Source organism: Carlito syrichta, unplaced genomic scaffold (genome assembly GCF_000164805.1).
Source record: "Carlito syrichta isolate Samal-C Ts95f unplaced genomic scaffold, Tarsius_syrichta-2.0.1 Scaffold288749, whole genome shotgun sequence".
In the NCBI taxonomy this organism is placed as follows: domain Eukaryota; kingdom Metazoa; phylum Chordata; class Mammalia; order Primates; family Tarsiidae; genus Carlito; species Carlito syrichta.
In genome coordinates, this window is record NW_007232845.1 from 6,827 (window position 1) to 78,915 (window position 72,089).

General features: G+C 37.5%; 1 protein-coding gene and 2 pseudogenes across 1 annotated transcript; 2 read left to right on the forward strand and 1 right to left on the reverse strand.

Annotated features, from left to right (window-relative positions):
• The first annotated feature begins 11,336 nt into the window (after positions 1 to 11,336).
• Positions 11,337 to 12,011, forward strand: LOC103255938 (annotated as a pseudogene).
• A 13,704-nt stretch (positions 12,012 to 25,715) lies between these two features.
• Positions 25,716 to 26,294, forward strand: LOC103255937 (annotated as a pseudogene).
• A 6,306-nt stretch (positions 26,295 to 32,600) lies between these two features.
• On the reverse strand, positions 32,601 to 33,615 carry TAS2R39 (taste 2 receptor member 39; the record flags this gene model as incomplete). Its single annotated transcript, XM_008053844.2, is given in 5 exon segments — positions 32,601 to 32,654; positions 32,656 to 32,792; positions 32,795 to 33,029; positions 33,031 to 33,188; positions 33,191 to 33,615. Coding segments are annotated over 5 exon segments (1,009 nt in total), but the record flags the coding sequence as incomplete, so codon positions are not given.
• Positions 33,616 to 72,089: the final 38,474 nt, after the last annotated feature.

Here is a 72,089-nt window from a genome sequence, read left to right on the forward strand (position 1 = left end):
CCATATGTTTGATACTATTAGCCTTATGCTCCATAGTTGTATTTTTTGAAGGGGGTGGTTCTTCTACATTTTGTAATTTTCAGGAGGGATTGCTGTTGCTCTCATTTCATAAATGCCTTTTGTGCCATACTGTGGCTTGCAAATGTGTCCATTATAAGGTGCCCAGAACCTGAATGGGTATAGTGAATACTAAATGTAAAGAATCTAGGTGTAGAGTGAGCATTAATCAATATTTACGAAACTCAAAAATATTTAAATGTTTATTCTTACTTGTTTGCCTTTCTTTATTCTTAACACTATCATTATTTGTTCTCAAACCAAAATGCCAGGTCTGTGATGATCAAGAGGGTTGTTTCATTTTTTTTAAAAATGGAAACCTCTAAGTTTCTGAAAAGGAGGATGATATAATCAGGAAAGGTTCACTTGCCATATTTGATTTAGGGTGAGATAAAGAGTCTACTCTAAATTGGAGAGTTGGGAAACAGATAAGCAGAGAAATGAATGAGTAAAGTAAGATATATGACTTCTCTTTTTCTTCCTTTTCCTCTTTCTATGTTGCCCAAGTTGGTCTTGAATCCTCCTGCTTCGGCCTCCCAGAATGCTGAGATTACAGGCATGAACCACCATGCCTGTCCCCTTTTCCACATATCTTGAGAAAGAGAAAGGTTTTAGTTTAGCAGAAGATGGAAAGCTGCTGGGGCAGAGACAGGATTGTTCCACAAACACGGCAGGGAAGTTTTATATTTCCCACCCCCTTTTTTTTTTTTACAGTTAATTAAGCTAAGGAGATGCTGTTGATGAAATTCAAAATCAGTTTAGGTTTAGACACGTGAGCCCACTCTTCTGTCTTGGTGATGCCATGGACTCATTCCCCCCAATTTCCAGAGCTGTGTCCCTTTCATTCCTCTTTCCAAACCCATCTCCATTCAAGCTTCTAATCTGTGCCTAGGTTCTGGTTTGAATGAGCCACTGATTTATTTGCAGCCACCAGGGATCTGGAGTGCAGATGCAAATGGAAGTCCTCCCTGGTAAGTGTTGGTGGCAATTGGATCCTTCTCTGATTTGCATTCCTGAGGTTCTCAGGAAACCACATCTTACAAGCAGTTTAGAGGGGATGGGGTGGGGGTGGAGGGTGGTATCATTTCTTGATTCAGCTACAAATAATAGTTCTAGAATAAAAAAGCTTTTATTTGTGAGACAGAGAATAGTTAGAGATAGAGCATTAATTTACCAAAAATCTGGGTTTGAAAAAAGAGGTATAGGAGAAGAAATGGGTGACTGAGAGGCCTGGAGATGAGCAAGGGATGGGATAGACACAAGTATAGAAGTCATTGTGTTCTGGGGGGACTTGAACACTTAGAGAAAAACTCCTCAGGGACAGCTTGTAGGGACAGAGAGAAAGCAGCATCATAGACCCAACCTTGGGCAGTTTAACCTTCTGCAGTTCTCTTTTAAACTCAGTCTCATTATAATTCATTCCTAATTCTGATTTTAGTAGTGAAGCTTCACCTCTTCTGTTCTTATCATTTTTGTGGCCACTCATCTCTCACTGGTCCTGGCCCTTGTCTGGAGATTATTTTATTTCACATTCTATTTGAGGGCTTAGAATGAATCTATGCACAGATGTTCACCTGGAGGATATTTCTAATCCTCAGTGAGTTCACACATAATATCGAGATTAATTTTTCTTTTCATTTATCTTTTTCTGAGTCAAGGTCTCATTCTGTCACCTAGAATGGACTGCAGTGGCATGATTACAACTCACTGCAACCTTGATCTTCTGGGTTCAGGGGACCTGCCTCAGCCTCCCAAGTAGCTGGGACTGTAGGCACACCACCAGGCCTGGCTAATTTATCATTATTTTTTTTGTAGGGTTGAAATCTTACTATGTTGCCCAGGCTGGTCTTGAACTCCTGGACCAGCAAACAATCCTTCCACCTCAGTCTCCCAAAGTGCTTGGATTACAGGCATGAACCATAGCAACAAAACATGATTAATTTTAATTTTTTTATTTTTTGAGTTGGAATCTCACTCCGTCACCCAGGTTAGAGTGCAGTGGCACGCTCATGGCCACTGCAGCCTCGACCTGCTGGGCTCAGGCTATCCTTCTGCCTCAACCTTCCAAGTAGCTGGAACTACAGACATGCACCACAATACCCAGCTAATTTTTTGACTTCTTGTAGAAACGAGGTCTCACCAAGTTGCCCAGGTGGTCTCAAACCCATGGGCTCCGGCAATCCTCTCACCTCCATATACCAAAATGCTGGGATTATAGGTGTGAGCCACTGCACCCAGGTGCTTAATTTTTCAATTTGTGAGCCAAATGTGTAAAAAAAGCAATACACGTGTTAACACTAATTAATTTCCATGTAGACTCTCTCAATCTACCTCATGAGTGAAAGCATAATTCTGGGTAAACTGACACATTTCGTGTCATCCTCATACCCTCAGGATTGTCCCTCCTGCTTTGAGCCTGACTGCTAGGCAAAGGCAGTAGGTGATTGGGCTGGTCTTCAGGCAAGGTCACTAACTGCAACCCATTTTCTTCTCACTATGACACATATGTTTTCTTCTCCCTTGGACCACCCCTTCTCTTGCTCAACCTGCTCCCCCTGCCAACAGCTCCATCTTTGTACTTAGTAATGTTTGCTGTACAGCAACCTTCCTCATTAGAATCGCTGTAGGGTCTCCATGGCGACACAGGCACAAATGTTCCCAGGGATCTGCTACCACATCTTACCTCTTTGGCTGGCAAACTACAGTTGACTAAGGTGACCTAAATTCTCTTTTATCTTTTCTATGTTTGTTCTTGTGCTTTTATGAAAACAACAACAACAACAACAACAACCTAAGAAAATGGTGAAGGGTATGCACATATTTGTATAAAGTGTGTGCTGAGAGGTCTCATATAGATGTTTGTTTGTTTATTTATTTATTTGTTTATTTATTTATTTGAGTCGAGGTTTTGCTCTGTTGCCCAGGCTGGAGTGTAGTGAGTGGCATGATCACAGCTCACTGCAGCCTTGACATCCTGGGCTCAGGAGACTTTTCTACCTCAGCCTCCCAAGTAGCTGGTATCACAAACATGTGCCACCACACCCAGATCATATTTTGACTTTTTTTCTTTAAAGATTAGGTCTTCCTATGTTGCCTAGGCAGTCTCAAACTCCTAGGCTCAAGCAATCCTCTTACCTTGGCCTCCCAAAGTTCTGGTATTACAGGAGTGAGCCACAATGCTTGGTCTCGTTTTTCTAATATCTGACCACTTAACATGTTGATGAAACTTCTCATTTCCAGATAAAAAATCAGCTTTTACCACCTTAAGCTTTCTAGAAATTTTTGATGAAGCAAATTTTTGCCAGTAAGAAAAGGAAACTGAGAGCTGCCATTGTTAATCAATTTTGAGAGATTGTTAAACTTTTCTGAAGGGTCACATAATGGAATCAGCAGATTTCTTAACAGATAAGAAAACACACCAGCAAAAAACAAAAATAAGATAAACCTGTTGGGCAACTCCCTTGGGTCCCCTCCCACTCTGGAAGCTTTCTGTCCTTGCAATAAGTCATGCTTAAAGAAAAAAAAAAAAGATAAGCCTGTTATCAACGGAGTTTATGCCTCAGTTCAAAAATTTTCTTAAGAAAGCCAGTTTGCAGCCGGGCTGGGTGGCTCAGCCTGTAATCCCGCGCCTTTGGGAGGCTGAGGTGAGTAGATAGCCTGAGCCCGAGGGTTCGAGACCCGCCTGGGCAACTTGGTGAGACCTCATCTCTACAATAAATCAAAAAATCAGCTGGGCATGGTAGCGTGCGCCTGTAATTCCAGCTACTCGGAAGGCTGAGGCGGAAGGATCGCTGGAGCCCAGCAGGTCGAGGCTGCGGTGGCCGGAAGCGGCCACTGCACTCCAGTCTGGGCGACAGAGTGAGACTCCAACTCAAAAAAAAAAAAAAAAAAGAAAGCCAGTTTGGGAGATTTTGATGACTCTAAATTAAAGTTTGTGCAATACAAGATTGTCCATGATAAAACATTTTGGGCACCAACAATTACCTTTTTGAAATAGGCCTAGATGCTTTTATATGATAAAAAAAATTATGTTTGCTTTCTGATTTGATAGTTGTTTGTAGCGTATTTACCTCCCTTTTCTTCTGAGACTCCATGGGGGAAAAATCTCATAATAATAAAGAAAAGTGAGTGAGGATGGCCAAGAGCAGACTGGAGATTTCATGCTATTTCTTGGTTGTGAACAATCAGTGAAAGCATATTGTGAATTAAGAGGAGTAGAGGATGCTCAAAATACACACATGGCAGGTCTCTGAGACTGAGATCAGCCTACTAGGAACATGGAGGTCCCTGGTTATAGAGTTTCTAGCTTTGGATTGTGAATGTGAGACACGGTGCAAAACCAGAGGCATCATCCTGTCTGCCATATAGCTCCATCACTGATATCTTTCTTTACAGCTGCACAGCCCCCATATTGACCATTCTTTTCTAGATAAATTAAATACATTTCTAAGGAAGAACTAAAACTTCTAGTGCAGACATATGCACATAGATTAAATCACTTTTTATTATGGCATTTTGAGATTCAGGCTAATGTCAGATCCCACACCCACCTACCTGAAAGAGGAACCAGCTCGTCAAGATGGCCCAGTTACGAAACCAAGCTCAAATCAGCCTTTTCACACAGGAGAGTGTTTTACTGGAGAATAATGCCTACTTACCCCAAACAACCTTTCATTTTCCTTCATGAATTAGTAATCAAGGATTATCAGAATAAAAATAAAACCCACAGCCTGAAAGAGAAAGATCAAGATAAACATTAAGGATAAATAACCCTTGAAAAAATAAACAGTGAAAAAGAACACTTAAAAAATTCAAACTTTATTTCAGAGAAGGCAGAGAAGATACTGCATCCATAAAATAAGAAAAACATAAGCAATTAAGAAACAAGAAAGTAGAAATGTAAATTAGTACAGCCAATAAGGAAAAAAAATATGGCATTTCCTAAAAAAAGCAAAAATAGAACTCCCAAAATATGATTAAGATGGCTAATGAGAGGCAGCTAGAGTGTGTTTCTCCTAGAGTAATCCATGATAGTTTTAATCAACACCCAGAGAGGAACGAGACCAGCACCATGCCCCATGACTCATCACATAAGCCATAATAACCACATAGTGCAAAGAAGAGAAAAATCAATTGATCTGGGTTGGAAGTAGACAGACTCTTGCCTGGATCAAGAGACAGACCATGAGCAACCTCTGGATGCAGTGGGGAAGCATTACCTGGTGATCAGGGACTCCCTCCCAATTCCCACTGGGGTAGCCAAGAGTGCACACAGGTGGGGAGTTTGAGCTCCTTTTTCCTAAACCCCCCTCAAAGTTTCAACACAGACAGAGAACTTGGGTAATTCCCATAGCCCCACTCACTGTCTAGGTTATCTGGGAACTCCCTCAGAGCAACATACACCAAACAAAGTCCATAGCTACCATTGCAGCTGGCTCTCTCCTGTAAGCAACCTCTCCTGGCCAGGCCAGCAACATAGCTCATCACATCTAATATAATATCTCAGCTTTGTGGAAGATCTGATTCCAGACTCAAGCTAACACCACTGTCTAAGCCACCCTGATCACTCAAAACACCTTGAGCCAGTGCAGGTACCCAGCACAGGATTATTATAGCTGGCAATTGAGATACACCAAGGCTATATATAACCAAGGGAACCTCCCAGCATCTATATTGGTCCTCTGCCAACCTCAAATAAGAAGAAATAGTCTACACAGATGAGAAGGAATCAGAAAAAATAATTCTGACAATATGAAAAAATAAAGTTCTACAGTCCCACCTCCCAAAAGACCACACTAACTCTTCAGCAGTGGACCTTAACCAAAATGAAATATTTGAAATTAGAGATAGAATTCAAAAGGTTGATTTTAAAATTGCTTAATGAGATCTAGGAGAAAGTTGAAACCAACATAAAGAAATTTTAAAAACTATTCAGGAAATGAATGAAACATTCTGCAAAGAGACAGAGACCTTAAAAAAAAGACCAAGCTGAAATTCTGGAAATGAAAGAATCACTTAGGGACATAGAAAATACAACAGAACATTTTAACAGTAGACTAGAACAAATTGAAGAAAGGATCTCAGAACTTGAAGACAAGGCTTTCAAATTAACACTGACAGTAATTAAGAAAAAAGAATCAAGAAAACAGAACAAAGTCTCCAAGAAATGTGGGATATGTAAAACATCCAAACCTGAGAATCATTGGTATTGCTGAGGAAGAAGAGAAAACAACAGGTTTGGAAAACCTATTTGCAGGAATAATGGAGGAGAACTTCCCTGCACTTGTCAGAAATCTAAACATCCAGATAGAAGAAGCTCAAAGACACCTTGGAAGATTCATTGCAAAAAGGTCACCCCCAAGGCATATTAGCATCAGGTTATGCAAAATTAATGTGAAGGAAAAAATTTTAAGAGCAGTGAGACAAAAGCATAAAGTAACTCACAAATGTAAACTTAACAGACTAACTGCAGACATCTCAGAGAAAACCCTATAAGCCAGAAAGAATTGGGGGTCCTCTCTTCAATCTCCTCAAACAGAAGAATGGTCAGCCAAAATTAAGTTTTATAAATGAAGGATAACTTCAAACTAAGTTTCATAAATGAAGGATAAATGACATCAATTTCAGACAAGCAAATGCTGAGGGAATTTGTCACCACTAGAGTGGCTCTATAAGAAATACTCAAAACAGTTCTACATTATGAAACAAAAGGCCAAAATACATCAGTAGAAAAATACTGTAAACCATAAAGCTCACGGGGCTTACAGAATATCAAAACAATAGAGAAAATACATACATACATACATACATACATACATACATAAAGCAACCAGATAATAACCAGCATGATGAATGGAATAGTACTTTACATGTCATTATTAACCCTGAATGTAAATGACCTCAATGCCCCACTAAAAAATTATAGACTGGCAGAATGGATAAAACACACATACACACACACACACACACACACACACACACACACACACACACACAGTCCAAATATCTGTTGCCTTCAAGAGGCACTCTTAACACATAAAGACTCCTATAGACCCAAGGAGTGGGTGGAAAAAAATTTCATACAAATGGAAACCAAAAAATGAGCAGAAGTAGCCATTCTCATATCAGATAAAACAAACTTTAAATTAACAATAGTAAAAAAAAGGCAAAAGATGGTTACTATATAATAACAAAAGGATCAATCCAATAAGAAGACATAACAATTTTAAATATATATATGTACCTAGAATCGGAGCTCCCAGTTTTGTAAAACAAATTCAACAAGACCTAAAAAAAAAAGAAAGATAGCAATACAATACTAGTGGGAGACTTGAGCACTCTACTGACAGCAATAGACAGATCATCAAGGCATAAAGTCAACAAAGAAACATTAGAGTTAAACTGGACTCCAGAGCAAGTGGAACTAACAGACATTTATAGAACATTCCATGCTGAAACTACAGAATATACATTTTTCTCATCAGCACATGGAGCATTCTCCTAGATAGATCATATGCTAGGCCACAAATTAAGTCTCAATACATTAAAAAAAAAAATCAAAATCCTATCAAGCACCTTCTCAGACCACAGTGGAATAAAAGTAGAAATTAACTTCAAGAACTCATGAAACCAAACAAAAACATGGAAGTTAAACAATCTCCTCTTGAATGATCCTTGGGCCAACAATGAAATCAAGATGGAAATTTAAAAATTCCTTGAAATGAATGGCAACAATGAAACATGTTATCAAAACCTATGGGACACAGACAAAGCTGTGCTCAGAGGAAAATTTAAGGCCTACATTAATAAGACTGAAGCATCATATATTGACAATTTAACAGTACATTCCAGAGAACTAGAAAAACACAAATCAAACCCAAAGCTATCAGAAGAAAAGAAATAAAGAAAATCAGGACAGAGTTACATGAAATTGAAATAAAAAAAAGAATCAATAAAATAAAAAGTTCCTTCTTTGAAAAGATAGACCACTATGTAGATTTATTAAGAAATAAAGAGAGAAGACTCAAATTAGCTCAGTGAGAAATTAAAATGGAAATATTACAATTGATATCATGGAAATACAAAAGATCATCCAAGATTGTTATGAACACTTCTATAAACAAACTAGACAATCTAGAAGAAATGGATAAATTCTTGGAAATATACAACCCCCAACCTTGAATCAAGAAGAAATAGAAACTCTGAAGAGACCAACAAGAAATAGCAAGATTGAAACAGTAATTAAAAGTCTCCAAACAAAACAAAGTACAGGACCTGACAGACTTACAGCCAAATTCTACCAAACTCACAGAGAAAAACTGGTACCAATTTTGCTCAAGCTATTACATAAGATTGAAGAGGAGGGACTTCTCCCTAACTCATTTTACAAAGTCAGTATTACCCTGATACAAAAGCAAGGAAAAGACAAAACAAAAAAAGAAAACTACGGATCAATATCCTTGATGAATATAGATGCAAAAATCCTCAACAAAATATAACAAATCAAATTCTACAGCACATTTAAAAAAAATTCCACCATGATCAAATGGGTTTCATCCCAGGGATGCAAGGATGGTTCAACATGTGCAAGTCAATAAACATGATTCACCACATAAACAGAATGAAAAACAAAAATTATATGATCATTTCAGTAGATGCAGAAAAAGCATTTGATAATATCCAGCATCCCTTCATAATAAAAACACTCAACAAAATAGGCATGGAAGGAACGTCCCTCAAAATATTAAAAGCCACACATAACAAACTCACAACCAATGTCATCTTGAATGAAGAAAAGTTTATGCATTTCACATCAGAACTAGAACAGGGTAAGGATGTCCACTTTCACCACTCCTATTCAACATAATACTGGAAGTCCTAGCTAGAGCAATCAGGCAAGAAAAAGAAATAAAATGTATCCAAATTGGAAAAGAAGAAATCAAGCTATCTTTATATGCCAACAATTTGATCTTATACCTAGAGAATACTGAAGTCTCCTTTAAGCGACTCCTGGACTTGATAAATGAATTCAGTAAAGTCTCAGAATACAAAATCAACATACACAAATCTGTAGTACTGCTATACACTAATAATGACCAGGCTAAACATCAAATTAAAAACCTAAAATACCTAGGAATGTATTTAACCAAGGAAGTGAAAGATCTCTACACGAAGAACTACAAAACACTGATGAAAGAAACTGCAGAAGACACAAGCAAATGGAGAACATCCATGTTCATGGATTGGTAGAATCAACATTGTTAAAATGACCACATTACCTGAAGTAATTTACAGATTCAACACAATACCTATCAAACTACTATCATTTTTCACAGAATTAAAAAAAATCCTAAAATGCACATGGAACCAAAAAAGAGCCAGGAGAGCCAAAGCAATCCTAAGCAAAAAGAACAAAGCATCACATTACCTTCCTTCAAATTATACTACAGAGTTGTAGTAACCAAAACAGCATTGTACTAATACAGGAGCAGACTCATGGACCAATGGAACAATAGAAAGTCCAGAAATAAACCTAAATACCTACAAACAACTGTGCTTTGACAGTGTAGACAAGAACTTACACTGGGGAAGGGATATCTTATTCTACAAATGGTGCTGAGAAAATTGGATAGCTGCATGCAGAAAAATGAAACTTGATCCCTACCTCTCCCCATATTCAAAAATTAACTCAATATGGAATCAAGATTTAAGTGTCAGACTTAAAACCATAAAAATCCTAGAAGAAAACCTAGGAAAAACTCTTCAGAACATTGGTCTAATCAAATAATGTATGACCACAACTCTGAAAGCAAATGCAACAAAACAAAAACAAATATGTGGGACTTAATTAAACTAAAAAGCTTTTGCATAGTAAAAAAAATCAAGCAATATAACAAATACACAACCTACAGAATTGGAGAAGATATTCACAAACTATACACCTGACAAATGACTAATATCCAGAATCTACAAAAACTCAAACAAATCAGCAAGAAAGAAGCAAATGACCCATTTAAAAGTGGGCAAATGACATGAATAAACATCTCTCAAAAGAAGATTTACAAATTGCTAACAAACATTTTTAAAAGCTCAATATCACTAATCATCAGGGATATGAAAATTAAAACCACAACGAGATACCACCTTATACCACCTAGAGTGGTCATTACTAAAAAATCAAAAAACAATAGATGCTGGTATGGATGTGGTGAAATGAGAAACCTTATACACTGTTGGTGAAAGTGTAAATGATTAAAACCACTAGGAAATCAGTATGGAGATTTCTCAAAGAACTAAAAGTGGATCTTCCAGTTGACAGCAATCCCACTAGTAGGTATCCACCCAAAGGAACAATGGTTATTATAAAAAAGACACCCGCACTCACTTGTATTACTTCTTCGTGGAAGTGAAATAATACATGTACTTCATGCATGTGGTATTTCTTCATAGTGAAAACATTCAAAATTCCCTCTTCTATTTTGAAATATACAATATTGCAAAACAAGTGAGTGTGAAGAGACACTTCATCACCCCACAATTCACAATTGCAAAGATGTGGCATCAACCTAAATGCCCATCAACTGAACAGTGGATAATGAAAACACGGTATATTATACACTATAGATTACTATTCAGTCATCAAAAATAATGAAATAATGTCTTTTGAAGCTACGTGGATTGCAATCGAAGAAAATCATTTTAAGTGAACTAACTCAGGAATAGAAAACCAAACACCACATGTTCTCACTTCCACATGTTCTCACTTATAAGTAGGAGCTAAACTAAGGCATCTGCAAAGGCATAGAGAATGGTATAATGGGTATTGAAAACTCAGAAGGGGGAAGGTGAGAATGGGTGGAGGGACAAAAAGCCACCTATTGGGTACAATGCACACAGGTGGGAATGGTGGGTACACTTAAAGCCCAGACTTCTTTGCCACTATACATGGCAATCATGTAACCATGGTTATTTAAATAAAGAAAAAAAAAATTAGAACTACCATATGATCCACCAATTTCACTACTGAATACATATCCAGAGGAAATAAAATCAGTATGTTAAAGAGACATCTACATTCCCCTGTTTATTGCAGCACTACTCACAGTAGCCAAGACATGACATCCACCTAGGTTGATAACTTTCATTAACAGATGAATGAATAAAGAAAATGTGGCATGTATACTCAATGGAATGTTATTCAGTCATAAAAAACTGAATTCCTGTCATTTGCAACAATATAGATGAACCTAGAGGACATCATGTTAAGTGAAATACGTCAGGCACAGAAAGACAAACACAGCTGCCATCTTGGTCCCGCATTCCTGGAGCCAAATGCTGATGAAGCCACAGAAATCATCTCTGCTACAGAGCAGGAATTGCCACAGCCCCAGGCTGAGACAGGGTCGGGAATGGAATTTGACAGTGATGAATCAGTACCAGAGCATGAGGAACAAGATTCCACACAGACAGTCACACAGCCAGCCCAACTGACGGCAGCAGCTGAAATTGATGAACCAGTAAGTGATGCAAAGCAGTGTTGGAAGGCTATGTCCAAACTGGGTCTTCGACAGGTTACAGAGGTTACTAGAGTCACTATCTGGATATCTAAGAATATCCTCTTTGTCACCACAAAACCAGATGTCTACAAAAACACTGCTTTAGATACCTACATAGTTTTTGGGGAAGCCAAGATTGAGGACTTCTCTTAGCAAGCATAGGTAGCAGCTACTGAGAAATTCAAAGTTCAAGCTGAAGCTGTCTCAAACATTCAAGAAAACACACAGACTCCAACTATACAAGAGGAAAGTGAAGAGGAAGCGGTTGATGAAACGGGTGGAAGTTAAAGACATAGAATTGTCATGTCACAAGCAAATGTGTGGGGAGCAAAGGCAGCCTGAGCCCTGAAGAACAATAGTAATGATACTGCAAATGCTATTATAGAATTAACAATGTAACCATCTGAAAATGACATTTTTGGTGTTTCAAAAGAGCACCTACAGCTTGGTGAAGAGAGAGAGAGAGACAGGGAGGGAGGGAGAAAAATACTGCATAGTTTCACTGATATGTGGAGTTTTTAAAAAGTTGACTTCATAGAAGTAGAGAGTAGAATAGTAGTTACCAGGCTGGGGGAAGTAGGGCAAATAGAAGGATGGGGTGAAACTTGTCAATGGGTACAGTTACATTTAGATGGAAAGAATTAGTTTTGGTTTAATGCATAGTAGGGAGACTATGGTTAACAATATTGTATTGTGTATTTAAAAATACTAGAAAAGGAAATTTTGAATATTTTCACCACAAAGAACTAATACATATATGAGATGATAGATATATTAAATATCCTGATTTTATTATTATACGATATATACATGTATTGAAACATCACACTGTATCCCATTGTGCACATACCCATCAATATGTCTAATTATTATACGTCATTAAAAACAAAATAAAAGGAAACAAGAAGTTTCTAGAAATTAAAAAATGTAATTTAAAATTCCATTCACTTAATGTATAATTACAGTAAAAAATAAGATGAGAGGCACAGTTGTTTAATCTAGGAGCCTAAGATCTGACTAAAGGAGTTTTAGGTAGTGAGAAAATAAAAATTTTTTGTAGAGGTGGAGTCTTGCTATGTTGCCCCAACTGTTCTCAAACTCCTGATCTCAAGGAATTTTCCTGTCTTGGCCTCCCAAAGTGCTGGGATTACAGGAGTGAGCCACTGTGCCCAGCCCAGAAATATTTCTAAATATTCAAGGACTGAGGTAATTTATATATATTTTTGTTTTGTTTTTATTTATTTTTTATTATGATGTTGTGGGGTACAGTTAAGGGTTAGGTATACAATTACGTTTCATTCAGGCACCCTGTTGATATAGGTGTTTCCCCATTCCCAGATAGATATTTGCTACTGTTAATCCCATCTCCCTCCCCCACCCCATAGTTTCCCAGTACTGTCAGTCATTTTCTTATAGTATTGCATTGGATGTTTAAGGTCCATTACATGAGTGAGAACATGTGATACTCAGATCTTTGTTTCTGTGAGAGGTCACTTAGTATTATAGACTCTAGTTCCATCCAGGTTGCTGCGAAATTCATGATTTTGTTCTTTTTTATGGTTGCGTAGTGGTAATTTATATTTTAAAGCAACCTTTCTAAAGGAGTTTCTTGCGGATATGTTCCAGTAAGAAAGTAAGAAAATAATAAACGAGAGAGGAACACATAAAATCTAGAAAATAGTTGATAAATATAATTTAGACATTCAGTGAAAGCATTTCCAATGATGACAAATATAAATTCAAATATGAATCTTTTCAATTGCCAAGATTGGAATAAGAGGGTGAAGGGCTTTGAGAAAGTTGCTTCTGGAGTGAAAAAAGTCAATCACATTCAATTGACAGCTGGTGATTACAAAGCTGAGTTACTTTGAAGAGATGGTCAAGCATACACCTTTTTGATGGAAGAGTGGAAGGATGATCTAAACAACATAAAGGAAGACAATTGAGTAGAATTATTACAAAAATGAAGTCTCTTGTGGTTTCATATGCAGGACTTTTTCTATTTCTATAAAAAAAATGCCAGGGGGATTTTGATAGGAATTGCTTCAATCGGTAGCATCACTTTGGTTTTGGGTGGTATGGGTATTTTGACAATATTAATCCTTCCAATCCATAAACATAAAATGTCTTTCCATTTATTTGGTTTTTTTCCTGTTCCTTTTGTTAATATTCCAAAGAATAAATCAAAAGAAAAATTTTAAAAATCTCGAGACAAATGAAAGGGACAAGATACTGTAAAGCAGAAATAAGAGAGAAGTTTATAGTGAGAAACACTTGCAGTAAAAAACAAAAAACTCAGACAACTTAAATTTTCCCTTCTTGGAATTAGAAAAAGAACATACTAATCTCAAAGTTAGCAGAAGGAAAGAAATAATAAGATTAAAGAATAAATAAATGAAATAGAAAATAGAAAAAAAGCTTAAAAATCAGTGAATGGGGGAGTTGGAACTGGCAGTTGAGGGAAGCTGCTAGGGGAGGGAGGGGCACACCTCATGAAAAAGGGTACCTGCATAATCAACGTTTGTATACCTAACCCTGAATTGTACCCCACATCCTTATAATAAAAAAATACAATTTTAAAAAAATCAATGAAGCTGAGAGTTGTTTTTTAAAAAAAGATAAACAAAATTGACAAACCCTTAGCTAGACTAACCAAGAAAAAAGAGACAACTCAAGGAAAATCAGAAATGAAAGTGGAGACATTATAACTGATGCCTCAGAAATGAAAAGAACTTAAGATTATTATGAACAATTATGCACCAACAAATTTGACCACCTGGAGGAAATGAATAAATTTCTAAAAACACACAACCCACTAAGACAATCAAGAAGAAATGGAAAACTTAAATATCCCAATAACAATTAAACAGATTTAATTAGTAACTAAAAACCTCCCAACAAAGAAAAGTCCAGGGTCAGATGGCTCCACAGACTAATTTTATGAAACATTTGAAGAATTACTACCAAGCCTTTAAAAACTCTTTTATAAAAGGATTGACAGGAGCAGGAAACTGCGGGGTGGGGGAGGGCAGGGAGGTGGGTTTGACAGTAGTCGATATCTGCCTGGGGTAGGGGGGGCACACCTCATCAACAAGGGTACCTGCACAATGAATATTTGTATACTTCTTCCTGAATTGTGCCCAACAATTTTAAAATAAAAATTAAAAGAGGAAAAAAAAACCTCTTCTATAAAATAGAAAAAGAGGAAATTTTAAAGTAATTTCATGAGGACAGCATTACCTTGATACCAAACCAGACCAAAACCCTACCAGAAAAGAAAACTAAAGATCTATATTTCTGATGAACATGGGTGCAAAAATCCTCAACAAAATACTATAAAAATGCTGCAAAATGATTATAGCACATTAAAAACTCCATGACCAAGTGGAATTTATCCTTGGAATGCAAGGCTAGCTCAACATAAGTTAATTTATCACATTAGCAGGATGTAGAATAAAAATGATATAATCATCTCAATGGATGCAGAAAAGGCACTTGACAAAATATAACACCTTTCAACAAATTAGATATGGAAGGAATGTGCCTCAACACAATAGAGACCATATATGACAAACTCATAGTCAATGGTGAGCATCATGCTCAATGGTGAAAAGCTAAAAGCTTTCCTTCTAAAATCAAAATCAGGACAAAGATACTCACTCTTGCCACTTCTTTTTAACACATGTACTGGAAGCCCTAGTCAGAGCAATAGGGCATGATAAAGAAATAAAGAGCATCCATATTGGAAGGAAAGAAGTAGAATGATTTCTGTTTGCAGATGACATGATTCACAATATGTAGAAAAGCTACAGACCTTACAAAAAAATCTGTTAAAACTAATAAGCAAATTCAGTAAAATTGCAGAATACAAAATCAGCAGTATTTATTTACCACAGTAATGAACTATCTGACATGGAAATCAAGAAAAAAAATCTCATTTACGATAACATCAAAAAGAATGAAGTACAACGGAATAAACTTAAGAAGTTAAAAGATGAAAGACTTGTACACTGAAAACTATACAACTCATTTAATTTTTATTCTTGAAACAGTCTCCTTTGAACTGGGTCTATAAATTGTGTTATTGATCTTAATGGAAAGCAGTCTTTGGTCTAGAGTCCAATAATACTTTAGTCACAATATTAGAAATGCTGTTTAATGGTTTTTCATATGTAGAAGTAATTTGTAGATAAAGCATAGAAAACTGAACTACAACAGAAAAGCGTATGACAATGTAGAAGGTACATGTTGCTTTCAGAACTTGTAAGATGGAAAGAAAAAGATGTTGAAGGAAGGATAGAGTAGTTAAAATACTTTTTTAATAACATGGATTGCATATAGGCATTGCCTATAATTAGTTGAACAATAATTTGAAACAAAATTATTATTCAATAATTTAAAGGCAATGAGAATAAGGGCTAAAAATACTAATATAACTAAAAATTTTGTAGGAGGACCAAGGGTGAATAGTTTGAGAGCAATGTGACACTTAAATCCTAATTTTTCACAGTGATATGGTAATAAATATTGTTTACAGATGGATAAAAATATATATGTGTATGTATATGTATTTGGAGCTATGAGAGTAACTGCCACAAAAACTAAAACCAGAACTGGATAGAATGTTGTTTCTGGGAATGGTAATTGGGGTGAGGCAGGAGACTGTTGCTTTTCACAAAACACCTTTTTCAGCATTTTTTTTTTTGACAAAAGTCAGTATAACTTAGACAATAATGGCAAAAAAAAAAATTGAAACAACTCTAATTTTGCTTTGGTAATTTTGGGGGGAGATATAAAACGAGTAATATTATTATGTTTTTATAAGGATTGCCAATCTCATTTGGAAAAAGCCATACATGAGAATTTGAGTTATGATACTTTTAATAAACAACTTTCTAGTAATCATGCTACTTCATAAGAAAACAAAACCACTCAACATTATCTGAAAGTAGTGGCAAACAATTGTGACATGTGACGTGTACTCCCGAATTACCTGTTAGTGAGATGGTTAATGAGGAATCTCATCATTCCCATAAATATTTTCTCCCAGGTGTTTTCCTGATGGCCCTGCTGCACTGTTTCCAGCTGCTCAAGGCTATGTTTTGATAGTTGTTGACCTAATGTCTTCAGGCCCTGAGAATGATGAGATAGGAAAACAAATTTACAAAGCACACCTACCAGTTTTCTTAGCATCCAGTATATTATTCAAAATTCATTCTGTTACAGTATAAGGAAGCATGCTATCATTTTCAATAGCAAATACTTAATTTTTTTAAACAACAACAACAACAACAATACCCTTGGTAGGGATCAAATGACAAAAAATGGTGTTTGTTTAACACTCATACCTGGAATAGTCATGTTTCTTCCTAAAAGGCTGAAACGGTGCTAACAAAAAGTCATATTACTTTAAGATTTTAAGGATGGCACATGTGAGGAACATTAGCCAACACAGCTAAGTCTTTGACTTAGTGAGGACTCTCCCACAGGTGTCCATGTTGACAGATTGTAGTACAGATTTGTTTAGAAAATGGGAAGAGGGCAGTTATATTTTTCCTTTCAGTATGGTTTACCTTTCCGCTGCAGGTTAGAAGTCTGATGTCCAGGACCTTCCCTAAATAAATTAAAGTGATCTGTAGCAATTCTTATTTGACTTGAGAATTTCAGGATGATTCTTGCCTTTTGCTCTTTTGACTTTATTTACCTCTTCTTAAAAGTCAATGGAGCCCATCGAAAGAGGACTGGATTAAAAAAAAGTGGTACATATTCACAATGGAATATTATGCTGCCACAAAGAAAGACAAAATTATGAACTTCACAGCACATGGATGGACTTAGAGTCTATAATACTGAGTGATCTATCACAGAAACAAAGAATTGAGTATTACATGTTCTCACTCATAAGCGGACTTTGAACAGCTATCATAATACTATAAGAAAAGGATTGGCAGTAGTGGGAAACTGCTGGGGGGCATACCTCCATCAATAAGGGTACCTGAATAATGAACATTTGTATACCCAACCTTGAATTGTACCCCACATCTTTAAAATTAAAAATTAAAAAACAAAACAAAAGTCAATGGACACTAACATTCAGAAAATGAGATCCTTACTAACATTCACTGCATTTTCCTGAAGAGAAAAAAACAATACAATTTCTCTTAAAAGAAACGCCACTTAATTCTTTGCAGATAGGAATAGATAGTGGAATAATTTTTGTTTGGAAAATTTATCATAGATCAAGTTCTGGAGACTAGTAATTCAACATTAGTTGTTACCCCTGTGGAGGCCATGGCCATTGGCCTCCTATAGGTTTACTGAAAAAAAAAATCACTGGCATGAGGCAAGATTGATTAATAAGAGAAAAGGAATGCACATTTTATTCATTGTGTATACACAAGAGCCTGCAGAATGAAGACCCAACTTCCCAATAGGTTACAGAAACTAAAATACTATCTTGAGGTAACAGGAAGAACCAGGGCTGACATTCTGGTAAAACAGGTTATGGAGAGAGGAAGAGGAATTCTCTTGAGGGGGGCAACACATGGTTGGAACAATGAATGAATGGGGAATCAGAGAGTGACTCACATAGTTATCTTCGGAATTTAAATGATTTCGGAGACAATCATTATATTTGTAAGAAGGTCTGCTCAGTTGTGCTCATATCTTGCTCTTCTTTTCTGCAATAGGTAACAAAAAAACAACAGGGAGGGGAAGCAGTTTCTGTTAAGGCTATGGTGAGCTGTTGTTATCTTGCTGCATTTCGGCCTGGGTCCTGGGTGACAGAGTGAGACCCTAAGTCAAAAAAAAAAAAAAAAAAAAAAGAACCATCAAGTACTTGGAGATTTCAAAACTAATTTTGAAGTTGGAAAGTGGAAAGACCCTTCTAAGCATAAGAGAAAAATAATCACAAAATAATTTATCAAATCTGATTTCATAAAATAAAAAAGATACTAAGCAAATAAGAAACTTGGAAATGATATTTGTCACTCACAGTCCAGATAAAGATTAATTTTTCTAACATATTAAGAGCTCAGACAAATCATAAGACCAATGACTGGATTTTTAAATTAGCAAAGAAAACAAAGTGACAGTTACAGAAAATGAAATAAAGATGGCTTAATAAATTAAAATATTACAAAATTCAAAGAGTATAAAGAATGAAAATTTAAAATCATCCATTATTCTTCAACCCAGGGACAACTTTTATTAAAATCTTAAAAATGTGTGTATGTTTATGTTGTGTGACTTAAAATTGGGTTCATACTAAATATGAAATTTTTATAACCTTTTGGTTTTACATTGGATGATTTCTTTCTAGTTTTATTTTTCTATTTTTGAGTCAGAGTTTCACTCTGTCACACAGGGTGCTGTGCAGTGGCATGCTAACGGCCACCGCAGCCTTCACCTGATGGGCTCAGGTGATCACTTCTGCCTCAGTCTGCCAACTGGCTAGAACTACAGGTGTGTGCCACCACACCCTGGTAATTTTTTGATTCATTGTGGAGATGAGGTCTTGCCAAGATGGACTCAGGCAATCCTCTCACTTCCACTTCCCAAAGTGCTTGCATTACAAGTATGAACCACTGTGCCTGGCTCTTTCCAATTTTAGTAAATTATTTTCCAAATTCTTAAAAAAAAAAAAATTACCTGGGCATGGTGGCTCATACCTGTAATCCCAGCACTTTGGGAGGCAGAGGCAAGAGGATTACCTGAGCCCATGGGTTCAGGACCAGCCGGGGCAACTTAGCGAGACCTCATCTCTACAATAAATCGAATAGCTAACTGGGTGTGGGGGTGCATGCCTGTAGTTCCAGTTACTTGGAAGGCTGGGGCAGAAAGACCACTTGAACCCAGCAGGTTGGGGCTGCAGGGGCGTGAGTGTGCCACTGCACTCCAGTCTGGGCAACAGAGTGAGACTCCGACTCAATAAAAAAAAAAAAAAAAAAAAATTAAAGGATGCCCAGTCTGATTTATTTAAGAAAAACTAAAATTAAAACCATCCTGAGATATAATTTTTCACGTATCCGATTAGTGAATATCAAAAGGTTTGATAATACTGTGCTGAAGCTAATAAAGACCAGATGATCTCACAAATTGATGGAGGTATCAAACGCTACTGCCTCACATGCAGTTTAGTAATATCTATGAAAATTATGAAGGTAAATACTTTTACTCAACAATTTTATTGAGAGAATTTAGCTTACAGATATACTTGAACACAAAAAGGTAACACAGGTAAAAGTTATTTGTTGCAATATTGTTTTTAACAGGAAAATGTAGAAAAATCAAAAGGTTCATCAATACAGATTGAAGAAAATAAGAGGGAGAAGAGACAAAATAAACAAATGCTTATGTGTGAACATGGGAAAGCTTTCAAATGTATTATTAGTCAAAAAAGTTTAAAAAGCAATGTATTTAGTTTACTATCATTTGCATTCAAAAGTGGTTTTAAAAATAATTAAACACGTGTGTGTTTCCATATACAGAAATTTTCTCTGGAAGTCATTAATAATAATGTTTTCTACCAGTGTGTTACAGGTTAAAAAGAGATTATTTTGGATATATTAGAAGAGTCATTTAGAAAAGACTTAGAAAATTGTATCAAGCTGAATTGGGCTAAACATAGAAGCTGTAGAAGTCATTTGAATTTAAAAGTGAACATTTTCTTCTGTGTCTCCTTCACTGTCCTTGGATCTAGTAACTGCTGCTGGTACTGAAAGGAACACAAGCAGTGTGGGTTGAGCCCCCTGAGAGGCAGGAGAATCAAAAAACAAACAAACAACAACAACAACAAAAAACAAAAACAAAACAAAAAACCCCCTGCATATCCCTGGAAAAGCCTTTGCTGGACCTAGATAAGAAATGGGCTCTGCTGAAACTCCCTCAAACTCAGAAATGTATCTGTTCCCTTTGTCTTTCAATGACAACTTCTTTCTTTCATGTATTCGTGATATGGATTTTTCAGGTCAGCCTGGGCTTCTAGAGTGTCAGCTCCACGGGCTGGCAAGCCTAGCCCCAGGAGTATTAGCTCGAATGGGTTAGCTAGCCAAGCCCTGAGAGTGTTGCAGTCCCCAGAAGTGTCTCATCTTCCGAGTCTTGCCTTCTGTTGGCAACTTTCCTAATTTAGCTGGCTCTGTCAGCTGGTAAACCAGCCTCTGGGCTGCATGGCTCTTTGACTCATGCCTAAGACAAATGAGGGACAAGATAACCAGGAAGTTGAGAAAGCAGGATTCATTGAGAGAATAGAGGAGCTCCCACAGTGGGAGATGAACCACAGGGGGTTGCTAATCTGGGACCGAAACCTGGTGCTTATATAGCCTTAAGGTCTAGTCTATTAGCTAGCACTAGCTGTGAGCTGATTGGTTGGCACTAGCTGTGCTGATTGGTCTGTATTAAAGGCCAACTGGCAGGGGGTAGGTGCCTAATGGTGAGCTGACTGGTTGGCACTTGGCAGCCAGTTGATTGGTTGCTTTTCTATCCCAGCAGTGACTACTTAAGCTCTAGCTTGAGAGACTTGTAAGGAGTTTGTTTACCATCACCAGTGTATCAGCCCACCAGGCCTTAGGGAAGTTCACTACATTACCAGGGGACCTACCCTGTCTGTCTGCCTAACTTTTCACTAGCTATCTTCTCTCTCATTTGCATTAATTTTATGTATAATGTTTAACCAATCCTGTGAGCCAGGACTCCTGGAATAATCAAAAGAATGCAAGCAACTGGGAAGTACACAGCCCCAAATTGTTCAAGATAACTGTAATTTAGAAGAATGGCAGGGTTGATATAATCTGAATACTGGTTTACGTCAGCAACTTCTTTCAGTCTAAACAGAGATAAGAAAGACCATAGTGAGTAATGGTCACAAGACATGTAGTCATTATTAATCAATAGCTGAGATAGATAAGGCACTGCCTGCTTTGCTATAAATACTGTATGAAAACTTTGCTTAAACAGACAAGTTTTTGGTGGATACACAATCTATTCCCTGATCACACAGTAATAGGATAAAACTCCTTGTTTTTTCCAGCTCTTGTATTTGATTGTGAGGAATGCAGCTGATTGCTGGATCAGGCCATAACAAGAGAAATAAATTATACAATTGGGAGACAGGAGGTAGGAGGAAGACTACACCTTATTCATTTTGTAACTTTTGAATTTTCAGTGGTATTAGCAAACAACATCTCAAAAAGTGAGTAAATAGATAATCTGGGTCTTTTTGTGATATGTACTACTAAGTATTAAGAATTTAGTCATGCTTATTATAATGTGACAACATCCACTACCATCTTCTGCATTTCCAGAATTTTGGTTTAGTCCACAAGTGCCACAAAGAATTAGCATATGAATGAAATGGCTATTCTCAGAAGGCTGGAAGTATTCTCATTGTGTAGTAACTTGGATTAAAGGGATTATGTTTCTGTGGCTCAATACATTTAAGAAATGCTGTTTTGAACTCCCATTACCAAGCTCTCCTCAAAGACTTTATTTTGCCAGCATGAATTGTGAACCTCCGTTTGGAAGTTTTAGAATGAGTTTCTTTTTTCTGGTTTAGGAGTGCAATAGTTTGTTCCTAGACATATGGACTAATTTTATTTTTGAATGTCTTTCTCTTTTGAGTTTTCTAATCTCTTATACTTACTTCCACTTGCTTACTTTTCTAAGATGTCTTAAATGTGCTCTGCTGAATTGTTTTTTATTTCCTTTTGTTTTCTAAACTACCGATAAAAATTTTTACACTGAAGAATGTTCACTGAGTTTTCTAGCACCTTAAAGTCTTTGTCTACTTAGCAAGTACCTGATTGTAAGTCTAAAATGTAGAAGATCATTTCTCTGGTTATCTTTATTTTCGATATACTAAATTTAAAAATGCTTCTGATTTATTATCACCATTCAAATAATGAACCCTAGCAAGTTGCCTCTTTCAGTTCTGTCATATGAAGGTTAAAATAATATCTCCTGTAGCACCAGATGGTTATTTAGTAGAAATAATTTATATTACACAACACCAGAGAAAGGATAAACTATAGTTGAGTTGAAAAGGTCAAGATAGAGATACATCAAAAAAACTAAAGACTAAAGACTAACTGAAAACAAAATGCTGAGGAAACAGTAATTAAGAGAGTGCTCAGAGAAGAAAATCAGGTTGAATCTTAAAGAATTGAATTAACAGCAAAAGTAGCAGCAACAACAGAATAACCACAAGCAGAAGGTGTCCATAAGCAAGGAATGGTAAGAATATCGGTAGAGTAGATAAATTCAAGTTGAAGTTCTAGATTTATGCCATCTATTCCCTGTTTATCTTTGAGCAAACAACTAACCTATGCAAATTTCAATCCCTTTGTCTATAAAATGAGGAGAATAATAATGCTGATCTCACAAAAAAACTCCAGAACAAGAATAAATATATACATGGCAAGGGGCTGATACAAGGTGGCCATTCTCGTTATTAAAAGGAGCCATATGGAGGCAAAAGAGGTGCAAGAAGGTCATTGCCTTGCTAGATTCTGGTGTAGCCATGTGCTATTTGAGCTATGGCTGTCGCCTTGCCTCCTAGCTTTGGCCCCCTCCCCCACATTGAGGTTAATTTTTTCTTTCTCTCTCTCTAATTTACTTTAAATAAACTATATTTTCTCTTTTTTTTAAGTTGGAGTCTCACTCTGTTGCCCAGACTGGAGTGCAGTAGCACGCTCCCGGCTACCGCAGCCTCCACCTGCTGGGCTCCGCGATCCTTCTGCCTCAGCCTTCCAAGTAACTGGAACTACAGGCATGCCTTACCACGCCCAGCTAATTGTTGATTTATTGTAGAGATGAGGTCTCGCCAAGTTGCCCGGGCAGGTCTTGAACCTGTGGGCTCAGGCAATCCACTCACCTTGGCCTCCCAAAGTGCTGGGATTACAGGCTGAGCCACTGAGCCCGGCCTATATTTTCTAACCTAAAAAAAATTGGTACAAGAAAATTCTCACCAAAATATGGCTTTTTGCCATAAGGTCTCTCTGACCTTCCCTGCCTCCACTTAGTTACAGAGAAGCTGCTTTCCCGTCCTGTTATTTCTTATTTATTGCAGAAAAGAAGAGCAAGATATGAGTATGCCTGAGCAGACCTTCTTATAAGTATAATGACTGTCTCCAAGAATCATTTAAATTGCAAAGAGAACTATGCAAGTTATCCTGTTTCTCTTGTCCATTCATTATCCATGACTTCCCCTCAATTGAATCTCTCTTTTCCCTCTTCCCTTAACCTGTTTTATCAGAATGCAAGCCCCTATTCTTTCTGTAACCTTGAGATAGTATGTAAGTTTCTGTAACTTATTGGGAAGTTGGGTCTTCATTATGAAGGCTCTCACGTATACATGTTAAATAAAATTTGTATCCTTTTTTTCCTGTTAATCAGTCCTGCCTCATGCCGGTGATTTTTTTTCCAGCAAAACTTTAGGAGGCCAGTGGTCATGGCCCCCACAGTTTGGGTGTAGTCAGCAGAATGGAAAAAAAAAAAAACCCAAAACACTCTTCTCTTCTGGAGGCAACAGTGAGGAGAACCCAGGAATTCATTTGCCAGGAAAAGGGTAAGAATTTTTACCTAGTCAGGTCCTGGCTTCTCCTTCTCTTTGTACTTTCTGGTGGATGAGTGAATAGTTAAAAAAAAATCACTTTTTGTCTCATTTGCAAATTTTTGATTAATGGGCAAAAAATATTTGTGTGATTAATCTTGGTTTAGTGACTCTGGTGTGCTTTTAGTTACTTTGTGGTATGAATATTCTTATTGTTTGATCCCTTTTCCTCTCAAACACTCATTGTCCTTTGTCTCTGCCTTTTTGTGTTGTTCTGTCATCAAAAGGGTCACCATAGGGTAGAACACAGGCCTGGACCCCATAAACCCGTGGTTCGAGCCCGCCCTGCAGACAGGTCAGCTAAGTGGTTCTGAATAGACCAGTATCTGTTAAAAACAAATGTTGCTGTGGGCCCCTGAAACAAAAACTGGATGAGATTTTCCTCTCATCTTTATGTCCTTGAGAGCTTGGCTTTGTGACCATACTTATAGTCTTAGCCATCTGGGGGGTGTGAATTTTCCGGTTTATGTCAGGTGCCCAGTCAAAAACGACTGGGAGTCCAAGACACTTAAGATTTCAAGTAGCACGCTTTTCATTCTGAACATGTCATGCTCTTAGGGGAGTTTTGTTGTAAAGGGTCCCATCCCAATGTGACTTTTTTTTGTCTTTTGTCTGTTTCTGAGAGTGAATTTTGGGAGATCATTTTGGGACCTTCTCTACAACCTCCCCAGGAATTATATAGTAAAACTTAGAAAATTACCACCTGGGCTATAAAGAGGCTTTTGAATTGAGTTGCTATTGGAACTAAATACAGCACTGAAAATTTAAAAAGTGCTATTGAAATTAAGTGCACTATTAAAAACTGAAAAGAGATTTTAGAGATCTCTCATTTTAATCAGTTAATGGAAAGGTTAAAATAAAAGAAAGATGTAATAGTATAACAGTGTCATGGCTAGCTTTACAAATTGTCTCTTTTCTGGTTTAATATATGTGTTTCAGAAATATAGCAGCTGTTTTTCCTAGGTAAATTCTGGTAATAAGAGATGTCATAGGATTGTTTTTAGAGATCTATGGTTAAAAGCTTAAATAAAAGCTAATATCCTAGTTATATATTTTTACAAGGCCTTTCTGCTTTTTCTTTTATTTTGAATCCTACTTTTGGGAATTCAGTAGACTATATTTTGCCTGTGTCTCCATTTGTTTCTGTATGTCCCATCTTTCTCTTGCCACATGTAATATCCACATGACCTAAGATACAAAAGTCTAGGATCTTTAAGAAAAACAGAAATGGCATCATAAACTCCTTTTTGGGAGGGGCCTCTGTTTTCCCTTAATGAATCTCAAGTTGTAAGTGGACAGATTTCTTTCTGGTTTAAAAATCTGTACTGTGCAAGTTTTTCTTGCTTTTAGGAATATCAGGAATACCTTTGCTTTGCATTGAAAATTCGATCTTGCCCTTCTCTTTTGTCACGGCGCCCGAGCTCACGGGCCACTCTCTGTCCCCCCTCTAGCGCCCCCCAGCCACGGCCACCCCTCTCTGCGTTGCGCTGGTCGACATGCTGCGCTGCTGCCTGGTCTGCAAGCGCTGCATGTGGATCCTGTCCCTGCTCCTGCTCAGCGCCACCGCCTTCGACATCATCATGCCGGCCGGCCGTGGCTGGCTGCACTCCAGCGACCACATCCAGACATCCTCGCAGTGGTAGATGCTTCCACAAGGGCGGTGGCAGCGGGTCCTATGACTATGGCTGCCACAGTCTCATGGAGTATGCGTGGGGAAGAGCAGCCGCTGCCGTGCTCTTCTGTGGTTTCATCATCCTGGTCATCTGTTTCATCCTCTCCTTCTTTGCCCTCCGTGAGCCCCAGATGCTTGCTTCCTAAGAGTGGTGGGAGGCCTCCTTGCCCTGGCTGCTGTGTTCCAGATCATCTCCCTGGTAATCTACCCCGTGAAGAACACGCAGACCTTCAACCTTCATGCCAATCCCACTGTCACTTACAACTATAACTGGGCCTGTGGCTTCAGGTGGGCTGCCATGATTATCCTGATCAGCTGTGCCTTATTCTTCTGCTGCCTCCGCAACTACGAAGACGACCTCCTGGGCGACTCCAAGCCCAGACATTTCTACAGCTCCGCCTAATGCGGGGGATGAGAGCAGAGGAAAATCCCCGCTGTCCAGATGAATTTCAGAGGAAGAAACTTGGAACCTGCTTTTCGGCAGTGTTCATATTACTAAATTAGTCAAAAATGCTAAAATGATATATTTCTTAAATAGTGTTACAGTCTCATATTCATCTTTTATGTGTTTTGTGGAGTTAATGCTTGTTTCTTTTCACTAATGACTTGTACTATACCAATATTTTCTTATATCTATCCATAACATTTAATTTATATTTATAAGAGAATATAAGCATGAAACTTACCACCTTATAAAGTAAAAATTAGGACACTTCCAAGATTTAATAATTGGATTAGGTTTTTGTTATTTCTAAATAGAATGAACTGAGTCTATTAAGGGCTAAGAAGAAGAGGGAGATATTGCTAGGTAGACATTGTCAATGATCAAACATTCTAAAATAAATGTAAAAAAAAGTTATCTTTTCAAGTTTTCAACTATTTAAAGAAGCAAAGTAGTTTTCTAAATGTGCATTGTGTGTGAAAACTTCTAATTAATATCCTGAATAATTACTTTTTTGTGAAGCTTCACATTGGCTTGTTATGTCATCTAGGAAAGTATTGCTTCATAGCCAAAACCTGTTGCACTAGTAGATCCTTAAGTAGCAAAATATTTAGATGAAATTTTCTCTTTTAAAGTTCTTTATCGCATTAGGGTATGGGAAAATGCTGTATTCATAGATCTATACTCTTTTGTGTCTATATGTTCAGAACCAGAGTAGACTGGATCGAAAGACAGACTGAGTCTAATTTATCATAACTGAGAGATCTTATTAGGTTGTGAGAGCATTGGGAAGGCCATTGCTATCACCAAAGTAACATTAAGCCTAAGGAGAAGAAATGGCTTGCTTCTGTTTTTCATCTCAGGATTAATTGAGCTCTATTTATATAGACACGACTTCTGATAGATTGCACCTGTAAGCAGAAACCTACATATAGTTAAAAACCTGGTCTTCTTTGGTAAACAGATTTAAAATGTATGATATAAAATATGCAACAGGAGAATTCAGGGATGTAAGTTTCTCTGAATAGCGTATCTATGAATATATCAGATGGATGATTGTTTTTTATCATCTATACTTACAAAATGAAAACCAATTCATTTCATATATCAAATTGCTATTTTGTAAGTTGCAGAATAAGCAATTGAAGTTTCCATTATGAATTTTTCTCAATAAACCGGGTATTATAAAAAAAGGAAAATTTGACCTTAAGATATAGAATAATTAGGTTAAAAATATATATGTATATATAATCTTAGAGATGACTGGCAGTTGTTTACAAAGAATGGTTATTAGTTATTTCCTGGTGTTTAGGGCTTGTCTAAAGTCTTCATGCTTTCTTGATCTCACTCTCCTTCCTTAAAGGGGTTGCTTCACCAGGAAGCCAAAAATATTACTTTCTGGCATATAGCTGGCTAAACCTTTTTGTAAAAGAAACGTGTATCTTTAAGAAAATCTCTGTAAGGTTGTCTGCCTGTTTTAAATTCATACGTTGTAAGAGTATCTGCCTGTTTTATATTCCAAAGTCATACATTTGTTTAAAGTGCTTTTTCCTAACCAAATGGAACATTTACTTAACACTGTTTCTGTTGTTGTTCTGTTTTAGCAAAATTCAGGTCTGATGTTTTAACTCTGTGTTTTAAAATATAAATTCTTTAATGTGTTTTCACTTAAGAATTGTCTCTTTAGAAGTGTAAATTTAAGGTTGCCTAAAGCAACAAAACAGTTAATTGAAAAAGATGAATAACTGAAATGGAAAAGAAGAGCGGTTATAAAACTGGCCAAAAAAAAAAAAATCTTATAGATCTATAAATTCTGCTGTCTGTGGGTCTGTATGCATGTTATATGTATGTAATGTCACACTACCAAAATAGATGAAAAAATTCTATGTAATTGACTTAAAGAAAAGTAAGCACATAACATGTTTTATCAGAAACTCTTAGCTCATGTCTTTCATCTACATGACTTTAGTAATCTTAGTAAGTAAATACAGCTTCAAAGTTGGCAAAATAGATATGCAAATGTCTTCAGAATTTAATTTGGACCTTTTTGTCTCAGTCTATTGATCTATTAGTCAGGTAAAATATAAAACTTTGCTTCTGTAATACTTTTCACACATATGCGGCCTGTAAACTTAAATCTTTAGATTTAAGTCTTCAAGATACAAGGCCTAGCCCAAGGCATTGTTCTTTGTCCTGGACTGTGCATCTAGTACATAATTAGAATTGCTTGCCTCCTGGGTTTTATCACCAAAAATAAGAGTCACTAAGAATTAACATTATAATTGATATATGCAATTAAGGCTGCCAGATGTAAGAAAAGCAATTCTGCATGCAAAAAGTATAAGGAAAATAAGGTGAATTGGCAGAACATCATAAGATAAAACATTATAAGAAGACATGGGAATATGATTTTTGCTAAAGGGGAAGTAATTTGTCTAGTTTAGAGTTTTTTGAGTTTTTTTCAATAGCTATGGAAAGTAATGGTTAAAACTAAATGGTTAGTTTTGGTGTGAATAGGTCATTAAGGTGATTGGGTGGTGGTCTGTTTTACATCATTATTAAGGGAGCAGGTAGCACAGGAACTGTCATTATGGTGATGGGGTCTGTTTGTGTCATATAGTTCATGAAGGGCTGCTTTATGGCTGGAAGAAAAATACTTGGAATAGAAAAGTAATCAGTACCCGAAGGGTTGTATTGTACTAATAGCTACATCTGAGAAGCCAGTTCTGGCTAATGTTCCCTGGCTAATGATTAGAGGGCAAGCTAAGCAATTTGCCAAGAAAGCATGACAGAGCTAAGCAGTGTTGTAATGGCTGCACTTTAACAAAGCTTACTTTATTTTGGTATTTTGTCATTTCAGAAAGATTTCTGTTTATTTTCCAAGTAAATAAACAAACAAAAAATATAGGTGAGAGACAGATCTAGTTGCCCTTATGCTGTTTTTCGAAAGGGAAAGTGAGACAAATTCAGTTGTCCTTATGCTATCTTCCTTAGTTCTTATTGTTTAAGAAAATGAGTCTTTTTTATCAAAGAATGAAAGTCTTTACTTTTTAAAATTTTTCAATGATCATTGTAGCTAAATGAATGGCTTAATTTTAGTCATCTGTGATTCTGTGTTTTGATAGCAAATGCCCTCAGTAATTTTAGAAACTAGGTTCTCTTGAAGACCAAAGCTCACTGTAGCCTTGAGCTGCAGGCTCAAGTGATCCTCCAGCCTCAACTTTCCAAATAGCTGTGACTATAGGTGCGTGCCACCATCTCAGCTAACTTTTAAATTTTTTTCTTTTTTTTTTTTTGTTAGAGACAAGTTCTCGCTATGTTGCTCAGGCTGGTCTCAAATTCCTGTCTTTACATGATTCTCCCACTTTGACCTCCCAGAGTGCTGGGATTATAGGGGTGACACACCACACCTAACCAGATTTATAATATTTAAAATTATTCTTTTAAAACTCTTACTCATCTAGGCTTTCATGACTAGGTTGAGCTAACATCACCACTACCATGTCCTATTTATCCTAGGTTTCATTATCTGTGCTTTCTCACTAGACTAGAACTTTTGTGATGATGACCGCCTTGTTGTTCACATAGCACCTAGAATGGAATCTACCATATAGTTGATGTTCAACCAATAATTATTAAATTAATAAATGAATAATTTTCTAAGTATATACATCATAAAACAGAAACAGGAGACTTACTGATGAATTGCATGAGGAAGGTAGTTGAAAATATTCTGGTACTATTTAACAAGTTGAAGGAAACTGAAGGAGACATTTGTTTTGGGGGGAAATTAAAAATCCAGCTTTGAACGTGCTACTTTTGAGCTGCATCTCAAATAGAAGTTTCAATATAATTTTTATATTTAAAAATGTTTTTAAAAATAATATTTAAATTTTGCAATTATCTTCATTGTGTTGTCATTCAAGGATCACCAGACATTTAAGAAAAGACTCAATCAAGAAAGAAAAAAACAAAAACAATACTAAAACTCACAGAAAAATGGAACACAGAGGAAGAAGTATAGAGGGAGGAGAAAAATAGTTAAAACATGTCTAATTATTTCTTTTCATCAAGTGCCCCTCTTTCTAGTGAAATATTGGGGATGTAGGCAACAATTGGTGGTTTAACAGACTTGCTAATTAATAGGAAGATAAAGGAATATCTTTTAAATGGTATCTGTCAAAGATTTTAGGGGCAACTTTATCAATTGAAATAAGACAGAGAAGAGAAATTGAAGGCTTGGGGACTGAGGACAAAATGTGATAATCATTTTAGGGGGTTAATGAGTGACTTTTTTAGAAAACTACAGGATGAGCCAGGCTCGGTGGCTCAGCCTGTAATCCCGTGCCTTTGGGAGGCTGAGGTGAGTGGATTGCCTGAGCCCGCGGGTTCGAGACCCACCTGGGCAGCGAGACCTCATCTCTACGATAAATCAAAAAAAAAAAATCAGCTGGGCGTGGTAGTGCGTGCCTGTAATTCCGGCTACTTGCACTCCAGTCTGGGCTACAGAGTGAGACTCCAACTCAAAAAAAAAAAAAAAAAAAAAAGAAAAATACAGAATGGACATTGCTCATTTGAGGCTGAAAAGCATAAATTTGCAGGAATGTAAGTTTATCCAATTATGAAATACTCCTGAGTAACACTCAGCTGCTTAGAAACAAACACAGAGTGTTAAGTAGTCAGGTTCATTTAAGTGTGGGATTATTCCATATTTACAAAGGTCAAGAAGTTAGAGTATTGTATGATTCATTTATGTAAAAATTATATTAGGGAAATTTTCAAATAAATCCTGAAATAGGAAAAAAATAGTATGAAGAATTCCACATACCTGAAACCTTGTTTGAAAAAATCATTAACAGAGGCATAATCCATACCACCCAATCTCCACTTGTTTGTTCTCTGCTGGAATATTTCAAAGCAAATCACAGACACAGTTAATTTTATTTGTTAATACTGAAAATATTTTTGTGAGATCAGCAATTTGACCAGTAATACAAACTGAATACAAAAGGAAATGAAGAGAGACCTAATAGAGGGACAGAGAATATAGAGGTGTCAATGAATCAAAAGTCTGTGATGGTTTCATGGCAGCTCTTGAGCAAATAACGTGGAAAAATAAGAGGCAGTGACAGGAGAATTAGATGCTTAATTTGTGATTTTGGAGGTTTGGATTTTTAATAAAAACGAAGAGTTTTTATTAAAGACTCAATCAATAAATTAAGATGAACATTCCCCTCCCTCAAACCATTTCTACTTACCAATTCTCTTCTAATAAAAATAAATAAATCCTTAAAAATTTTGAAATTAGTCCATACATGCTCTAAATAGTTTAAACAATGCAGAAAGGTATAAAATAAAGTATAAATATTTCATTTATTCTGATACCCAATGCCACTACTCACAAGTCCTCTGCTAATAGTTTTTGGTGCTTTCTTCTAGAAACTTTGTGCATGCATATATATACACACAAATATATGTATATTCCATAAAAAATACAAGTGAAATAAAAAAGCTTTTTGGTTTTTGCACTTAATGATATATTGGAAATCATCTCATCTCAAGCTACATGCATTTATCTCATTTTTTAAAAATGTTAGCATAATTCTCATTTCAGATATTCAAGTTCCCTCATTAATAGACAATACTGTGATGAAGATCCTCTTGCATATATCTATATCTATCTAGCCATACCTATAGAAAAAATTCATAGACAGTGATTTTTAGGTTCAAAGATGTTTTGTGCACTGATAATTTTGATTGATAGTCCCAAATTATTTAGATTATGTCTTTGGTGACAAAGTGCATTCCCAGCTGCATGTGAAGGGGGAAAGAGACAAATTGTCAGAACTCAAGTTTCAGAACCTTCTTTTATTTTGGTGGCTATATTAACCCAGCTACATATCAGAATCACCTGGAGGACTTGTAAGATTGTCTAAGTTCCACCATTAGAAATTTTGACTTAATGGATCTGAAGTTAGACCTGGACATTGGTATTTTCGAAAATCAACCATAGAGATTCTAATGTGTAGGCAGTGCCTAGAATCACTGCTTTAGATAAAGCAAGGAGAGGTAGAAATAGAGGGTTCAGGTAAAGAATATGACAAACACACTAAGATTGTGCCCATGAAGCCAAAGGGAAGTAAAGATCAAACTCTTATACAAAAAGCCACCTCAGGGTCAGATCAGGGTTGGGGAAAAAAAGAGGAAAGAAAGAGAGAGGTCTAGGTGAGGAAATGGTAGAGCTGGTTAGGCCAGGTCCTATGGACGCTAGTCACAGGGTCTAGTCTTTTGGATAAAGATGAACACGAGGCCGAAGTTGCTTCCAGGCTCTTCTCAGCCCAGGGTTGTCCTGAATCAGTAGAGCTGAGTGGCCTGCAGGGTAGGCAGCCATTATGATTTTGCACAAAATATCCCAGAAACTGTAGACAGCAAAGATGTTGGAGAAATAGATAAATAGAGAACTGCATTAAAAATGTAGAGACGAAGAAAGTAGCTGATGGCTTTGATGGCCCCCATGTGAGCTTCCATGCTGGGATCACTGGAGCCCGTGGCATTGCTTTCCATATGTAGGATGTGTTTCTTGAGGGATAGTATCAGCAGGGTGGCTGCCAGGATGAACATGATCAGAGGAATGACAATCCCCAGGTTATAGAAAATAGCCAGGTTGACCACATTAGTCTCAGAGAAGTATTTTTTTCTTAGTGAAGTTGGAGGAGGGAACAGGGGAGGAATCGTTACAGTACAGAGTGTAGATGTCTATGCAGGAGAGCAGGCTGTGGCTGAGGGAAATCAACACTGATAGCCACAGAAGACAGGGCATCAATTCAGAAATTCTCCACCTCAACTTGAGGAAAAGGGGTAGGAGAAATTGGCAATCTTCACAAAGTAGAAGAAACTGAGCCAGGCAGCAAACCACAGGCTACACAAATTTAAGAACATGAAAATTATTTTAAATGCATCATATAAAGCCTCTTTATTATAAAAATTTAGGGTTGTTGTGCTGAATGTAATTTCTACCACCACGAAGCTTTGGAGAGCTATTCTGGATACACTCAGGAAAAACAGGATCCTGTCACTTGTGGAAACTGAATTATTCCAAACCCATTCAGCTGCATTTATAGCCGTGATGAATCCGTTTGCAACAAAACCAATGATGAATTCAGTACCTGTAACTATTAAAATTAAGGCAATGAGAAATGGTGACAATTCATTTTCTGAGGGATTGCAGATTTCAGTCATCCTGAGTTGTTGCTCCTCTTTGGTGTCTGGAGGAAAATGTCTCCTGGCATTTGATGGTCAGACCCTTGATGACTCCCACTCTTCATTTCATAGGAGGAAGCAATTGATGCATCATTTCCAAATTCTCTCCATTTGTTTGTCTCAGAATTGTTGGCTCTAAATCTGAAGATGCAAATGATGGAGGGATTTGGTTTCTAATCCTCTCCCTATTTTGGTCTTTTTGGTGTTAGTTTAGTTAGGGGACCCAGGGAAATACTTGAGCAGACTCTCCTTTATAAGCTACTAACATAGTATTTAGGGTCGTGTTCTTTGGTAGTTTCAGTTAATGTGAACATTGACCCACCGAATCACCATTTAACTTAGTTTCACTTGTGAACTCAGAAAATGATAGAAAATAATAACTGCTATATACACAAACACACATATATATTTCTAATTTTATTCTATGCAATGTTCAGACAACTTATATATACATTACCATATTTAAGTCTCACAATAACCTTATGAGACGTACTTTTATTTTTTTATTTTTTTGAGTTGGAGTCTCACTCTGTCGCCCAGACTGGAGTGCAGTGGCCACTCCCGGCCACCACAGCCTCGACCTGCTGGGCTCTGGTGATACTTCCACCTCAGCCTTCCGAGTAGCTGGAACTACAGGCATGCGCCACAACGCCCGGCTGATTTTTTTTTTGATTTATTGTAGAGATGAGGTCTCGCTGCCCAGGCGGGTCTCGAACCCGCGGGCTCAGGCAATCCACTCACCTCAGCCTCCCAAAGGCGCGGGATTACAGGCTGAGCCACCAAGCCCGGCTCGAGACGTACTTTTATTATCTCCATTTCATGCATGAGAAAACTGAGGTAGATGGTAGTCATTAACTTGGCCAAGGTCACACAGCTAGAAAGTGGCCTCAGAGGCTATGTTCTTACTTATTATGTTATGCTGCCTAGACCTATGGATTCTTTTGCTTGCCAAAGACTAAATGCAGGTTTGAATTGACTGTAACAATTTTTTCCGGATAGGCTTTCATGATATCCTTACCATAATAAAACCAAAAGACACTAATTTTTAAGAAATAAGATCTTGCAAAATAAATTACTTGAGAAGTACTAAGTTTAATTAGGCATAAATGATCACACACACACTCACTCACACACACTTACCTTTTATTTTAAACAAAACACCAGGAAAATAAGCATGGAAGGAAAAGTGACCCAGTTTCTTATGGGGTAAGCTAACCGATTTTAGAGTAAAAACAATGCCACAATCCATCGAATTTTAGAATATTAAAACAATAGAAGATTACCCCCCAAAAGAATCACTTTTATTTTGGGAAAGTGAAGTTGTTTCTGATTTTAAAATGTAAGCATAGAACACACAATGATAAAATAGTCTTTTTATTTCAGAGAAAATTAACTTTTGTGAATGTATATAACTGTAAAATAATGGTAATGGAATAATTCTGTGCTGAGAAGGTTAGTAAGTGAGATGTCTCAGAAAATCTTAATAACCTTTGATTTTTCTTAAAGCTTTTTTTAAACAAGGCAAAAAGTTATAAAGTTTTTTAGGGGGGCTTGATTAACTATTTTAAACAAGTTGTAGTAAATTTTACCATCTCATTTAAAAATCCCTATTCCCGAGCTCTAAGTATTTCCCTTGAACACAGTGTAGTAGACCATGGCTATTTTCTTGTTGTTTCCACCCATTTGTACAAGTAGGCATGGAGTATCTCAATTCCTCTGGCTTTAAAAAGGCTTTCTCTTATCACTGGTTTCCCCCCTCTCTGCTGATCCAGGCTCCCAAGACTGTGAGGGGAAATGGGACATGATCCCTTAAGAGGCTGATATCTTTCTCCTCATTTTTATTTTGTTCATCACCGTATTCCACTCCTAGGTCAATGGCTGACACCAGAGGGCAGTACATAGATACTTGCTGGATTAATGAATGACCTTACTGAAGACCTTCAGCTCAGAGAAGCTTTTTATAATGAGAGGCATGAGTAAAAATGGCAGTTCTGTCTTCCCTCAAATTTGAATTTCTGCAAATCCTATGCCTAAATTGAGTGTGGGAAAATAAACAGCAAGCCGGAATGAAAACACAAGCAGACTGTGGAAAACATCTGTGCAAGAAACACTGGTGGGTGACAGAGATGACAGAGGAAGGGATGCAGAAACAGAGTAACAGGATGAGGCAGACCTCTGGATGGGGTCTGGGCTTCACAGTGTGGGGTGCTGCAGAGGCAGGAGGAAGAAGCAGGGACCATGGACATCAACAAAGGCATTTCAGAAGAGGCTCTGCTTATTCACAAAGTTTCTTCCTGCAATGGATAGAGGATTATTTTTGACAGAAATTCTCAGGGACAGTCTGAGGTGGATGAAATAACCATTCTAGGTGAAGAGATGATCTTCTTAAAGTAAAACAGTTGGACCAATTCCTAAATTGCACATCTAACTTTTAAAGTACATTTTGAATATATTCAAGTGTATTTCTAACCAAGAAAAGCTCACGAAGAAAACGAATCCATTACAGATGTAGGAACTAGTTTTTTAAAGTCCAGTTTGTTTGATTATATTTTTAACTTATTATTCTGAAATAATTTTTAACATAGAGATGAGTTATAAAAATAGCACAGAGAATTCCCATTAGCTTTTCACCCAACTTCTCCTAATGCTATCATCTTACATTAACTATGGTACAATGATCATAGCTAAGAAATTAGCATTGTTACAATACTGTTGGCTGACCATCTGGCTTTATTTGTACGTTTTCAGTTTTTTCATTAATGTCCTTTTTCTATCTCAAGATCCATTTCAGGATACCATGTCATATTTTATCATAACTTTCCTTCATCACCTCCAGTCTTTAACAGATTCCTAAAAAGTTTTACAGTCCTGCTCAGGTATTTTGTAGAGTATTCCTTGGTTTGGGGTTGTCATATGTTTTCTCATAATTAGACTTGTGTTATGGATTTGGGTGAAGGGTGTCACAAAGATGATGTGCCCTCTCATCGCAGGGACACATGATGTCAATATCTTATTACTAGTGATGTTAACATGATCACTTAGTTGAGATAGCGTTTGCCAAGTGTCTTCACCATCAAGTTACTCTTTTTTTCTCTTCATACTCTATTAGAAGTGAGTCATAAGTTTGGCTCACACTCAAAAGGAGGTGAATTAAGCAGGAAAAAATTGCAAAAAAATTGTGGTATATTTTAAAACCACCACAGTAATATTCTGGAAGGGATGCTTTGAAGCTATACAAATACCTTGCTTTTCCTCAAACTCTGTTCACTGATTTAAGTATTAGCAGTGAATGTTGCCTGCAACAATTATATTACTATGGTGTTTTTCTTTAAGAAAGAATTGTTTCTTCTGTACCATTTTTGTATTTATTTGTTTATTTATAAAGCAGGATTTATTGAGAGGGCAGAAAAGCTCCCACACGGGGAGGGAAACTGAATGCCCTGAACCATTTATTTAATCAAACATTTATTTGTGTTAGTATATACTCATGGATTTATTTTTTATAATTTATTCTTTCTGTCACACTCCAATACGACTGTTTTTTTTTCTCAAATTATTCAAGCTTTTGACAGTTGAGAACACTTTTATCTCTTGTATCTTTTAGACATGCCTCCTTTTTTTTCCTTAAGCACTTTCTTACTTTCTGACATCGTGGACTGTTCCAGACTTATATTATTTTATGCTCCAACCATAAAATTAGCTATTTATCTAAGAAGTCTTGATTCTTTTATTGGAGACTGGTATTTCAAAATCAATATCTGCGCATTTAAATTTACAAAAAAAACTGCCTATCTATTTTCCAGAGAGGTACTATTTTTCATTGCCACTAGCAATACATGAGCGTATTAGTTGCACTACATTTTACCAGCACTTGGTATAATCAATACATTAAAAAAATTTTAGTTATTAAAAATCCTGTAGTAACATTTCATTGTGATTTTAACTTGCATTTATTTAGTGACTAGTGATGTTGAGCATCTGTTCATATGCTTGTTGGCCATCAGTATGCCTTATTTGTTTATTCAGAATTTTGCTTCTTTAAAGGAAAAATGAGTTGTTTGCTTATTGTTAAGTTTAAAATTTTTTCTATATTCTATTTACAAGTTCTTCATTTTTATTTTTATTTTTTATTTTGTAGTTCTCATCAAGTTGTCCAGGCTGATCTCAAATCTCTAGGGTCAGGCAAACCTCTTGCCTCCACCTCCCAAAGTGCTGAGATTACAGGCGTGAACCACGGTGCCCAGATATTTACATTTTAAAATCAGATTTTAAGAATATTTTTAGTATTTTTAAGTATGTCTCATACATAGCATAGCTTTTCATTTTTTTTCAGTCTGAAATCTTTCTCCTTTTAATAATAAAATTAATATTTATTAATAAAAGACATATCTTAGTTCTGCCATTTACTCAGTAAGTATTTATTAAGTGTCTATGCTAGGGTCACACTCTCCCAGCGGGGCCTCCTGAATGTCAGGTCAGGCCCACTGAGGGTTTGGGTGTCTGGGGTGTGATCTGGTGCTGCATGAAAGATGCAAAGAATTGCACAGACATTAGATTATCAAATATAGCTTATTTAAAAGTAAACTAGAGGGAGGGAGGGAGAAAGAGAGAGAGAGAGAGAGAAAGAGAGAGAGAGAGAGAGAGAGAGAGAGAGAGAGAGAGAGAGAGAGAGAGAATTCACCTCTCCAAGGTAGGGGAGGGGAACCAAAGCCAGGAAGCATGGCACAGTCATAGCTCAAAGAGCACATGGCCACACCAGAGTCTAGCAAGGCAATGGCCCTATTTACAAGTCCTTTATCGGCTAGTGCTTTGCAAATATTTTCTCCCAATACATGGCTTGTCTTTTTGTTCTCTATACATTGTTTTTCACAGCATGAAAATTTCACGTTTTGTTAAAATTCAGTTTATCAATTTTTCCTCTATGGATTGTGCTTTTAGTATTAGGTCAAAAAAAAATATTATTTGCCAGACCCAAGGCCACAAAGAATTCATGATTTTAACTTTTTAATTTAGGTCAATGATTTATTTAGAGTTAGTTTTTGTATAAAGTATGAGAAATGTATTGAGCTTAGTGGGTTTTATTTATTTTTTTATTTTTGATATATGGATATCCAATTATTCTAGTAACTTTTGTTGTGAAAAGTATCCTTTCTCTAATGAATTGACTTGGTACCCTTGTCAACTTGTTGACTATAGTCGTGTGGGTCTATTTCTCAACTGTCTCTTCTTGTCTCTTCTATTCTACTTCTCTCTGTGTCTTTCCTTTTGTGAATAGCATGCTGTTGAACTATTGTAACTTTATAATAAATCTTGAAGTCAGATAGTGTTAAATCTACAACTTTATTTATAATTTTCAGAGTTGTTTTGCTGCAAGTGGAGGATCTAAAAAAAAAAGGGAGCAGTAATTTTGATTAATATTAAGATTGCCTGTTTTTCTTGAATTTTCTTTATCATGTGTCTAGTTGGGACTTTTATTATCATTATTTTAAAATTCATCTTATTTGCATTCAGAAGGGGAATCTAGATATGGTATTATATATACATATATTTTAAAACTGGGAAACTTTCAGCAATTGTACTTTTAAATACTGCTTCTCAGACTTTTGTTTCATTCCCTTCACTTGGAATTACTATTAGACTCGATTTCTCTTAGTTGTTATTTCAAGTTCATTGAAATTATTCATAGGAGTCTCTTTTATCTTTTTCAATAACTGCAGCATCAGTTGTAATGTTTCATCTTTCATTTCCAATTTGTTTATTTGAGTCTTCTCTCTTTATTTCTTAGTTAGTTTAGATAAAGGTATTTGACCAAAGTGAGAGGTCACACTCTACTGAGCGATACTAATAAAATGCACCTTCTGCAGATGTACATCAGTGTCATCCTTGGGCTTTTTTTAAGTAACAAGTAATTTTTGAATTAAATGCTGATGCTTTTGCTCCAAATTTGTGTCTAGGATTCTTAAGTCATGGATTTCACCTTTAATATTTTGTTTCTCATTTCATATTCCAAAGGTAACTATACAATTTATCATGCACATGAGATACTTTTAGGAATGAAAAGGGTGCTACAATGATTAAAATTATATAATTATTTGAAATACACATTTATAGGCTAAATTTTTAAATTACTTGCTGTTAGATTGATAAAATAGCCTTATTCTGAAAGAATTTTACAAAATCTACAAACACGTATTTTTTGTCTCTAAAAATAAATAAAAAGTGCTTCTTTGTATTTGATAAGCTTTTATTGGTTAACTGAAAATCAAAAATAAACAATTTTCCTGTAATAATAGATATTAATATATTTTAATGAGCTTTTAGTCATATTTATTTCTAATATCTTAGAACTGATATTTTTCTGAATAATGTATATTAAAAATATCTCTTTTGATCTTTTTTATCTTTATAAAATTGCCTGCAATATTCCTTCAAGTTGTATTTTATGTTTAATACAGGTGAAATTGTTGACACCTCAATTGACTATTGAGAAAAATAGTCTTTCTAGGTGTTACATGCTAAGCAAATGCTGCCATATAGAGGGTATTCTCAATTCTAACTTTTTTTGGTGTTGGATTATATAACTATTTTAGCTTTCATTCAGAAAAACTTTAAGATATTTTATAAGTCAAAAATCATCAAATAAATTTTCTCGATGATTCTTTTAGCTGTTTTCCCAAATTTAAATCCTGCAAAATGTTAGTCTTCAACTTTATGTCATCGTAGTACAGAATACATATTTATCCAATAAAAATAATAACTCCATCAAAATATTATTTCCAGAAGATGAGAAATTTTAGAATAATTTTTAAGGTTTGGAATGAAATCTTCTACACTACAAAGTACTTATGGATTAATTTGTTTCAAGGTGAGATTCATCATACACTTTAGTAAGTCAGTTACTCTAACTATATAAAAAAATTTACGCCGGGCTCCGTGGCTCAGCCTGTAATCCCGCGCCTTTGGGAGGCTGAGGTGAGTGGATTGCCTGAGCCTGCGGGTTCGAGACCCGCCTGGGCAGCGAGACCTCATCTCTACAATAAATCAAAAAATCAGCCGGGCATGGTAGCGCATGCCCATAATTCCGGCTGCTTGGAAGGCTGAGGCGGAAGGAACGCCGGAGCCCAGCAGGTCGAGGCTGCGGTGGCCGGGAGTGGCCACTGCACTCCAGTCTGGGCGACAGAGTGAGACTCCAACTCAAAAAAAAAAAAAAAATTACAAAGCTTATTATTACATCTTCTATTTTTATTGGTAAAATATCTCAGATTGTTTGAATGCTGTTTTGAACTATGTTTGTACCACAAAAAATTTTAATTGGTTTCCGTTTCATAGACTTCTTAATTTAGTATGACATAAGTTTTTACTGTGACATTATGCTTTACTAATGTTTGTATTCATTATTATTAGCAGCAAAACAAATAATTTTTATCTTCAATGTTTCCTTTTTAAATGAATTTCAATAACACATACCAGAATGTAGCTATTTCATTTTCAATAGAAAGAACCCAAAGATTTTATTTTTACTTCAAAAATTGGATGAACACAAACCATTATTTGAATTAACTTTTTTTTTTTTTTAATTTGAAAGCTTCGGGTGATACTGCTATAAAACTGACATGATGCAATGGGGATTTTTTTCTTCTACTAAAGAATCCAACACATTAATAGCTTTCAATTCCTTTTTTGCACATGCACACACATCAAAAAACCTTTGAATCTGAAAATGTAAAATTTGGAATTTTACTTCTTCCTTTGCCATTTAGATGGCCTTTATTTTTTGCCTAATTGCTTTGGATAGGACTTCCAGTACTATGTGATTTTTGTCCTTCGTTCTGTTAATGTAGTCTGTTACATAATTGATTTGCATATCTTGAATCATTCTTGCATTTCAGGGATAAATTCAACTTCATCGTGATGTAAGATCCTTTTAATATGCTATTGAATTCCTCTGTAGAATTTTGTTGAGGATTTTTAATCAACTTTTGTAGGAATATTAACCTGTAGGTTTTTTTTTTTCTTGTAGTGTCTTCATCGGCTTTCATATCAAGGTAATGCTGGCTTCATAAAATAAGTTTGGAAGTATTCCTTCTGCATCAATTTTTTGGAAGAGTTTATAAAGGACTGAAATTAATTCTTCTTTAAATGTTTGGCAGAATTCTCTAGTGAAGCCATCTGGTCCTGGTATTTTCTTTGTTGGAAGGCTTTTGATTAATAATTCAGTCTCCTTATTCATTATTGGTGTATTCAAATTTTCTATTTTTTGTGATTTAGTTTTGGTAGGTTATATGTTTCTAGGAATTTATTTTTTTCTAGGTTGTCTAATTAATTAGTGTTTAATTGTTCATAGGAAACAAATCACCTGTTATCTTTTTCATTTCTGGTGCATCAGTTGTAATGTTTCATCTTTCGTTTCCCATTTTATTTATTTCAGTCTTCTCTTTTTATCTTTTAGTTAGTCTAAATAAAGGTATTTGACCAAAATGAAAGATTACATACTACTGAGAGATATGAATAAAATATACCTTCTTCAAATGTACATTAATGTCATCCTTAGGCATAGTCTTTTTAAAGTAACAACTAATTTTGAAGTAGCTGTTGATTCTCCTGTAAGAAATTTGTGCCTAGGGTTCTCAAGTGGTCAATGGTATTATTATAACTACCGTGATGGGTGGTCAATGGCAACAAACATATTGTGCATGTTACATGTTTATCATCTACTTCCTTGAGAAATGACAATTCAGTAATTTTTTATTATCACATATTTTGTTTTATAGGGCTTATTATACCAACAAGCAGATTGAAAAAAAAGTCAAATAATAAAATAAATAAGTAGTCATGGATTTAAATCGCTAAAAACAGCAAAATGTCATCACAGGAACATTCAGACCTTTCTCTATATGCTCTAAGACAGGACTGCTCAACCTCTATTTCCTATAGACTTCTCATGTTCAACTAAGCTGTAATGTCTTATTTTTCCACTGTTTTCATCAGCTAGTGACCAGGAGGCTTCATGCAGTTCTCAGGACACAACAGGAGTCATGGCATAGCTGGTGGGTAGAGCTGACGAGGGCAGCAACATTGTTTACTTTCCCACTATCCTCCAAGGTTGGAAAGAGATAGCTGTCCTTAGTCACTCACCTTAGGAGTGCACTTTATTTTTGCAGTATGTTCTCTGGATACTGACCTTTAAAAGGAAGTAATAGTCCTTCTATTTCTGGAAATTGTAGGGAAAAGCCAGCTGAGTCTTTAGGAAAGCATCCCATATATTACTTGAGATGACCTTGTGCAAAGTAAAAGTACCAAACCCATCCTGGCATATTTTAATGTAACAGGTTAAAAAATATGGGACAAGTGCTAAATCTAGTCAGGATGCTGAAGCAAAAGTCATAAACTGATATGCTTATGGGACATTTCTTTAGTTCTAGATAAATTCTTTAGCGATGTATTCTACTTTACAATGTATTCTTTACTGGGATCATTTCACAGTTCACTGTTTTTATTTGTTTCTTTAAAAACTTCAGTGAATGTACAGAGGGTGCCAAAAATGTATGCATATTTTATGAAAGGAAAAAAACTGTATTAAAATTATAATGCTCAATATATACTGATAACAAGCGATGAATACATGTCACTTTTGACTTCTGCAATTACAAAAGGTCCTCAAAGTGGTTGACATCAGCGTTCAGACACTTCTGATTACAGCAGACTAAAAGTAATACATGGATAGCATTTTTTAAAATGTGTATACTTTTTTTGACACCCTAATATGTTTCCTTTGCAAAGTTTTTACTGGTTACTTTCCTGTTTATTTTCGTTTGTTCCATTTCTGCCTCTTGAAGACTGTTCTATTAGTTTAATATTAGGTTGGCATTACATTTCTTTATGAGTCTTACTTACAGTTTGAGTCTGGAGTTTCATCTTGAACCATGAAGTCGCTCTTCTCTCCGTGGTCACCCTTTCCTGTCTAGCAGTTTCATGGTATTTCAGTCACTTTTTCTTGGTCCTCTGGTTTCCCAGGGCAGAACCAGGGTTCTTGCCTGGTGCTGAGATTGTTAGTATTTCAGATACTTTAGTGCTGTGATTTGTGGCCCTTTCAGGTGTGTACAATTTTTTTTAAAGCATTTGGCTCCTGGTTGTATGTAGTTTTCTTTCAGAATGATGGCAATCACAGGGCGTGGTGGCTCACCCCTGTAATCCCAGCACTCTGGGAGGCAGAGGAGAGAGGATTGCCTGAGACCAAGGGTTCGAGACCAGCCTTAGTAACTTGGTGAGACCTCATCTCTGAAATAAATAAAAAAGTTAGCTGGGCATGGTGGCCCGTGCCTGTGGTTCCAGCTACTTGGAAGGCTGAGGCAGAAGGACCACCTGAGACCATCAGGTCGAGGCTGCGGTGGCCGTGAGTGTGCTACTGCACTCCAGCCTGGGCGACAGAATGAGTCTACAACTCAAAAAAAAAATGTCTGTCTCCTCTTCTCTCTCACCACATTTCTGACCCTAACACAGACTAAAATTTTAATAAGTTTTATTGTGATTTTCCTGTTAAGGCCCATACAAATGTGACCTTAGCTGAAATGATGACACCAAAAGAGACGTATCAAAATGTTTTGCAACCATTTTATGCCATTGATATCTGGTTTGAGACAATCATTTTTTTTCTTCCTTTCCTTCCTGTAGGAGTTGCTGTTGCCCATGGGAGTTGCAATTGGTGCTTCATCATCTATCCCCTGGAGCCATCAGTCTTGAACATGCTAAAACCTTCATAAAGCTTGTGTTCCCTCAGAGACAGATTTTAAGACCTAGATTTCAATAAAAGTATTTTTAAAATAACATTAGTTTAGATAGCATTAGCAGGTAAATATCAATATACATAGAGAAATATAATTTTTAAAAGGTTACTTTTTTTTGAGTTGATGTCTCACTCTGGCATCCAGGTTGGAGTGCAGTGGCATGCTCACAGCCACTGCACCATCGACCTGCTGGACTCAAGTGGCTGGAACTACAGGCGCCCATTACCATGACTGGATAATTTTTTGATTTATTGTAGAGATGAGGTCTCGCCAAGTTGCCCAGGCTGGTCTCAAACCCCAGGGCTCAGGCAATCCTCTTGCTTTGGCCTCCCAAAGTGCTATAATTATAGGCATGATCTACTTACTACGCCTGACTTAAAAAGGGTATTTTATTAAACCAGTTACTACAGTGGAAGACCCCAAAGATTAATCCTGAGGGGAATTTCTGGCAAATGCTGTGAAACACAAAACTCATATTTAATATGCTTCAGAGGAGCAAGAACTTGGAGTCTCATTCTGTTGCCCAGGCTGGAGTGCAGTAGCACACTCACGGCCACCGCAGCCTCGACCTGATGGGCTCAGGTGATCCTTCTGCCTCAGCCTTCCAAGTAACTGGAACCACAGGCACGGGCCACCATGCCCAGCTAACTTTTTTATTTATTTCAGAGTTGAGGTCTCACCAAGTTACTAAGGCTGGTCTCGAACCCTTGGTCTCAGGCAATCCTCTCTCCTCTGCCTCCCAGAGTGCTGGGATTACAGGGGTGAGCCACCACACCGTGTGATTGCCATCATTCTGAAAGAAAACTACATACAACCAGAAGTCAAATGCTTTAAAAAATTGTACACACCTGAAAGGGCCACAAATCACAGCACTAAAGTATCCGAAATACTAACAATCTCAGCACCAGGCAAGAACCCATGCCAATTTCCACTAGTCATTGGTTAAGGGTTGCTCCTTAACGTTTTTATTGTCCTCATCCCCACCTAGCCTTCCAGCCTGCCATGTGTGTGGGTAAAATTATCTTTCATATTTCTGGTAGAAGCCCACCTGCGCAGAGATGCAGATAATGAGAGGTGAAAATTGTTCAGAGGACACAGAAATGGTGGGGTCAAGGGATGTTGACAAGGCTCTGACAATACTCTAAGGCTTTTATTGCAGGTACCTGCAACTGCAACCTTGGAGAATCTCTTGTAGTGCAGTACTACCCTTCTACTCTTTGTTTCTTTTAGTTAGACTATTTTAATTACCTCTTGTAAGTAGAATCATGCAGTATTTGTTCTTCTGTGCTGGTTTATTTCACTTAGCAAACTCTCCAGGTTCATCTGTGACTTTACATATGATAGAATTTCTTAAATTTATAAGGTTGAATAATATTCCATTATAATATAATATTATATGATATATATAATTTATTTTCTCATTTTCCATCAGTTGGTATATAGATTATTTCCATATTTTGACTATTGTGAATAATCCTGTGGTGAACATGGATTGTGGTTTTAATTTTTTGAATATATACCCAAAGGTGGGATTGCTGGATCATATGATAGTTCTATTTTTATTTTTAAAGGAATATTCACACTATTTTTCATAACAGCTGCAACATTTTACATTCTCACCAATGATGTGCAAAGGTTCCAATTTCTCCTCCTCCTCCTCAACACTCTGTTATCATTCTTTTATTGATAATAGTCATTGTGACAGGTGTGAAGTGACATCTCATTGTGGTTTTGATTTGCATTTTACTGATGATTAGCAACGTCGAGCACATTTTCATACACCTGTTGGCCGTTTGTATGTCTTCTTTGGATACATATTTATTCAAGTCTTCTGTCCACTTTGTAATTGGGTTATTTCTTTTTGTTATTGGGTTATAGAAGTGTCTTGTATATTTAGGATATTAAGCCCTTATCAGATATATGCAAAATTTTTTTCCTATTTCAAGGTTGCCTTTCAATTCTGTTGACTGTTTCTTTTGATGTGCAGAAGGGTTTTTTTGTTTTGGTTTTTCGAACAGGGTCTTACTCTGACACCCAAGTTGGAGTGCACTGGAACAATCATGGCTTTCTGGAATCTCAAACTCCTGGGGCCAAGAAATCCTTTTGTCTCAGCCTCCTGAGTAGATGAGACTATAGACATGCCATCATGCCTGGCTAATGTTTCCATTTGTTGCAGAGATGAAGTCTCACTTTGTTGCCCAGTCTGGTCTAGAACTCCTGGCCTCAACCAGTTCTCCTGCCTTAGCCTCCCAAAGTGTTAGGATTATAGATGTTAGCCACTGTGGCTGGCTGAGAAATTTTTAGTTAAATAAAGACTCTCAGCAGACCGCATATAGAAAGATTTTTCTTCAGTACAATAAAGGCCAAATATGATAAGTCTACAGTTAACATCATATTAAATAGTGAAAAACAGAAAACTTTTTCTTTAAGAACAGAAAAAGCTAAGGATGCTAAGTAGGCAAGAAAGAAAAAATAAGACATTCAGATTAAACTACATACAAGGCATTCAAATGAAATTAGAAAGAGGTGAAATTATCTTTGTTTGAAGGTTACTTATTATTATTATTATTATTTGAGTCAAAGTCTCACTTTGTTGCCCAGGCTGGTGTGCAATCACATGATCACTGTTACCACAGCCTCAAACTTCAGACCTCAGGCGATCCTTCCAAGTATCTGGAACTACAAGTGTGCTCCACTATGCCCGGCTAATTTTTTGATATACTGTACAGACATGGTCTTGCTGATTTGCCCAGGCTTGTCTTGAAACCCTGAGCTCAGGCAATCCTCTATTTTCAGCCTCAGAATTGCTGGGATTACAGGCATAAGCAATCATGCCTGGCCAAGATTATATAATCTTTATGTAGAAACTCCTAAAGAAACCACTAAAAATTGTTAGAACTAATAAATTCAGTCAAGTTATGGGAGAAAAAATTTACATACAAAAAGTAAAGTTGAGTTTCTATAAACTAACAACTATCTGAAAAGGAATTTAAGAAAGCAATCTCATTTATAATAGGATCAAAATAATAAAATATTTAAGAATAAACCAAATGAAGAAAGTATAAGCTTATCCACTGAAAACTACAAAACACTGATAAAATAAATTAAAGACACAAATAAATGGAAAGACATCTTGTGTTTACAGATCAGAAGACTTAATGTTGTTAAAATGTTCATACTAGCCAAAGCAATATACAAATTCAATGTTATCCCCGTTAAATCCAATGGCATTTTGTATAGAAGTAGAAAAAACAGTCTTAAAATTTATATGGGACTGTGCACAGTGGCTCATGCTTGTAATCCCAGCACTTTGGGAGGTGGAGTTGAGAGGATTGCTTGAGTCCAGGGGTTGAGACCATCCTGGGCAATTTGGCGAGACCTCATCTCTACAATAAATCAGAAAATTTGCTTGGCTTGGTGGCATGTGCCTGTGGTTCCAGCTACTTGGAAGGTTGAGATGGAAGGATCACCTGATCCCAGCAGGTTGAGGCTGTGGTGGCGATGAGTGTACCACTTCACTCCAGCTTGGGCTACTCAAAAAAAAAATTATATGGAACCACAAAAGACCCCAAATAGCCAAATGATCTTGAGGAAAAAGAACAAAGCTGGAGACATCACACTTCTGGATTTTAAATTAAGTTATAAAACTACAGTAATTAATACAATATGATGGTAAAGTCCAGACTTCTTCACCACTATACAATGCAGCCATGTAACCAAAAACTTTTGGTACCCCCTAAAGCTATTGAACTTAAAATAATAATGGTAATAATAAATAAATGCATGAATAATAAAGTTGCAAAAAAAAAAAAAAAACTAGTATGGAACTGGCATAAAGAAATACATATAGACCAATGGAACAGGATAGAAAATTCAGAAATAAACACACGTGTATACAGTCAACTGATCTTTGACAAGGGTACCAAGAATCCACAATGGATAAAAGATAATGCCTTTAACAAACTGTGTTATGAAAATTGAATATCCACATGTAAAAGAATAAAGTTGAAATTTTTGTCTTATACACAAAAATCAACACAAAATAAATTAAATACGTAAGCATAAGACTTGAAACCATAAAACTCTTAGAAGAAAACACAGGGGAAAAACTTCTTGGCATTGACTTTTGCCATGACTTTTTTAGATATGACAACAAAAGGACAGGCAACAAAAGCAAAAATAGAAAAGAGAAGATATATAAAACTAAAAAAGTGAGCTTTGGTAGGTTAGAATGGGCTATTTGTAGTGTTTGAATAATATGTGGACAACGATAATTAAGGATAACTATAAGGGCTGTAGCATTGGATGACTGCTGTTATTGGTCATAGAAACCCAGAAGAAATGACAGGGTTAGGTAGGCCAGTTATTGACTCAGGATACAATTTCAAAGGCAGTTCTTGAGGACAGTTTAAAAAGATTCTCGTTTCTTGCAATTTTTAGTATTCCTAAAGAAAATCAGGTGTGCTAGAAGTCAGGCCTGAGATTTTATTGTAATGTTGGTAAATTTTAAAAGGACTGAATTCACAGCCTTAGCAACAGTTTTGTGATAAAGTCAGGACTCTTATAGATACTGAATGAATTCTGAGACTTGGGTTGGGAGATTTGGGTAAGATGCACATAAGATCATTGAACCCCCAGATAACTCTGAACTTCTGAACTCTGCTAAAAAGAGCAAACTACCTTTGTTGAGAGACCATGTATGGATCTCATCTGAGATGATATTTTGACTTGCTCTTGAAATCTGTCCCTACCTCTCTCTCCTCATTGATTTTAGCCAATCAGTAGGGTGAAGTATTAGTGTGGTCCAATCAAGGAAGGACTGTTTCTGTTATGGGAAGGAAAAAATTACTCACCAAAGTGCTGGCTAATATTTACCAAAAGAAATGAGGTCAATATGCCTGATAATGGATTTTGACTATTTAGAACCATCAAAAACAGAATTAGATTAATTAGAAAGGATGTATCGACACAGAGCTGTATTAATTATCTATTGCTGTATAACAAATTACCACAAGTATAGTGTCTTTAAAAAATGCACATACATTTATTATCTTTTAGCATTTGTGGTCAGGAATCCTGGACACAGTGTAACTGGGTTGTGTGCTTCAGGATTTTTCGCAGGCTATAATCAAGGTGTTAGCCAGGGATATGTTCTCATCTGAAGGCTCTATGGAAGGACCTGTATCCAGGAACACGTGATTGTTGGCAGCATTGAGTTCCTTGTGGGTTTTTGGACTAAGGGCCACAATTCCTTGTTAGCTGTTAGTCAGAGGCAACCCTCAATTTTTTACAAGATTGGTAACTTGCTACATCAAAGCTAGCAAGGGAGAGGGTGTACTAGCAAGGTAGAAGTCACTATTTTATGTATTCACACAAGGGACAACTCATCATCTTTGCTGAATTCTATTGGTTAGAAGAAATCATAATCCCTGCCCACTCTCAAAGGGTGGGGGTTACAGAAAGGCATGAATACCAGGAGGCAGGGATTATTTGGAATCTTGGAAGCTGCCAACCACAGAGGCATTCTCTCTCGACCCAGAATTTAAGTTTTTGGAAAAGGATGACTGGAGCCCATTTGATATTCACTGGGTTGGATTTTTCAAGTTTGGAAATGTGGTGAGCTGAGGAAAATTATATACAGAAGCTCAAACTATTTTGGCAGTGTACTAAGAAGGATTCAAAAGGATTAGAGAGATGTACAAGTCAAAATGAATATATTATATAAGGTCAGAAAATCAATTAGGTGACTTTGCTGCCTGAGAAACATGAGAATTACACTTCAGTAGGTCAACAAAAAACGTGCTACTAAAAGGGCCACTGGAATAGTCTAGAAGTTTTGTGGTCACTGTCATCTCTAGGTTAGAGTTGAGTAGGAAGTAGCACTATTAAGCTGGATTTCTTTGCATCAGTGAGGGGTTATAGGATACTGGACTATTGCCACTCCACTGTTGGAGGCAAGGGGGACATAATTAGAGTAACAGGCAGCAATTACAAACAGCAAAAACAGGCAAAAAGTACAACCTGGGGCCTTGGCCCACAGAGATATTTCGTAATGGCAAATAAATCATGATGCTCTTAGGAGAAAGACGGACAGGCAGTGTGGCACTGTTTGACTTAAATATACACAAGTTCAGGATTGAATGAGTAGAAGACCGATGTTGGCAAATGTAAGGAAAATCGCAATTCTTCCCTAGTTTCCAGAGCAGAGTTAGTGTTCAGAAGCATAGCCTATTTGTTAAAGGGGAGACTAGGTCTCCTTGAAGAAGGACCCTGCAATAACACAACATGTGTTTATAGTATATATTTCTTTAGTCTTTCTCCAAAGGGACTTAGGGCCACTTAATAGAATAACTTTATTTGGGGAATGAAAAATTCCCAAATCTTTTTAGTGATATTGGATATTTCTTTTCAGTTGAGACTGACACCAAAATTTAATCATAGCCTCAATGATAGAGTAAAGTTTATGGAAGCCAGGTGATAAAGATGGTACTAGTCCAAATCCATGTCATAGCGAGTACATTTTTTTTTTCTTACCTGTGGTCATTTATCTGACTCCTAGATGCATAACTGGGCACATATACTCCACAGACACAGAACCTTCACGTTGGTTCCTTAACCTGTGGAGCAAGCATTATTATGGTTGAAAAGGTCAAATGAAACCTTATGAAATTGCATCCTCCAGCTAAGAGAATAAGTCACAACTACTGCTAATGAAATGATAGAGATAAGTGCTATTCTTAAAGAATTAAAGAATGCATGTGCAGCGGTCTGTATTACATCTCCATTATTTCAGCAGTCTGTCTCACACAAAATCTAATAGGTGAAAATGTTCCATGGTGGGTCACTGTAAATGAAAAATTAAAAATATCCATTGACAGCTGCTGTGTCAGGTGTGGTATCTTTATAAAAACAGATCAACACAGTCTCTGGTACTTGGTATGTGACTATCAATCTGATGAATGCTGTTTTTTTCCAATTCCCATTAGAAAAAAAAATCAAGAGTAGTTTGAATGTGTAATTCATGGTTCTACTCTAGGACCATATGAACTCTTTCTATCTGCCTTGATCATCCTGATATTTCACAGTACTGAATAATGGTTCACATATTGATGGTACTGTGCTAATTGGATCTGGTGAGCAGGAAGTGGCAAGCATTCTGGATAACCTAGAAGACATATGCACAGTACAGATATTTAAGGGCCTACCACATTAATGAAGCTTTTAGGGGTCCATGGCCTGAGACATGCTGGAAAGTCTTTTCTAAGGTAAAGATAGAGTTAGTGCACTTTGAACAATCTATCACTAAAAAAGAGGCACAGTGACTGGGAGACCTTGAATGTTGAAGGCAGCATTTACTATACCTGGGAATGAAATATTCAATCACTTTATTGTATGGCTCACAAAGATATTAGTTTTGAGTGGTATCCAGAGCAAAAAGGGACTCTGAGGAAGGTTCAAACTTTGATTTAAGCTGTGCTTTATTTTGACCATATCACCAGACAGGTCCTATGGAGTTTCAGAGATTCATGACAGATTAATGGCACTGAAAATAGTCTTTAGTAAACCCCAGGGGGAACGTTGCAGAGAAGATCAATGGAATTCTGAAAAAAGACCACAGCATTTACAGCAAAGAACTATTTTTTTTTTTTTTTTTTAGAAAAGGCACATATGACATGACCATGAACTATATAGAGACCAATACCTGACCATGAAATATCAAGTGACTATATGGTAAAAACTTCCCATCATAATCTGTATTAGACTCACGGATTATAAATTTTAGTGGGTACAGCAACAATTCATCATACAATAGAGATGGTGCAGTTGAGACTGAATCCAACCTGGTCCAGAGGCCTTCAGTTATAGAAAAAAATTAGTTCAAACCAATATCAACTATACTTGTTGCACTAGCACTTGTCCATTATTATTATTATTATTTACTGTTTGAATCTTACTCTGTTGCCTAGGTTGAACATAGTGGCAACCATCATGGTTCACTGCAACCTCAAACCCCTGGGCTTAGGCTACCTCCAGCCTCAGCCTCCCCAGTAGCTGGGACTACAGGCATGTGTTGCCATACTCAGCTAATTTTTTGATTTTTAGTAGAGATAGGGTCTTGCTATATTGACCAGGCTGGTCTCAAGCTCCCGGGTTCAAGTAATCCTCCCACCTCGGCCTCTCAAAGTGCTGTGATTACAGATGTGAGCCACTGCGCCCAGCCACACTCCTCTTTTAGATCGCACCTACAGCCCCATGGGGAGTTCCTACAACCAGGATTTGAAGGGTAAAAACCCAGTTGTCGTTCACAGATAGGCTCATTGTATTGTTGTGAGCCAATGGTGGACTGTTACTACACAAACTCTACTCAGGAGTGCCCTAGACTAGTACAGCTTGGGGAAAATACTCTCAGTGGACAGAGCTAGAAGCAGCACACCTGTTGATGAACAGTACACCTGGACTCCCGAGAAGTAGAAAGTCTCTTGGCTGGGTGGTCAGGGATCTGGTAGAAACAAGAATAGAATATTCTGGAGAAGACTATCTGAGTGAACCTCTGGATGGCAACACAGAGATAACACAGAGGAGAGAGTAAATAATTAAGAAGAAAGGAAGACTTGTTCAACGGGTATCCTCTGCTTCCCCAGAGCTTGTGTGATGGCTAATGAGGAAGTGACTGATACTATGCAAGCACTCTATAGCTTCCCTCTCACAAAAAGTGATTTAGGTTTTCTGCTACGGAGCCTTCAGCAACAGAGATTGAGGCTGGGACCTCAATAGAATACCATCTCTTAAGGAGATAAACCAACCATTTGGTAGAATAAGGATTATGTTGAATACCTTTGACTCTAGAAGGGTAGTGGTTTGTTTTTGCTGAGGATGATGCATAATTGGATATACCTTTCCTGCCTGCAGCTATAGATGTGTCTTCCCTATCATCAACACTACTGTCTAAGAGCCCACAGAGTATCTGGTTTCTAGACATAAGATCCCATCTAACATCTCCTAGACTTAGGGAACCCGTTTTTTATGGTAGAATTGTCACTATGGGTACATGGTCAAGGAATACTGGTCTTTCCATTAACTGTATCATCAGGAAACTGCTGTAGAATGCTGGGAAAATCTCATAAATGAGCAGCTAAGGAGATTTGCTTGGGAATCATACCCTTTAGTGTTATGATGATGTCCTTTAAGAAGTGGCATATATTTTAAAGTAATGACTATTAAGTGGTGCTGTGTACTTGATAGCTAGACTATATTGCCCTAGGAATCCAGGGATGAAAATGACTTCTTTTACCACCACTTCTAATTGTAAAGGTACTGGGTCATAGGGTATGCTCATAATTCGTATGGCTGAGTAATGCCAGATTGCCCTCCAAAAGGCTTCACCTATTTATACACTCCCACCAGCAGTGCTTACTGGTTTCCAAAGCCCCACATTTCCCACTGACACTTGGCATAATCTAGCTTTCTAAGTTTTGCCTTACTGTGACGAAGACATGGGCATGAACAGAGGAAAGAGTATGCCATGGTTAGAAACCCAATACGCCAGAAATCTGTAGTCTTTTCCTTGCCACCTTGAAAAGGAGCAAGGTATAATCATTTTAGGAGTTCAGATTAGCCAACCTTTCAGGTAGCTGAGAGAGGCAGCTGGATGTAATTGAACTAAAAATAATAGGAGATCTTGGAATCTTTTCTCAGTTCCATTCTTAATTTTCTGTATAGCTCTGGAGACAAGCTTCTCTCTGGGCATTTTCCCTTCTATATCAAATGGTGAGAATAACTGCTAACTTCTCTTTCTCCTCATTTGCTGGATAGTGAATGCTCATTATATCATTATAGTGAATGCTCATTATATCTATGAGTTTCTTGAAAGACCAATGCTTTAAGAATCCTTAGGATGTCTGGACAAATACGGCAGGAGAAAGACACAGATAGGACACTGAGCAATTGCAGAAAGTTTGTGTTACCATCCTCATAAATACCCACAAACTCAGGAATGGTTCTCCTAAGAGAGAGATTCTGGGAGTGGAGAGTCAGGGCAGACTATCTGATTTAGGGTGTTAGGAAAACAGTGCTGTCTGCAAATTCTTGGTAACCAGTTGCAGGGTACAGTTTCTCACGAAAAGAGCATATATCCTCACCTGACACAACTTCAGCCATGCCTTCTATGGTTGTATTTTCTGGGGAGAGGAAACAGTTGTGTTAGGCCATTGGACTCCATCCATATCACTTTACTTCTGATTTTCTTGCTTAGGCTCCACCCACAGCCCATCTTATTCCCCCTTTTATTGTCCCTGGAATTCAGCTCCCACGTCTCAATCTTATATATACAAGGCACAGCTATTGCCAGCCAATCTCTCTTTGCTCACATTGAGGCCCTGCATACGCTAGCTGCCTACCTTGTGTCTCATTCTTATTCAAATGCCCTACTCCTTTGCTTTCTGTCACATTCTGGTTTTCCCTTTTCACTGTGACCTCTCTTAATATTTTCCCCATCAGACATTAATGATAAGGCATGAAGTGTCCCCACTTACCGGAGGCTGCTATCTCCCAGTAGAAGTTTTGTCTATCCCATACACAGGCAGTGTAAAGGAAATGCCTACAAGAGTAATTAAGAGTAACTGGGTTCTCTTTTATACTGGTTTTAATCTGAGAAGAAGAAAGTCAGGAAGGGTTAGAGATAGGTGGGTCTGGCTGAGCCACCGTGCAGTTAGCCATTAGGTAAAATAGGTAGCACTGAGGGCCCAATGTGAAGGGGGTGCCCAGGGTTTCCCCCCAGCTTTTATATTCTTAGTACTTTCGCTGCCACACTCAACCCTAGTCAAACTTTTTTGCAGTTCTTTTTATCTGCCAGCTCAGCTTTAATCTGCATTGTTCAAAACAAAACAAAATGTTTTATTTGGCATGGCAAGCAACTCAAGTTTAAATGGTTGGTTTGAATAAATCATCAGACGTCATATTTGTTTCCATCTCAATGAGTGAGAGTAAGTGCACAGATGTCTGGGTCTGGCTAGCATTTCACTCATCAACTGATTCTTGAAACGGATCCTTAAGTTCTTGATCTTAGCAATGATAAGGCCAAGGGGCACCAGTGTTGGGCTGCATTTAGGACACAAACTGGCCTTTATCCAGCACAGGGATGAGGTTCTTCAAATTGGAATCAAAATGAAATTGCTTAAATTGAACTTCTCTGAGAACCAAGGGGATATGGAGACTGGAGACATCAGCTTGTTTTCTCTGGTCTGGTGAAAAAAACAAAACAAAGCAAAAAACAACAACAACAACAAAAACCCCCAAAAAAACAAAACCCAAAAAGCAAAATTTCTTATCCCACCTGTTCAGCTTTCCTGCTTTGTAATATGGCATTTGTGAGATGAGAGTGTTGACAGTTACTGGTCTCCTTCGTGTGAGTTCATGAATTTTGTGTTTTGTGAATAATAGAGATTTTGGAATGTAAAGTACCATGTTTATTGTGCAAATAAACACCCTTAGAGTCTGAAAGCACTTGACTAATATTTAACACCTGTTTTTCTTCAGCCAGTCAAATTATAAAACTTGCAATTACAGAGAGGATAAAGAGTGACTGTGAGTTTTTCCAGATGGGAGAAGAAATCTGAAATCAGATCCTAGAAGAGAATGTGTCGGGATGTCTTCCTGAGTCAGCATCAAAGAAGCTCTCTGGAGAAGGGGCTTCTTGAAAGCATTTCTAGCAATATTTAAGTTTGAATAAACATCTGGTACTATTTGCATTTCTCTTAGCATTCTTGGCAACCTGCATCTTTCCCTTATGTTTGTGCCTGATTTCTAAAAAGCCTAAAGAAATCCTAAAGGAACTGGAGGTGAATATCAAAGATAGTGAAGCAGAAGGGTGTAGGGGTTCTGAATGCTCGGTGAAAAAAGTGGAAAAGGGAAATGGAGATAGTGACTTCAAAAAAGCCGGGCTCGGTGGCTCAGCCTGTAATCCCACGCCTTTGGGAGGCTGAGGTGAGTGGATTGCCTGAGTCCGCGGGTTGGAGACCCGGCTGGGCAGCGAGACCTCATCTCTACAATAAATCAAAAAATCAGCTGGGCATGGTAGCGCATGCCTGTAATTCCGGCTACTTGGAAGGCTGAGGCGGAAGGATCGCCGGAGCCCAGCAGGTCGAGGCTGCGGTGGCGAGAGCAGCCACTGCATTCCAGTCTGGACGATAGAGTGAGACTCCAACTCAAAAAAAAAAAAAAAAAAAAAGCCAGTTCTTGCCTGATGGTAAGCCTTCCATTTTTTAGAGAGATCACAATAATCACTTCCCTGAAGCTTCTCTTACATCTTCCATGGCCTGTTGAGCAGTGTCTCCCTGGATCAATCCCACCCCTGCATGAGTGTGTGTGTTGGGAGGAGCCATGGTTCTGATCGGGCTCCTTGAGCATCAGTACTTAGTCTTATCTATCTTTGCTTTTTATCCCCATTTTTGCCTTTTTCCTCTTCCCATTTCTTTTCTCTCTTCCTAATCTCTCCTCCCCTCCCCTGTGAATTACATAGCACTGACTACATGGCTAAAAACCTCCACTCATTTATATTTTTCATAACATGGTTTCTTTTACTTTAAAATTGAATTAATAACATGTATTTCTAACAGGGCTGCTCTGAGGGTCAAGGCTAATGGACACAAAAACATTTGTAGGTGAAGCATTTGGTAAGATGCTAAATTGTTTTATATACAATCAGTGATGACGACCAACATTCTTTACTGGGATATTTATGTTCTTTCTCCACCAACCATAACCTCCAGTTCCTCACTTACTACCATGCATTTATCCACATTATTTATAACCTTGAGTGTTTGCAAAAGTATTTCCTCTGGCTTCACAGATTTTGGGAATTATCATGCTCAGTGAAATTATGTTCTGTCTGCATTGAGCAAAAGAAGCAGAAACCCAAAGTCAAATAAATGTCCAAGACTGAGGTGTTCTGGAAAAAAAAGAAGGAAGGAGGAGGCCACAGGAAGCAGAGGGATGCAGGGAGTGAGGGAGCCATCACTTATGAGGATTTCCTATGCGTGACGCACACCTGAGGACTCTATGTGTTCAGTCAAGACATCCTATCTGATAGGAAAAGGAAAAACGGAAGCCAGAGCAAAAAAGACTGTATTCCTTGTGGACTGATGAGGACAGGGAACCAGGCTGGGAGAGCTGCTTTCCCTTCATCATGGATTCCCAGCTGAATCTCCATGGTGTTTTTTGAGGTAAGGAATGATTTGGTTGGACATCTGATTTAGCCTGGGGAGCTTTCTCCCTTCCATTTTTCTTATGAAATTATCCTCAAATCTGTGAAAGTTCCTTCTCTTAAACTCGTAGAGAGATATGAAGCCCTAATTTATCACACCAGTGTACCACAGTTTAATATGATACTCAATTTAGCTCAATTTATTTCATCAACTTACTGTTCCTTAGTCCTAAATCAAGGGGAATCTAAAAATCCTACTTAGTCAACTTAAAAGGGTTGATTCCCAACTCACATATATTTTGTATAACCCCATATCTCCTTCTGTTCTCTTTGCCTCTCTTCTCCTCAAAGAAACATACAGACTTGACAGGTACTCTGTCTTCACCAAAATCTCCATGGCTTCATGCCCATCCGCTAAATACTTCATTCTCCACATTCTGTTTGCTACATGTTTATGTCTCCTAGGCCTGACTTCATTCTGGAACCTCCTTCCTTCTTTTTTGCCCCTTTTGGGAGGATAATTACAGACCTGGAGACTAGCCTTATCCCATCAGAGATCTTGCTTATAGGAGTAGGCTCAGCGACAAGTTTCTTGCTTAGAGAAACTTGTTCAGGTCTTGTAGACACTAACCTCAGTGCATAACACAGATGTTAGTGAAGCCAGTGAAACCATCAGGATTGTGTGAGTTGGTGGTCAATACAGTCTCATACTCCCAGTAGTGAATAGGGCCACAGCGTCTCTTGTGCAGTTCAGATATCCTCCTCAAAGCTTATTCCACAGCTATTGACCAAGCCCACACCTCTGCCCATGCTTTCTGTTTAGGACAAAAAGATGAGAATAATAAACTCAGAGTAGAAAAATGAATTAGAACAACAGAAGGATATGGATTTAGTAGCCCCCAGAGCAAGTTTTGAATAGAAAAAAGAGTGAGAGCAAAAGACACAGGTACACAATAATCTCTAGGAGCAGAATATGGGTTTCTTGGTTGAGAGACAGATCCTCCTCAGAAGATTTTTTGTGATAAGGAGAAAGGGGTGGCTTACATGTCTTCAGAGATATGCTGGTCCTCAGCCTCATGCAGAGAACTAGAAACAGGGTAGCAAGGTTGGGCTTGAATAGGAATTGAAGAGCACTTATACTGGATGAATTTGTTGCCCAGAGACTTTTGCATCCAGGGACCCAGGTCACTTCTTATAACTGTAGCAAGAGGGCACTGGAGCAGTTGGGCAGGTCCTCTCTGCCAAAATTTTCATACCTTGGGATTTCTCTCATTGTCATTTGTTTGTTTTCCATGAAGAAAGGCCGGCATTCAGCTGGAATTTTAAATTGGTGTGGGGTAAGGAAGGAATGAGCTCAGTTGTTTACCCTGGTCTGTCAATAATAGGTTAGAATGTTCCTAGAACATTAGGACAGATCCTAGTTTCACTTTTGTAAGCAGGATCCTTTTCTTTTTATCTCCTACTTTTTAGCACCTGCTCTGGGTCTGTAGAATTCAAGAAGTATATTTATTTGTCCTCTAGATGATATCAAGTTTTATTTTTCTGCGAATGCCAGTAATCTCAACTCTAAAATTTAGTGTAGTTGAGTGAATGACTTGACACTAATGTTCCTACTGAGCTCTTCCAGTTTGCATCTTTACAATGAGTCTTCTGTCAGAAGTGGTGGTCTTCTATAGGACATAGAAAATGCTTCATGGGACTGTAGGTCACAGAAATGGAAAGAAGCCAGATGAGAATAGGGGAGACCAGATATATTTGATATCTATTTCTTATGCTACTGTCAGTAAGAAGGAAGCTGGATTAATTACCTTTCTGTGCACTGGCCTCTATAGGGGACTTGGATTTACATTATGTGTGTGGGAGTTGCTATGCTGAAGCTTCCCAGGAGATATTCCGTTGTCCCAGGTTTTTGCTTCTCTAGCTTCAGTTATGGCTCAGACTTCTCCCTCTTGCTGAGGATACAGAAGTGGGAACAAATGTCAGACCCCATCTTTGAAAGACCTTTGTGGTCATCTCCAGTCATCTGCAAGAGAGGTTGTGGTCTGAAGAACCTCTTAGAAAGTTAGAGAGACTGAGGAACTCATGGAAACGTCCACTTAACATCTAAGGGAGAGAGTCATGGCAGATGGGTGAATAAGTTGGGAACGTTGAGAATGCTGTGCTCTTACTCTTAGGGCTCTTTTGGAGAATTAGAATGCTGAAGCTACACAGGATCTTGCGACACGTTAAGGTGATAGCAAGATGAGGAATGACTGATTCCATTCATGCATTTTGAATTTTGTACAATACTGCCTATAGGTTGGGAGGGATTGCTCCCAAACTCCAGGTGCTATGCTGCTGATCTTCTCTTCTTTGAGTTATTCTGCATTCATCCCTCCCCCTTTTTTTCCTAAACTCACTGAGCCATTTTATTTTATTTTTGAATTGGAGTCTCACTCTGTCACCCAGGTTGGAGTGCAGTGGCATACTCACGGCCACCGCAGCCTCGACCTGCTAGACCCAGGTAATCCCTCCACCTCAGCCTTCCAAGTAACTGGAACTACAGGCAGGCGCCACCACACTCGGGTAACTTTTTGATTTATTGGAGAGACAAATCCCTGCCCAGCGGGCTCAGGCAATCCTCTACTCTCCACCTCTCAAAGTGCTGGGATTATAGGCGTGAGCCACTGCACCTGGTTCATTGAACTAACTTTATCCTTTTTCCCTTATTTCCTTATTATTTACTCAAGAATGGTATTTTTAAAATAAGTAATATGTTCTAATGGTTTAAAATCAAAATTATACAAGGGGCCCCCCCCAAAACCCGGAATTATCTTTGGGAGGGCAAGCCCCTTGTAGTACAGGCTTCCCTTGCTAGGTAAGTGTTCTAGGACCCTATTGGCATTCGTGTACTAGCTAGCATGGTTGTGAGAGGTTGCATTCAGTTTTAGTGGGTTTTTTTTTCTTTAGAGATTTTTTTCAATGTGTTTGCCTATCAGTTGGTTTACGAGCACTGCTGCCCACATCACTTAGAGTGTTTAGCAGTTTTTGACCAAAAACTACAAAACCCCTGTACCTTACCCTCCCTATTCACTTGACCTTACTATGAAGGACTTTTTTTGTTTCCTTGGATGAAAAAAGTTTTCAAAGGGAAATGTTTTGCAGATGTGAAAGAGGCAAAACAAAAAACAGCAAAAGCACTTAAAGGCATCAAAATTGATGAGTTCAAGAACTTTTAAGCAGTGGGAAAATCACCTCGATAGACGTATGGCATATAATGGAGAGTACTTTGAAGGTGACTGGAGTTTAAACATGTAAGACTAAATACACAATTTATAATCAATCAATTCCACGGTTTTTTGGGTCTCCCCTTTTATAAAAGAGAGACTTTGAAATATAAAGCTTTATCCCTGTTCCAGATTACCTCTCTTCCTCCATAATCCTTATAGGGAATTGCTTTTATTAGATTCTTGTGTATTCCTTTTTTAATATATTATTTTATTTCACTGAGTTGTATGCTACATGTGAGGATTTACAACATAAGTAAATTGTGTGCAGGTAAAGTTTAGACTTCTAGTATGCCCTCTCTCTTCCTGATAGTGGGCTTGATACCCAGTGTGTTGTGGTATGCTCATTATACCCGCCTTCGCTCTCTCCTTTAGTAGTGTCCAGTGTCTGTTTCTTTTTTTTTTTTTTTTTTTTTGAGTTGGAGTCTCACTCTGTCACCCAGACTGGAGTACAGTGGCTGCTTCCGGCCACCGCAGCCTCGACCTGCTGGGCTCCGGCGATCCTTCCGCCTCAGCCTTCCAAGTAGCCGGAATTATAGGCATGCCTGGCTGATTTTTTGATTTATTGTAGAGATGAGATCTCGCTGCCCAGGCGGGTCTTGAACCCGCGGACTCAGGCAATCCACTCACCTCAGCCTCCCAAAGGCGCAGGATTACAGGCTGAGCCACCGAGCCTGGCTGACTGTCTGTTTCTTATACCTTTGGGCTCATGTGATCAGTTATCAGGACCCACTTATGAATGAGAACATGCGGTATCCCGTTCTTTATTTCTATGATAGTTCACTTAGTATGATGGTCTCCAACTGCATCCAAGTTGTTGCAAAAGGCATAGTTTTATTCTTCTTTAAGGCTACATAAAATTCCATTGTGTGCATTGGCCTCTATAGGAGACTTGGATTTACATTATGTGAGTGGCAGCTTTCTGCCCCTCTTTATCCAGTCCACTTTCCATGGGCATCTGGGTTGATTCCATGTTTTGTTACTGTAAATAGTGCTGCAGTGAGTAAACATGTGCAGGTGTCTTTTTGGTAGAGTGATTTATGTTTTTCTGACATAAATATTCCCAGAAGTGGGATTGCTGGGTCATATGGAAATTTAATTTTTAGTTATTTGAGAAAATACCACACTGCTTTCCACAAAGGTTGAACTAGCTTGCATTCCCACCAACAGTGTAGAGGCATCCCTCTTTCTCTGTAGCCACACCAACATTTGTCATTTTTAGACTTTTTCATGATAGCCATCCTTACTGGTGTTAGGTGATATGAGGTCTGACAATTATGTTTGCAAATGTGTCGCCATAAACTTACGTTGACAGCATTGTACAAACAACTCGATAAAGTTTCATAACCTTGGTATATCAGTGTCTCATAGCTGTTTTTGTGTTGATGTGTGGCAGTGTCTTGATGAGTGGTGTTCATTATTGTAGTTGCATGTTTTTGTGTGCTGTTGCAAGACTATCAAAGTTTGAAGTAGAGCAATGAACAAGCATTAAATTTCTTGTTAAACTTGGCAAGAGTGGAAGTGATATCAGGGACATGTTAGTCCAAGTTTATAGGGACAATGCCATGAAGAAAATGGCAGTGCACAAATAAATTAAACATTGTTCTGAGGGAAAAGAAAGCATTGCTGATGAAGAGAGGCTAGGATGGCCAGTAATGAGAACTGGTGAAAACATTGCAAAAACCCACCAAATTGTGTATCAAAATCATCAGCTGACTATGAGAAGTATAGTAGACCAAGTAAACATTGATAGAGAAACAGAAAAATCTTAACTGAAAATCTTGGCATGAGAAAGTTGTGTGTAAAAATGGTCCTGAAGGAGCTCTTACTTCATGACAATGCACCAGCTCACACAGGACTGTCTGTGAAGGAGTTTTTAGCCAGTAAACAAATAGCTGTATTGGAACACCCTCCCTACTCACCTGATCTGGCCTTCAGTGACTTTTTTCTTTATCCAAAGATAAAGGAAATATTGAAAGGAAGACATTTTGATGACATTCAGGACATCAGGGGTAACATGATGATAGCTCTGATGACCATTCCAGAAAAACTTTCAAAATTGCTTTGACAGGTGAACTAGACGCTGGCATCAGTGCATAGCTTCCCAAGGGGAGTACTTAGAAGTTGACCATAGTGATATTCAGCAATGAAGTATGTAGCACTTTTTCTAGGATGAGTTTGCAAACTTAACTGTCAGAACTCATATCTCATTAGCATTTTTATTTGCATTTCTCTGATGATTAGTGAGGCTGAGAGTTTTTCATATTTGTTGGCTTCTTGAATGTCTTCATTTGAGAAATATCTATTCATGCCTTTTGACAACTTTCTCTTTTTTATATTTTATTTTAAATTTATTTTAAAATTGTGGGGTACAGTTAAGGGTTAGGTATACAAATATTCATTATGAAGGTACCCTTGTTGATGAGGTGTGCCTTCCCTTCCCGAGGCAGATATTGACTACTGTTAATCCCAACTCCCTGCCACTCACTCCCTCCCCCCGTAGTTTCCCACCATTGTCAATCCTTTTCTTATAGTATTACAGTAGTTGTTCAAGGCCCACTTATGAGTGACAACATGTGATACTCAGCTCTTTGTTTCTGTGAAAGATCACTCAGTATTATAAACTCTAATTCCATCCAGGTGGCTGTGAAATTCATGATTTTGTTCTTCTTTATGGCTGCATGATAGTCCATCGTGTATATGTATCACATTTATTTTATCCAGTCCTCTTTTGATGGGCAGTGTGGTTGGTTCCATGACCTTGCTATTGTGAACAATGCTGTGATAAACATACGTGTGCAGGTATCTTTTTCATAGAGTGATTTGAGTTATTCTGGGTATATTCCCAGTAGGGGGATTGCAGGGTCATATGGAAGGTTGATTTTTAGAGGTTTTAGGAATCGCCACACTGATTTCCACAGAGGTTGTATTAGTTTATACTCCCACCAACGGTGTAGAAGTGTTCCCTTTTTGCCACATCCTCTCCAGCATCTGTTATTTTTTGAGTTATTGATGATGGCCATTCTGACTGGAGTTAGGTGGCATCTCAGTGTAGTTTTAATTTGCATCTCCTTGATGACTAGTGAGGCTGAACATTTTTTCATGTATCTGTTGGCTGCTTGTATGTCTTCTTTTGAAAAGTGTCTAGTCATATCTTTTGCCCACTTTGTAATGGGGCTGTTTGTTTTTTTCTTTCCAGGATGTTTAAGTTCTTTATAGATCCTTGATGTTAGGCCTTTGTCAGACATGGAGTTGGCAAATATTTTTTCCCAGTCTATGGGCTGTCTCCCTGCTCTCTTTATGGTTTCTCTGACTATGCAGAAACTTGTCAGTTTAATGAGGTCCCACTTGTCTATCTTATCTCTTATGGCCTGGGCATTTCGGGTTTTGCTCAGGAATTAGTTGCCAGTTCCAATTTCCATAAGGGTGTCTCCTGTATTTTCTAAGGTTCTTATGGTTTGAGGTTTTACATTTAGGTCTCTGATCCATTTAGAGTCAGTTTTTGTGTATGAGAATAAATAGGGGTCCTGTTTGATTTCTGCATGTGTTTAGTCAGTTTTCCCAGCACCATTTACTGAACAGCTTCTTGTCTCCTCAGTGGTTGGTGATGGAGGCTTTGTCAAAGATGAGTTGGTTGAGAAATTGAGGTTTTGCTTCTGGAATCTCAATTCTATTCCCTTGGTCTATATGCCCGTTCTTGTACCAATATCAGACTGTTTTGATTATTGTAGCTTTATAATAAAGTTTAAAGTCTGATACCTCCTGCTTTGTTTTGTGTGTGGTGTGTGTGTGTGTGTGTGTGTGTGTGTGTGTTTTGCTGAGGATTATTCTGTCCATTCTTGGTCGTTTATGTTTCCATATGAATTCCTGTATTGTTTGTTCTAGATCTGAGAAGAATGTTGCTGGTAATTTGATGGGTATTACACTAAATCTGTAGATTGCCTTGGGTAGGATGAACATCTTAACAACGTTGATTCTTCCAATCCATGAACATGGGATATTTTTCCATTTGTTTGTGTCATCTTTGATTTCTTTGAGCAGTGTTTTATAGTTTTCATTGTAAAGGTCTTTCACGTCTCTGGTTAGGAAGATGCCAAGGTATTTCATTGTGAATGGGATTGTGCTTTTTATTTGGGTTTCTGTCTGTTTATTGTTGGTGTAAAGATATGTGATTGACTTTTGCACATTTATTTTATACCCTGAGACTTTGCCAACGTCCTTTATCAAAGCAAGGAGGTTTTTGACAGCCTCTCTTGGGTTTTCAAGGGTATACAATCATGTCATCTGCAAAGAGAGATAACTTGAATTCCTCTTTTCCCATTTGGATACCCCTGATCGCCTTCTCTTCTCTGATTGTTCTGTCTAGGACTACCAAAGCTATATTAAACAGGAAGGGTGAGAGTGGGCATGCTTGTCTTGTTCCAGTTTTCGGGGAAATGGTTCCAATTTTTGTCTGTTTAGGAGTATGCTGCTGTGGGTTTCTCATAGATGGATTTTGCTAATTTGAGATATGTTCCACCTATGCCTAGGTGTTCGAGGGTTTTTATCAAGAAGGGGTACTGGATTTTGTCAAAAGCTTTTTCTGCATCTAATGATATAATCATGTGGTTTTTGTTTTGACATCTGTTGATGTATTTGATTACATTTATGGTCTTACGAATGTTGAACCAGGCTTGCATCCCAGGGATAAAGCCTACTTGATCATGATGGATGATTTTTGAGACGTGTTGTTGAATCCGGTTTTCTAGGAGCTTGTTGAGAATTTTAGTATCTATGTTCATCAAAGATATTGGTCTGCAATTCTCTTTCTTTGTCGGTCTTTACCTGACTTGGATATCAATGTGATGTTAGCTTCATAAAATGTTTTGGGGAGAGTTCCATCTTTCTCAATCACCTGGAATACTTTCAGTAAGATTGGTATCAGTTCCTCCTTGTATGTCTTGTAGAATTCTGCTGGAAAGCCATCTGGTCCAGGGCTTATTTTTGTAGGTAATTGTCTGCCGGAGTCCAACTCCAAGAGAGAGTCAGGGCCTGAAAGGGGAGAATCAGGAACGGTGAAGAAGAACGACAGGAGTCAACTTATAGGGTAGAGTTCAGGACTCTGCCCATTTTTATTTATTTTTCACAAGCTTATATAGGTTTTCCACTCAGCCCTGCACCCACAAATGTATCTTATGTTGCCAACCAAATGCCCACGTACATCCTTTTTGCACTCACAATAAGGTTGACCTTTAACAATTTTAACCACAGATGGTGTTTTTCTTAAGTCAAACATTTATGAACATCCTGGTTTTCTTCCTAACTTTCTTATAATTATTTACTATTATAGGCCTATAATATCCTTACCCTATAAAGTTAAACCTTAACCCTAAGTCTTATTTAATTTAGTTACTACTATATATTTATTTTTATTAATCTTATTTCTATCCTTCTATCTCTATATTTTCTTAACTATCATTTATACTATTATATATCTCTTATCTTACTAGTTTATCTTATCTTACTATCTTATTATTAAAATTCTAAATTATATCTTCATTAAACTACTTATTTAATCCTAAAATATCTTGATCTATTTTTTTATCTCAAACGGTTATTTTCCACCAGCTCTCAGGTGGGGTCTGTTGTATATGAGGAAGTGGCCAACTTCTTTTTCTCGACCTCCTGCTGTTTACTGAAAAACATCCTTACACACCCTAAGGGGCACCCTTTTTGCTGCAATCTCACCTCCATTGTGCCTATGTATAATTCTTGCTGTCAAATGCCATCATCCATTTGCGCATCTATTATCTCAATTAAAGAGGGAACATTCTCAGGACTATGCACGCAATCCTTCAAAGTTAGGGAAGGTCCGTCAACAGGATCCATGGGCTTTGCCTCCATCATGGCCGCATCTTACTGGGGCCTTGCTCCCAGCTGGCATTTTTCCTGTTTTCAGGTCCCTTTTATCTTACTTTTACTATTGATTGCAGTTATCTTATGACACAGTCACTTTCTTTTATTGTTATTGGTCTATTTAGGGTCTCAATTTCTTCTTATTTCAACCTAGTGATGTTGTATGATGTCAGAAAGTCCTCCATTTCCTTTAGGTTTTCAAGTTTGTTTCCATACAAGTGTACATAGTAGTCTCTGATGATCTTTTGTATTTTTTCAGGGTCATATGTGACTTCATCTTTTATGTTTCTGATTGGGTTTATTTGGTTTTTTCCTCTCTTTTTCTTGGTCAGTCTAGCTAGGGGACCATCGATCTTGTTTATCCTTTTGAAGAATCAGCTTTTTGTTTCGTTGATTTTTTTGCATTATCTTTTTGTCTTCTATGTCCTGGATTTGGGCTTTTATTTTGGTGATCTGGACTCTTCTGCTGAAGTTAGGGTTTTGATGGTCTTGCTTTTCCAGCTTCCTTAGGTGACTTGTTAGGTTGTTAATTTGTGATCCTTCCATTTTCTTCATGTGCATTTGTAGAGATATGAATTCCTCTCTTACTACTGCTTTCATGGCATCCCAAGAGACTTTTGTAAGCTGTTTCTTCATTTTCATTTGTTTCCAGGTACCTTTTAATCTCTGTTTTGATCTCCATGTCGACCCAGGAGTTGCTTAGCATCATGCTGTTTAGTGTCCATGTCTTTGTGGGTTTTAGTGGAACCTTGTTGGTGTTGAAATTTATTTTAATTCCACTGTGGTTTGAGAAGATGCATGGCAAAATTTCAATCTTTTGAAATTTATTTATGCTTGATTTATGGCTAAAGATGTGGCCGATCTTAGAGTACATTCCATACAGTGATGAGTACATTCCATACAGTGATGAGTAGAATGTATATTCTATGGTCATTGGGTGGAGTGTTCTGTAGGTATCAATTAAGTCCATTTGGTCAAGGTCAGATTGAGGTTCCGGATCTCCTAGTAGATTTTTTGTCTTGGTGATCTGTCTAGGGTTGTGAGTGGGGTATTAAAGTCCACAGATATGATAGCATTAGAGTAAATCTTTTTTGAGTTTACCTAGAAGCTGCTTTATGAAAGTTGGCACTTTTATGTTTAGGATGGATATTTCTTGTTGATGGATTGAACCTTTTATCATTATGTTGTGACCCTCTGTATCTTTTTAAATTTTTGATAGCTTAAAGGGTATTTTGTCTGAGATTAAGATTGCAACTCCTCCTTTCTTTTGTGTTCTGTTTGCTTGAAATTTGCTTCCCATCCTCTTATTTTGAGTCTGTGGGTGTCCTTTCTGGTGAGATAAGTCTCTTGGAGGCAATATATTGTTGCCTGATGATATTTTATCCATTTTGCCATTCCATGTCTTTTCAGTGGTGCATTTAGTCCATTCACATTCAGGTTAATTATTGAGATGTGAAAGTTTATCCCTGTCATGAGGTTCTTATAGAGGTGCTATTGTTCTTGTTTGTTGTGTTTCTTTTGATTTTTGGGTTGATTCATGTGTGTTTTCAACCTTTTTCCTACACTCTTGTGAAGAATGTTGTTGTTCTTTTTTCCCCTTTCTTCTGTGTTTAATACTTTCTTAAGTGTTTCTTGTAGAGTTAGTCTAGAGGCAGTGTAAGTTCTTAGGGATTGATGTCTTTGAAAGATTTTAATTCTACCTCACTGATGAAGTTTAGTATAGCTGGGTAGGTTATTCTTGGTTGAAATGGATTATGTTTGAGAACTTTGAAGAATGGGCTCCAAGCTCTCCTAGCCTGAAGTGATTCTGTAGATAAATCTGCAGCTATTCTAATGGGGCTTCCCTGGTAGATGATCTGGCCTTTTTCCCTTGCTGCCTTTAGGATTTTTTCTTTTATATCTACTTTGTTTAGGCGAATTATTATGTGTCTGGGAGTTGGTCTTCTCATTTGGTGTCTTGCAGGGCTTCTCTGAATCTCTTGTATTTAAATGATCACATCACTGATGAGATGAGGGAAGTTTTCTTGAATAATTTCATGGAATGTTCCAGGGTGGTCTCTGTCTCCCTTTCTGCCTCAGGAAGTCCAATTACTCTTAGGTTGGGGCTCTTGAAGTAATCGCTCATCTCTTGAAGGTTTTGTTCTGTCTTTTAAAACTTCTTTTCTATGTTTTTGACAGTTTGGGTTCATTCTATATTTTAGTCCTCAAGCTCTGAGATCCTTTCTTCTACTTGGCTAATTCTGCTTTCCATGCTTATTGTTTGTTATTTATTTCACTCATGGTATTCTTTCACTACTGTTATCTCAGTTATCAACTCCTTCCTATTTTCCTCTTGTCTCTCCTCAATTTTTTTATTCTCTCTATTAATGTCTTGATATCTGAGTTTGTAGTTTGAGACTAGTCATTCTGGGAGCTCTTCATTGTTTGCATTCTGAAGTCTGTTCTCTCAGTGTCTGACCTCCCAGGTGTCTGTGAGAGACCCATATTCTTCTTTTGGTTTTTTTTCATTTGTGTAGATTTTCTTTCACCCGCCCTTCCCCCCCTTCTTTAATTTTGTTTTTCAGGGATGGCAGGATTGCTTTTGCTTCTTTTTTAAAATCTCCTGTTCTTCCTTATGTGGATCCTCTGACTTTGTTCACTTCTGAAGCTGGACTGTAGATTGGGGGTTGTACTTTTTGCAGTTTTAAGTTTTAATTGGGGGGAGGGAGCTGTGATTCAGAATTTATCTGCAGATTCCAGTATCCACCAACAGGTATATGGGCACCCTGGGACCCACTTCCCACTGCCTTACAATCTGTCCATGGAGTGTGGGTTTAGGTTTGCTCCTGGAACAAAGTGAGGTAAGAAAAATAATGGAAGAAGGAAGGTGGGGCCAAGAGGAAGTGGGAGAGAGAGAAGAGTAAGAGGGAAAACAGACAGACATACCAACTAACAAATGAAAAGAGATACAAAGAAAAGAGTAAGCAAACAAATAAACAAACAAAAAATCCCCAAAGCATACAGGTAATTATGCAAACACACAGTTCAACAAATTCCTGCCTTTTGATGTATTCTTCCCCTATACAAACAGGGAGTCTAAAGAATAGAAAGAAGAAGGGAGAAAAAAAATCAGAAAAATTACAAAAGCAAAGCAAGTATGAAAACATTGCCAAAACCAGAATGAAAGAGAAAAAAAAAACCCTAAATCAAAATGCAAAAAAAAGTGAGCAAAACAAACAGTCAAAAAAATAAAATAAAATAAGAAATCAAAACAAGAAACCAGACTGGCTCTGAGGTGTTTCCTGTATGTCTAAAGTGCCTTCAGCTCTGATTTCTAGCTCCTCCCCTCTGCTTTCCTCCCAGGCAGATAGGGTTACTCATAGCTTGGGTCATTTGCCACAGGCATACTTTGGGAAGAGGATGAATCAGATCTGTGTTCCCTTGGCTTACTGTTTATCAGGTCTGCCACACAGACCTGAATTGTCTGTGGCTGATTCAGCATAGTGGAGGGGCTTCTGTCTCTTCCAGTTTGATATGATTACCTCAGGCAACAAGTTGGAGGCTGTGGAGCTGGACAGGGCAATGCAGATCTCTGCCTGGAAAATGGCTGGTGGGCAGCTCCTCACCAGGCATGGGCTCCTCTCTGGCTTTCCCCGATCTTGTCTCTCCACTGGTCAGATCCAGGGTTCCAACTGATCCATTATGATAGGCAGTGGTGTGGGCCCAGCGCCAGGCACTGAGAATCAGCAAGATAGCCAGGTGCTGCAGGTTGATGTGACGCAGGTGGCTTGGGATGGGGGAGGGAGCCAGGAATTCCACAGAGCCAGGAACCAAGGGCCGCAGTGGCAGCGCAGTACCAGGGACTGACTGCAGCAGTCACCCTTTGTGGAGGTAGCAGCTGTGGTGGTAGCAGTGAGCTGTATGGGACTGGCTGTTGCAGCCACCCTTTGTGGAGATTTTCACAGATCAACTTGTCCTGTCGCCATCTTGTCCTCCCCCTTGACAACTTTCTAATGGAGCTTTTTTTCCCCTATCAATTTATTTGAGTTTCTTGTAGATCCTGGATGTTAGTCTTTTGTCAGACACATAACTTGCAAATATTTTTTTTCCCATTTTGTGGATTGTCTCTTTACTTTTTTGATGTTTAGTTTTGTGTGTGTGTGTGCAAAAACTTTTGAGTAGATCAAGTTCCAACTGTTATGCAGCTTTTTTTGCATTTGCTTTTGAGGACTTGGTTATGAATTCATTGTAAACTTTGATGTCCAGAAAGGTGTCCCCTAAATTTTATTCTAAGGTTCTTATAGTTTGAGGTTTCACATTTAAATTCTTAATCCATTTTGAGTTAAGTTTTGTATATGGTGGTAGATAGGGGTTCATTTTCATTATTCTGCATGTGGTTAGCCAGTTTTGCAAACACCATTTGCTAAATATAATTCCCTTCCCCCAAGGTTTATTTTTGTCAGCTTTGTCAAAGATGAGTTGATTGAAGTTTCCTGGTTTTATTTCCAGATTCTCTGTCCTGTTCCATTGGTCTATGTGTCTATTCTTCTACCAGTACCATGCTGTCTTGGTTACTGTGGCCCAGTATTAAAGTTTAAAGTCTGGAAGTGTGGTGCCTCCAGCTTTGTTCCTTATGCTAAGGATTGCTTTAGCTATTCAGGCTCTTTTTTACTTCCATATACATTTCTGTATTGTCTTTTCTAGTTCTGTGAAAAATAATGCTGGCAATTTGATAGGAATTGTGTTGAAACTTTTGATTGCTTTGAGTAGAACGAACATCTTGGTGATATTCTTCCAATCCATGAGCATGAGGTCCTTTTTCATTCGTTTGTGTCATCCTTTATTTCTTTGAGCAGTGTTTTATAGTTCTTATTATAAAGTTTATTGGGATTGTGGATTTTAAAAATTTGGTTATCAGCCTGCTTGTTGTTGATGTATAGAAATGCAACTGTTTTTTACACATTGATTTCATAACCTGAGATTTTATTGAAGTCCTTTATCAGTGTAAGGAGGATTTTGACAGATTTGCTAGAGTTTTCTAGGTGTTAGAATCATATCATCCACAAAGAGGAAGAACTTAACTTCCTCTTTTCCTATTTGGATGTCTCTGATTTCCTTCTTCTACCTGATTGCTTTGGCTAGGACTTTCAGTACCGTGTTGAATAGGAGAAGTAAGAGTGGGCATCCTTGTCTTGTTCTAGTTCTTAGGGGAAATGCTTCTGGTTTCTGCCCACTAAGTATGAGGTTAGTTGCAGGTTTGTCATAGATGTCTCCTACAATTTTGAGGAATGTTCCTCTGATGTCTAGGTGATTGAGGGTTTTTATTAAGAAGGGATGTTGAATTTTATTGAATGCTTTTTCAGTGTCTGAG